The sequence below is a fragment of the Salvia splendens genome, chromosome 12 (assembly GCF_004379255.2).
Source record: "Salvia splendens isolate huo1 chromosome 12, SspV2, whole genome shotgun sequence".
NCBI classification, from domain to species: domain Eukaryota; kingdom Viridiplantae; phylum Streptophyta; class Magnoliopsida; order Lamiales; family Lamiaceae; genus Salvia; species Salvia splendens.
The window spans coordinates 23,432,287-23,504,128 of NC_056043.1; the positions used below are offsets into that span (position 1 = coordinate 23,432,287).

The 71,842-nt window shown below is 41.3% G+C and overlaps 5 protein-coding genes across 11 annotated transcripts; 3 read left to right on the top strand and 2 right to left on the bottom strand.

Moving 5' to 3' along the window:
• Positions 1–9,086: 9,086 nt before the first annotated feature.
• LOC121758333 (transcription factor HEC2-like) lies at positions 9,087–9,970 on the top strand. Its single transcript, XM_042153745.1, has one exon. The coding sequence runs from the start codon at positions 9,215–9,217 to the stop codon at positions 9,821–9,823; it is 609 nt and encodes a 202-aa protein (XP_042009679.1). The 5' UTR covers positions 9,087–9,214; the 3' UTR covers positions 9,824–9,970.
• Positions 9,971–19,067: 9,097 nt separating this feature from the next.
• LOC121758343 lies at positions 19,068–20,077 on the top strand. The gene is made up of 3 exons (XM_042153751.1): positions 19,068–19,363; positions 19,491–19,614; positions 19,719–20,077. The coding sequence occupies exons 1-3, from the start codon at positions 19,068–19,070 to the stop codon at positions 19,779–19,781; spliced, it is 483 nt and encodes a 160-aa protein (XP_042009685.1). The 3' UTR covers positions 19,782–20,077.
• Positions 20,078–37,567: 17,490 nt separating this feature from the next.
• LOC121757310 lies at positions 37,568–39,939 on the bottom strand. 6 transcript variants are annotated; one of them, XM_042152852.1, is made up of 6 exons: positions 39,716–39,939; positions 39,586–39,619; positions 39,404–39,508; positions 38,601–39,136; positions 38,017–38,401; positions 37,568–37,930 (listed from the first exon to the last, which is right to left on the bottom strand). In XM_042152852.1, exons 4-6 carry the CDS (start codon positions 38,668–38,670, stop codon positions 37,927–37,929), a joined length of 459 nt encoding a protein of 152 aa, XP_042008786.1. In that variant the 5' UTR covers positions 38,671–39,136; positions 39,404–39,508; positions 39,586–39,619; positions 39,716–39,939; the 3' UTR covers positions 37,568–37,926. The 6 variants fall into 6 exon arrangements, 5 of the variants coding, with proteins under 5 accessions (XP_042008786.1, XP_042008785.1, XP_042008784.1 ...); XM_042152851.1 differs by having other exon boundaries at positions 39,404–39,518; XM_042152850.1 differs by having other exon boundaries at positions 39,404–39,619.
• Positions 39,940–41,122: 1,183 nt separating this feature from the next.
• Positions 41,123–43,302, top strand: LOC121759692 (thioredoxin-like fold domain-containing protein MRL7, chloroplastic). Of its 2 annotated transcripts, none has more exons than XM_042155364.1 (5): positions 41,123–41,329; positions 41,652–42,413; positions 42,649–42,733; positions 42,835–42,946; positions 43,039–43,302. In XM_042155364.1, exons 2-5 carry the CDS (start codon positions 41,695–41,697, stop codon positions 43,140–43,142), a joined length of 1,020 nt encoding a protein of 339 aa, XP_042011298.1. In that variant the 5' UTR covers positions 41,123–41,329; positions 41,652–41,694; the 3' UTR covers positions 43,143–43,302. The 2 variants fall into 2 exon arrangements, with proteins under 2 accessions (XP_042011298.1, XP_042011297.1); XM_042155363.1 differs by having other exon boundaries at positions 41,124–41,310.
• A 959-nt stretch (positions 43,303–44,261) lies between these two features.
• Positions 44,262–45,959, bottom strand: LOC121759379 (UDP-glycosyltransferase 92A1-like). Its single transcript, XM_042154939.1, has one exon. It carries the CDS (start codon positions 45,863–45,865, stop codon positions 44,396–44,398), a length of 1,470 nt encoding a protein of 489 aa, XP_042010873.1. The 5' UTR covers positions 45,866–45,959; the 3' UTR covers positions 44,262–44,395.
• Between the last annotated feature and the right edge of the window lie 25,883 nt (positions 45,960–71,842).

Sequence of the window (71,842 nt, forward strand, 5' to 3'; positions counted from 1 at the left end):
GTATTTAATTAGCACATGAAACAGTTGTTGCAGTCATAATCTGATCTGCGTCGATTAGTGTGCCCACCCCCTAATTTGTTTGAATCCTATATTCATTTCAATTTTATACCTAGCTTCCGAACCTTCCAGAATATTTTTTTTTCTTAACTAATTTACTCCCTCTGTCGCATAGTAGATGTCACACTTTCCTTTTGTAATTTATCCCACAAAAATGTTACATTTGCATATTTGGAAAAAGTTACTTCTCACATCAATTATAAAATTATATTTTATCTCACCACTTAACACAAACAATAACATCTCCTAAAATCACGTGTCATCTCTTAAGTGTGACATCTACCTTGAAATGGAAGGAGTACTATATCTTGCATTAAATATCACTGATGGAGTACGTACTAAACAAGCCCAACAGCAGTAAAGCCCATCAGCCTAAAGCCCAAGAAAGAGTATCAGTTCGGCATGACTAAAGAGTATCAGTCCGGCATGACTAAAGAGTTCAGTTCGGCACAACCAAAGAGTTCGGCCCCAGCCTACAGCTCGGTAAAAGCCAACCAATCAAACTCTGCTCTCAGGTCGGCATCAAGCTCTACTCTCAGATCGGCAAAAGCTGCTCGGCAATAATTCAGCAGTTCGGTCTCAGTATTCGACCGAACTAGGAGATAGTGGACTCATGCAGGATTTCCACCTCCACTACACCTACGATCTATTTAGTGGTGTCAAGCAGTCATCAACTCATGCAGGATAGTGGACCCATGCAAGATCGCCACGATCTCCACGACATCCACTGCCTAGTAAATGGTGCTGCATGCCACGATCTTGGTTCAATGTATAAATAGAACTTAGATCAAGCAATACAACTCTGCCCTCTTTTCTTCCCGTGGACGTAGATTTACCTCAGTAAATCGAACCACGTAAATCTCTGTGTCGTGATCTGCATTTTCCTGCATTCATCACCATCAAAAATTCGCCAAACCATCACTGGCGCCGTCTGTGGGAAACAGAGAACCAAATTTGTGATAAAGCGAATTTTTGACCCCTTTTTCCACCCCAAAAAAAAAAAATGCATACCAGATCACATAACACCCGTAATACCGTTCGTGATAACCATGAGGAAGCTAGTCCAGCTCGCAGGTCTGAAAAACGGCCTCGGGAGACATCTACCTCCGGTTCTCACGAAGAAGAAACAAGCCACTCCAGGAGAGATCGCACCGAGTCTTCCCAGCAGCCCGATTTAAATGAAGCTGTCAAGCTGTTCTTGGCCGAGAAGCAGGAGGAGTTCTTAACCTTCCTGCAGAAGAGCCAACAGCCGGAGAAGACAACGGCGGATTCTCCCTCCTCATCCAGACATGAAAGTCACTACCGCAGTAGTGACGTGTCTTCCAGGAGAAAGAATCCTCAACCCCGACATGTTCCTGTTCCTCCTCGGTACCGGAACCACAGGAGAACTCCATCTCCTCCGTACCGAAGAAATATCGGGTTCGCCATGTACGGAGCATTAAAGACTCCGTTCTCGGACGATATCACCCGAACTCCTTTGCCGCGGAACTACCGGACACCGTCAATGACTTATGACGGGCTAGTGGATCCTCATGACTTCTTGGGACGCTATCAGTATAATATGGCGAACCAGGGTCTCAATGAGGTCCATATGTGCAAGCTGTTCCCCGAGCTTCTTATCGGGAACGCGAGAAGGTGGTTCGATAGCCTCCCCCAAGGCAGCATTAGATCTTACCGAGATCTAATGGATGCTTTCCACAGGAGGTTCTTTCAGAAAGCGGAAGCCCGGATCACTTCGGCTCAGCTGCTTTCTATACGTCAAGGTCGCGACGAAAAGATCAGCGACTTCATGACGAGATTCCACAAGGAATGCCTACAAGTAGATGATCTCAACGATCTACTTGTCATTTCGGCATTCCAAAATGGAATCCTGCCCGGAGCTCTCTACAGAAAGCTCGTGGAGTGCGGTCCGCAAACAGCTCAAGAAATGTGGGACATTGCGGACCAGTTTTCCCGTGCGGATGAGGCAGACCGTCGAAAACGGTCTTTAGACAGCTCATCCCGAGAAGAGAAAAAGAAGCCCGATCAAAGCGGCCAGGTGCTTCCTCGCCGAACTCCTTTTGAAAGAATTCAAAGGGCACCGGTACAAGGCAGATTGGGGCCACGTCTCTATCCTGAGAAGCCGCCCGCTCAGTTCGTACCATTAAACAAGTCAAGAGCGGAAATTTTCGAACTACATTCCGATATGTTCGAAAAACCAAAGCGGATGACGAAATCAGCCGCGCGGCGACCTCAGGATCAATATTGCTCCTTCCATCAAGCCCACGGTCACGATACCGAGGAGTGCCGAAATTTGGCTGCAGGTATTGATGTTCTTGTGAAAACAGGAACGCTAAAAAAATACCAAAGCAAGCAGCCGAAAAAGAACAAAAGGCAGAGAGGTGCGAACTGCAATCCTCAGGATCCGAAAAGGCATGAGGATCCCGAAGACGACGACGAGCCGCAATATGATGGAGTAATCCAGACTATTGATGCTCTCCCTGCCGGGAAGACTAAGTCGTCTCTAAAAGCAGAACGCAGAGGTTCCAATCAAGAGGAGCCAACACATAAAAGGCTGAAGAAAGACGAAGTGATTACATTTTCAGATGCCGATCCCGTCCCAGCCATCTCTCCTCACCAAGACGCTATTGTCATTCAAGCCGGAGTGGCAAACAAACTGATCCACAGAGTATTTGTGGATACAGGAGCGTCAGTCAGCATTCTTTTTAAAGAATGTTTCGATAAAATGGAAGTGGATCCAGCTCGGCTCAGTCCGGCTCCACTTCCTCTGAAAAGTTTCGCCCAGGAGGACACCCGCCCTGAAGGTATTATCAGCCTTCCGATCACGGTGGGAAAAGCGCCTACAAGCTCCAATACGATGATCGAGTTCTTTGTGTTGAAAGCTCGCTCCCCGTACAACATCATCCTGGGGAGAGACTGGCTCAACACAGTTCGGGCCGTATGCTCTACTTATCACCTCACCATCAAGATCCCCACTAAAGGTGGGATAGCGGTCATCCGAGGTGATCAAAAGAGAGCGAAAGAATGTCTGCAGATTGCGCTTAAAAGTGCCGAGCAATCAGTTCGGCACCATCAAGCATAGCAATCACAGCAACCGGAGTCAGAGGCAAGCGAGATGACCGAAGTCACTTCAGAGCCGAACTCAATGACCGTTCAGTTATACGAAGATGATCCATCCAGAACGGTCAAGATCGGCTTCGCAGGAACGCCTCTACTCCGGGAAAAGACCATTCAGCTCCTCAAGGAGTACAAAGATGTCTTTGCATGGTCTCCGTTGGACATGACCGGAGTGCCCCCCGAGGTAATCACTCATCGGTTAAATATTGATCCTTCAATCCGGCCAGTAAAACAGAAGCAAAGACTCTTTGCGGCAGAAAGAAGCCAAGTCATCCATGACGAAGTCCGCCAATTACTAAAAGCGGATGTACTATTCGAGGTGAAATATCCTTCTTGGGTGGCCAATCCTGTGATGATCAAGAAAAAAGGAGGAGGATGGCGGATGTGCATAGATTTTACCGATCTAAACAAGCACTGTCCTAAAGATTGCTATCCCCTTCCGAATATAGATAAAAAAGTAGAAGCTTTGATCGGCTTCGAAATTTTCTGTTTTCTTGATTTATACAAAGGATATCACCAAGTGTTGATGGATGAGAGTGACGCTCCGAAAACAGCTTTCATTACCGATTTCGGCATTTTCGCTTATAAAAAGATGCCATTCGGTTTAAAGAATGCCGGAGCCACTTATCAAAGGATGGTAGACAAGCTTTTTCGGCACCTAATCGGAAAACAGGTTGAAGTGTATGTCGACGACATAGTTGTCAAAAGCAAAAGCACTTCGGAGTACGAAGACAACCTCAAATCCACTCTCGACGTGCTCCGAAAAGCCAACCTCAAACTCAACCCCCAAAAATGTACCTTTTTGGTAGATTCGGGAAAATTTCTGGGTTGTTGGGTTTCAAAGGACGGACTCAAGGCAAATCCCTCAAAAGTTCAAGTTATTCAGAACATGGCGATGCCGAAGTCCATACACGATGTGCAAAGATTAACTGGATGTCTAGCCGCATTGAATAGATTCCTTTCCCAAGCAGCCGAAAAAACAACTGCCGTTCTTCAAAGTGTTAAAAAAGGCACCAAAGTTTGAGTGGGGAGCCGAGCAGAAAAAGGCTTTTGACGAGCTCAAAAGTTATTTAGCCGAGCTTCCAATTCTCTCTGCTCCAACAGATGCCGAAGTGATTTTCTTATACTTAGCGGCATCCGATCAAACCATTAGCGCGGTGCTTGTACGAGAAGAAGGCCTAAAGCAGTTTCCCATCTACTTTACAAGCCGAGCATTAAGAGGTCCAGAAACAAGGTATCAACCTCTGGAAAAAATTGCTCTGGCGTTAGTAAATGCAGCAAGGAGACTGCGGCCATACTTCTATGCTCACAAGGTATGCGTCTTAACCGATCTGCCTCTTCGGCAAGTTTTGACCAAGCCAGAAGCATCAGGCAGAATCGCCAAATGGGCCATAGAGCTGGGAGAACACTCAATCGAGTACCTACCTCGGAAAGCCATCAAGGGACAAGCCTTGGCAGATTTTCTTGCAAAGGCCAAGTTCGATCAAGCAATCCCTGTCATTGCCGAACAGAAAAATTCTGCCAATGCCGAACTAGCACAGCCCTTGGAATCCGAAGAAGAGCCGCCGGACTGCTGGAGCGAATTCGTAGATGGAGCTTCGAATAAAACGGGAAGTGGAGCTGGTATTCTGCTTATCGCTCCCGATGGACACGAGGTAACCTATTCACTTCGGTTCTCATTCCCAACCACTAATAACGAAGCCGAATACGAAGCCCTCCTTGCCGGACTCCAGCTAGCGCAAAGTCTATGTATCAAGTCTCTCAAAATCCATTGTGATTCACAAGTCATAGTGAATCACATGTTGGGTACAAGTGAAGCCCGTGATGAGAGGATGAGGAAATATTTAGACAAAGCGCGAAGCATTAGCCGAAGTTTCTCTTATTTTCGGATAATCCGCATTCCCAGAGCAGAAAACAGCCGAGCAGATACTTTAAGTAAGTTAGCAGCATGTCCAAGCTCAAAGGTGGAGGAATTGATGCATCGAAGCATTGATGAAGCTGAGGTACATTCAGTAACCAGCTCACCGAACTGGATGACGCCGATCTTACAGTATCTAGATCAAGAACAACTGCCCGAGGATAAGAGAGAAGCTCGGAAAATCACATGCCGAGCACTTCGGTACGAACTTCATGGAGGAGTCTTATACAGAAAGTCCTACCTTCAGCCGTTATTACGATGTATAGGGCCAGAAGAGACGGACTACATCCTCAGAGAAGTTCATGAAGGATCGTGCGGCAGCCACATCGGAGCTAGAGCTTTAGCTAAAAAAGTTCTAAGATGGGGATATTATTGGCCAACCTTGGTACAAGAAGCAGTGCAGCTCGTCAAGACATGCCCGAAGTGCCAAATCCATGCAAATATCCCAAGGATGCCGCAGACCGATCTATCCACTATGCAAAGCCCTTGGCCTTTTATGCAATGGGGTATAGACATAGTAGGACCACTACCACAAGCTCCTCGGCAAATAAAATTCCTAATCGTTGCCGTGGACTACTTTACGAAGTGGGTGGAAGCTGAACCATTAGCTACGATAACGAGCTCGAAGGCATTGGATTTCGTCTGGAAGAACATAGTGTGCCGATTTGGCATACCCCACATCCTCATCTCGGATAACGGGACTCAGTTCACCGACAAGACGTTCAAGAATTGGTGCCAAGAGCTGAATATTCAACAGCGGTTCACTTCGGTCTCTCATCCACAAGCAAACGGACAAACGGAGGTAACAAATCGTATCCTGGTGAAAGGGTTAAAAGCTCGGTTAGAACAAGCCAAAGGACAATGGGTAGAAAATCTCCCTCAAGTCCTATGGTCCTACCGAACTACACCCACAACCTCCAACGGTGAAACTCCGTACAGTCTTGTGTACGGCACTGAAGCCGTGATTCCGGTGGAGATCGGCATACCCAGTCCCCGAACTCTAAATTTCTCAGCAGAAATGAATGACGACGGACTGAGAGCCGAGCTAGATCTTGCCGAAGAAAGAAGAGAATTGGCATGCATAAAAGCAGCCAAGTACAAGGAGCAAGTAGCCCGGTATTATAACCAAAGGGTTAAGAAGCTGCAATTTCAAGTGGGAGATCTCGTCTTGAGAAACAACGAAGTAAGCCGAGCAGAAAAGCTGGGCAAGCTCGAACCCACATGGGAAGGTCCGTATCGGGTGTCAGAAGTCCTCGGCAAAGGGTCTTACAAATTGGCTCACATGTCAGGAGAACAAGTACCCCGAACATGGCACATTTCCAACCTCAAGAAGTTCCATTTGTAAGAGACAGTCCGGTCAGTCAGTCTTGAGTCCTGTTCGGTCAATGTGCTTTCTTTGGTTTGCTTGGTCTTTGTTTGTCTCTGTGCGTTTTGTCTGTGTGTTTTGTCTGTCTCTGTGCGTGTCGTCTCTTACAAATGTTACTGAGGTATCTTGTTCTTCGAAGGCTGATCCCCTTCTTAGAACATATACAAGCCAACGATTGTGAGTCAAAGCTTCTAAAGAGGATACAAGACCACAATTCAGCTTAAACAAGCAGTTCGTCTGAAACGAACTGCAATAAGCCAACGATTGTGAAGTCCAAGCTTCTAAAGAGGATACAAGACCACAATTCAGCTTAAGAATCAAGCACTTCGTCTGAAACGAACTGCAACAAAAGTCCGATTCACGCGATAAAACTTGCCTGAATTAGGACAAGGGAAAGTCCGATCCACGCGATAAAACTCGCCGAATTAGGACAAGGGAAAGTCCGATCCCCAAATTAGGACAACGGAAAGTCCGATCCGAGCGATAAAACTCGCCAAATTAGGACACAAACCAAGTCCGGTCAAAGAAGAGTTCACTTCATCAGACCGAGGACAAACATCAACTTACCCCGTACCTTTATCCAGAATGCCGAAGTGATTCACTTCGCTTTTCGGGGGGGGGGTAGTGATGGAGTACGTACTAAACAAGCCCAACAGCAGTAAAGCCCATCAGCCTAAAGCCCAAGAAAGAGTATCAGTTCGGCATGACTAAAGAGTATCAGTCCGGCATGACTAAAGAGTTCAGTTCGGCACAACCAAAGAGTTCGGCCCCAGCCTACAGCTCGGTAAAAGCCAACCAATCAAACTCTGCTCTCAGGTCGGCATCAAGCTCTACTCTCAGATCGGCAAAAGCTGCTCGGCAATAATTCAGCAGTTCGGTCTCAGTATTCGACCGAACTAGGAGATAGTGGACTCATGCAGGATTTCCACCTCCACTACACCTACGATCTATTTAGTGGTGTCAAGCAGTCATCAACTCATGCAGGATAGTGGACCCATGCAAGATCGCCACGATCTCCACGACATCCACTGCCTAGTAAATGGTGCTGCATGCCACGATCTTGGTTCAATGTATAAATAGAACTTAGATCAGATAGAAAAGGGTTAAGTTCTAAAGAAGTTCTCTAGAGATCAAAGATAATATAGCAAGTTTGTATTGTAAGCTGTAGAAAACAGATCAAGCAATACAACTCTGCCCTCTTTTCTTCCCGTGGACGTAGATTTACCTCAGTAAATCGAACCACGTAAATCTCTGTGTCGTGATCTGCATTTTCCTGCATTCATCACCATCAAAAATTCGCCAAACCATCAATCACCCTAATTCCCATGTGTATCCATTTCTAATTATATATCTCCACATATTTTTATGACAAGTAGCCACCCAAGATCATTTTCAGGTCTCCACAATTTACACCCTCAACAATGCATCATGCTCATTACCTATTTAAAACTATACGTGTATTTTAATTAATTAAAGAGGAACGGGGTGCGGTTTCTGACGCCCGTCATGTGAGTGGGGTCTTAGGTTTTTCTAATTTTAAAAAAAAGGTAGTAAAATTTTACCAAAAGATAAACTGATGAAAGTTAGAGACTCATCAATTATATATGTATAAATATTGGTGTATATGTACACAGCTCGTATACCAATATCACTTATGACAACCCTGGAACAGTTGGTAGATTAGATCTCTGCCATTGTTGCTGTGGGCCTATTTCTACGATAATGTAAAATACACATATACGCTTACATTTTTCCATATAGTAATATTACTATCACAAAGAGAAAGGAAATCAAGATGAGAAAATCCAATCTGAAACCATTGTTTTAAAGAAGTAAAAATATATAAAGAATTATTGAAAGGGTGATTATTCAGAAAAATTCTAGTCAGATGAATATCAAAATATGTTAATAATTACAGCTGTGTTCTAAACAATTTATAAGAGGTTAGAAAATCCTAGGGACTAAAAAAATTAAGTAATTAAAAATAAGTATGAAAAAATAATATACAACATATATAGCGTAGCAACTATTTTGATTCTTCAGTTCGGTTTGCAAACACTGTCGAATTTCAAGACATTTCAACGCATAAAACGTTTGTCAACACATTTTGGGCTTCGTCGGCGACTACTGCTAAAATTGCACCAGTTTGACTATAAATGCAATCAATTATTTTTCTAGTAGTTGATCCCAGTTTAGTTCGAATGCTAAGGTTGATTAAGTAACGTGATTAACAAGTTTAATATACGAGATTACTTAACAATTAGCATGCACCGTTGCGGCCCACATAAATTATTTCAAAGCTAATTTAGATGGTGCTTTCAACGCGTCAATAAAATAATACTACTAGACTCGAATATCTGACACATAGGGGGCGAAGATTGTTTCAATTATTTCCCAAAAACATAAAAAATAAACAAGTTGATTTCGCACAAAGGAGGGGAAAAAAGAAAAGACCACCAACTTTATGATAATTCACATTATTTAAAATAAAAGGGGGATGATGTATAATGAAAGCATTTCTATATCGGAATAATTTGAGTATTTAATTCATTTTCCAATAGTGAACCACTTGGTTATATATATATATGCCTTTTCCAGTGGGTGAATTAGCCTGTTCCCGATATCGATCACTATTTTATTCGACCTAATTCTTCTGCAAATCTTCTGATAAAACTCTCACTCCACTCCCTCTTCTCTTCTCCTTACCCATCCCTTCATTCATTCTTCCATATTAATATATATATTGAGTGAGATTGATGGACATCGACTTGATGAAGAACGGCGGCGGCGAAGATGAAATGGATTTGATGCTGATGCAGATGGAGAAGCTCCCGGACTTATCGGGAGCCTACGCCGACGTCAGCGAGCTTCCCATAATCGAATTCCAAAATCAGGCCAACAGCTTCCAAAATCTAAATTCTTCTTCCTCGTCGCCGGCACTGCAAAGCACGATATCGTTTGCGGGGGAGGCGGCCCAGATGAGGGAGATGATATTCCGGATAGCGGCAATGCAGCCGATCCACATCGACCCGGAGTCGGTGAGGCCGCCGAAGCGGCGGAACGTGAGGATATCGACGGACCCGCAGAGCGTGGCGGCGCGCCACCGCCGGGAGAGGATCAGCGAGCGGATCAGGATTCTTCAGAGACTGGTGCCCGGCGGGACCAAGATGGACACGGCGTCGATGCTGGATGAGGCCATCCACTACGTCAAATTCTTGAAGAATCAGGTGCAGTCGCTCGAGCGGGTGGCCGCCAACCGCCCGGCCCCGCCTCCCGGGATGGGATTCCCGGTGCCCATGACGAGCGGGAGCTATTTCGCCGTGCCGGGAAAGGGATATCATCAAGCGAATGTTCAGCATCTCTGAAATTGATTTTAATTTCTAATTAATTTGCTTAATTGTTGTAAAGAAAGAGGCCTCTTTCGGTATCATTGCCAAATTATGTGAAATAATACTAGTGCAATCTTTGGCATCGACTATTCTATTAATCGGAATTGTAGTATTTTATTGGTGTCTCCTTAAATATAGCAAAGTATGGGGAAATTATGTAGCTAGAAGAGGTGATTGGAAGAAATGAAATGGTAGTTAAGTGGAATCTGATTTTCAGTGTAGTTATCTTTAAGTAGAAAGGAATCGTATCGACACTGATTATTAGGCTGGGGTTTTACAGCCCATGTGCAAACTATCTCCAACCAGTATTGTTTATCACGTAACGAAAAATCAAGCTAGCTAGACAGAGAGAGAGAAGCAATCATGGAGTGGCATTAAAAGAGATGAGGAGAGGGACCAGTAGTGCAAAAAAAGGTCAACTAGGTAGGAAATTATACTCTCACACACACACATATATGCTCCTTAAACTGCTAACTTGTAGGTCCTGCTATGTATAATTTGAGCAAACTCTGATCAGTTTCATCACAATTCATACCCATTTCAATTTGGAACTTTATTACTTAGGTGCTTAGCTTTAGCATTGAATTGATATGTTGGGATGACTAGTCTTAATTAGGAAGTTAATTACTCGATTTACAATCTTCGTTCTAAGTCTTGTTCATAGGGCAATGTGAAGTTAGCATTGGTAATCTCTTGATTTGTACGAGAGTTGTTGTGGCATGAATAATTGTGATATTGTTCTTGAGTCTCGTTACTAATATTGGAAAACAAATATGTTTGCTTGTTTGAGAGTGAGCAACACTTAAGTTTGGGGATGTAATGTGAATCACCTTTGCATGATTTTCCTCCTTAATTTTATGTAATTGTTTTGTGTACAAATTTATATCACTATCTCATTAGGGTGACCTAAATTTATATGTTAAATAACACCAATATAATCGTCTCTCCGCGTATGATTGACCAACTTGGTGTGCTTTGTGTGAAATGACCTAATGAAGGAATGAATATTTATGAAAGCAAACGTCTCGGGTTAAAAAAATCACCAATATATATCTGTAAAAAGTTTGAATTTGTATTGCATAAGTTCCCAATCTTATATGAATCGCAAATTCTATTATCCAATTAAAGAAGTAACTTTGCCAAGTGAGCATTGAAAATAAGGTTACTTGTTCACATAGACACATAAAAATGATATCGCAAATTTATAATTAACTAAATAATGCCACCAGTGTTAATATAAAGAAATAATGATCATGGAAGGACTGCGCAACATCCTGCATTGGTTGAAGGTAAACTTACTACATCTAACAGAGTTGACCGATCAATTAAGAAAAATAGTTCATCAATAGAGATTATGATTGATGAAAGTTATGAATACCAAGCCCTTGTCACTTTAATAAACAATATGGGACACAAAAATCAAGATTTACTCAGCAACCAGTGAAAGACAATGTGAATGTCACATTACCTTTTAAAGTAGAGTAATGCGAGTAAAAGATATAACTATAAATGATTATTTATGTCCATGTCCATGTCCATCAAAATATGATATCCTAATTAAAGGATTCGAACGAAGCAACGATATGAAGAATCGTTGAAAAAAATAGAATGTGAAAAATGAAAAGGAACAATAACATAACTTATACTAATATAGTAATTAACATATTTATATGAATAAATAAATAAAAAAAGGAAGAATTGATGGAAAAGCTTAGACCATCCACAATGCCGCCCAGCCGAGCGCCGGCGCTGGGCGGTCTATTGCAGTCGCCCAGCGGGCGAACGGAGAGAGAAACCGCGCAGCGCTGGGCGGTCCGCTCGGCGCTATTGCAGCGCCCGGATCGCCCAGCGCACCGCCTAGCGCGAAATTAAATTTTTTTTTCCGAAACACTATATATACGCGCTTTGCTCGTCATTTTCATTCGCACCACTTGTTTTAACGAGTACTCTCTCTATCTTAATTTCTGTACAAGATCAACAAGGGAAATGGATCTCAACAACGAGCCTAGTTCCGGGAGTAGCGGGTCACAAACTCCGTCGATCCCCGTGGGAAGTGGATGGGGTCAGATGCCCGGGTACTACATCATGTACCCGTGGCAGCAGATGTTTTCCGGGATGCCAACGGGGGGGAGTCCGCCGGGGGGGTTTCCGGCGATACCGGGGTGGGCACCAACGGGATGGGCACCCGGGATGCAGATGATGCCCGGGGGGGGTACCGCCGACACAGGGGACTCCGGGGTCGTACCGGCTACACATTGGACTTCTGGGGGGTCCCCGGCGACGGCGGGGGATGTCTATCGCCCCAGTTTAGATTTTTCGACTGGTTCATCGCACACATCGACCCAAACGCCCTTGGGGTTTGATAGTTTCTCCTTAGATGACTTAGTGTTTGATACTCCCGGAGCTCCGGAAACTCTCGTTGAAAGGGGGGCAGAGCTGGGGCGTGGCGCCCCCGCGAAGAAGGGCAAGAAGAAGGTCGGCGAGTCGTCGCAGCCGGGTGAGGAGGAGGTACGAAGGAGGTGGACGAACGAGGAGAACTTCGCGCTCTGCAAGGCGTGGGTGAGTGTTTGCGACGATCCTCTCGTTTCGAACGAGCAGAGGATAGTCAACATGTGGGGCAAGATAGCAGCAGCCTACCAGAGATTTTGCCCGGAGGGGAGGCCACACAACGGGGAGGATTGCCGGAAGGCCTGGAACCGAATCAGGGGTGCGGTCTCCCGATTTTCAGGTTTGTACACCAACGCACTCCGCATGATGAGCAGTGGCCAAACAGAGGAGAACTGCAGGAGAATAGCTGAGAAAGTCTTCCCACTGAAAAGGGGTATACAAGGACTTCACCTACTGGAACTGCTATCTTGTGCTGAACGAGTCCGAGAAGTTCCGAGTAGGTGTCGACTTTGGCTGGCCGAAGAAGCAACGACTGAACTACACCGGCGATTTCAGCGGCAGCAGCGGTGGTTCCCACGACCTCCCCGAGACGACGCAGGAGTTCCCCACGTCGCGTTCGGTCGGTGGCCGACCTCTCCCGATGGGGTGCAAGCGCGCTCAGCGGGAGGCGAGGGGGAACGCCGGGGCTTCCCAGGAGGTCCAGTCGGCATTCCCCCTTGGCCAATCCACCGAGGATCTCAAATTCTTCGCTCGCACCCAAACGCGCGCTCAGTTGATCAAGACGATGGCCGAATGGCGGGTGGCGACGGATCCCGTGGAGAAGAGCGTGCTTCAAACCTTGCTCATGAGCCTGCAGGACGAGTTGGAGGCGGCACGGAGGGAGACCGGCGGCGGCGGTGGTGGCGGCGGCGACTGAGGCGGCGACGACGGAGACGATGAGTGAATTGACACTCCTTTTTATTATTGTATTTTTTTTAAAATTAATGTATTTTTTTAAATTATTGTACTTTTTTAAATTTTAATATTATTATTAAACTTTTCCCGTATATGTCTCGTAAATTAAATTTCGTATATTGTGTGATTGTTAATTATTTCATTTTGTATATATTTGTTAATAGTGATGTGTGGTTATTATGTGGCTAGGCTATTGCTGGACTATTTGCTTGTTTTGATGATGTGGCAGGAGGATTTTGAGTGCTGATGATATGGCAGTGGCTAGGCTATGGCTGGGCTATTCCTATTGTGGATGGTCTTAGTAATAATTGTGTTAATTAGTGTGGCCCATGCCCCATAGTGACAGGAGGAGGTCGTGCGAATATTAATGCCAAAATCTAAGTGTATGAAAGTGTAAATCATGAGCATTCCACGTGATCTTCTGACAGAGTGCGGTGGTATGATCACCACGTAGACGTGAACCTTCTTCTACGTGTCAGTCCACCTCGGCACGGCTGCTCGCGACACCTGTTGCGAGTGGCGACGCCGTGCGTGCTGGAAAGGGCGGGGGGTGGTTTTTCAATTTTAATTTTTGAATAAATTCAAAATTCCTATAAATACACCTAGGGATGTCAATGTAGCCCGTAACCCGTGTGCTGGCCCGAATAGCCCGCCAAATTTATAGGGTTAGGGTTGGAAATTTCTAGCCCGATAAAATCAAAACCCGATTAGCCCGCACCTGATTAACCCGCAACCCATTAGGGCCAGACCCGAAAACCCGATGAGCTGGCCCGAAAACCCGATAAAATTTCTATTATTCTATTTTTTTTACTCCTAATTCGACATTTCATTTATTAATATTAACTAAAAAAATAACTTTCAATTTTATATTAAATATACAAATTATATATTGAATTTTTATTAATATAATAATTGATAAATAAATTAAAAACTTCAAATTCACAAAAAAAATATTTAAATTTCTAAAACATGCATTAAAATTCTACGAAATATCTCAAATATTAGTATTTGATCATGTTTATGATTGAGTTTAAGCATATATCTCAAATATATCATAATTAAATGTTTTACATTGTATGAATATTAATAATTTTAATCATTATTTATTGGATTGATCGCATGTTAATATTATCGGTAGCAACCCGCTGGGCTAGCCCGAAACCCGAGCTTTTAGGGTCAGGGCTGAGCTTTTATAACCCGAAAGAAATCACAACCCGATTAGCCCTCACCCGATTGACCCGCAACCCGAGTAGGGTTGGCCCGAAACCCGACGGGCCGGCCCGATTGACATCCCTAAATACACCCTACCCTCATCACCACTTCTTCTTCAGTCTTTCACCTCATCTCTTCCGATCCCCTACCCTTCTCCCTTTCCGCTACGAGATTTACAATTTGTAATTTTATTTTATTAACTAGTATTAAGTACTCCCTTTTTTGTGTTATATTGCCCATGTTTCAGTTTTAAAAGTAAAACAACCAATAGTGTTTGTTAAATGTTTTGCCACCTACACTGTGTTTTATCATCTTCTTAGAAGTTTTATGATTTAGCTGGAACTTTCAATGATAGGAACATTAAAAATCCTACCTTGCTTCACGAAAAAAATAGTGAACTACACAAATTTTAATATAAAATTAGTAAACTAGAAGAAACAATAGTTTAAATATTTATTAGTGAAAAAATTGAGAGAAAAACTTATGATCAATAGATAGAAGCAGTACAAAAGTGCCTCAACTTTAAAAATATAACAATGTGAATTTTGATGGATTTGTAAAGATGACTATTGATAATTGATAGAAGCAGTACAAAAATACCTCAACTTTAAAAATATAACAATGTGAATTTTGATGGATTTGTAAAGATGACTATTGATAGAAGCGGGAAGTGTTATATTGCTAACTCAATATTTAATTGTTATCTATAACTAAATAATAATCATTAGATATTTAAATTAAGGCCTAGATCATTAGCTCCGGAATGTCAGTACGATCAATAAAAACGTTAATAAGGGTATTAAGGTCAATTTACAACAAATTAGTTGTAACTAACTTTTGAAAAATATCTCATAACTTTAAAACACATAAATATCACATAACTTTAAAACACATATAACTTTCTCGATTTAAATTATTTTTTTCACACAACATATATCAAATTAAAGATAATTTCATAAGGATTCTAACGAGATCTCACTTGCATATGTTCCGATGTCAAAATTTGAAAAATAATTCAAAAATTTTCAATTTTTCGTACCGCAACAAATGTGAACATGATATATAAAATATGTCAATATTATACATGTAGAATGTCAATATAAGCAATGTGTTAACATTCTCAAAGCATTGTGTTCATATTTTCAAAACAATATATTGACATTTTCATCCAAAACCCTAATTTGATAGTTTTTTTTATCTTTTTCGATTTAATTAATAAAAATGAAAATTACACGTGGCAAATTATAGATCATAAGCTTTCTAAAATCTCATGGTTTTAAATTAGTTGTAGTTAACAATTAAATGATGAATTAGCAATTGATCCCCTATTAGAAGCAGTACAAAAATACCCAACTTTAAAAATATAACAGTGAATTTTGATGGATTTGTAAAGATGACTCGAAATCTAAAAATTACAAAAAAGTTGAGATTACTGAATGAGTTATCGATGAACAAGTAAAACATAACTATTGGCAAATACATTATTAAAATACTACTAGCAGATTTACTGCTACAATACTAGTGATATTACGATTCTATGCTCTAAATTTGTTATTATCGTTTTATTACTAAATAATGAAAACAAAATTACATGCATATAGCAACTTAAAGACAATTATAACTCTAAAAATCTCATGATCTCTAAATGATTGTAGTTAACATTTTAGGAAGAGTTAGCAATTGTTTACAAGTTTACAACTCACATAGTAGATAGGAAAACATGATAGTACAAACTCTAAATATTGTACAATCCAAACTATGATTTGGACTGTTAGAATATGTAAACAGATGACAAAATAACATCAACAGAAAATATCAGCACAACATCAACGTTGACATTGTGTTGACATTTTTTGTTGATGTTATTTTATCATCTGTTGAGATTTTCTAATGATCCAGATTATAATTTGGAGTTTGTACAATATTTAGAGTTTGTATTTGATTACATCCTATATCATAAATATTTTTCTTTGCTGTCGAAAGTGAGAAGCAATAGAATGATGTTTATCTTTAATTATCGAGATGATCAACTAATTAAAATAGTTAGTTACTAGGATTTGTTTTACATCATGATATTTATTGAGATGGGCAAGAATGAAATGTGATATTGAATATTTGTGGGTAGGTTGCTTCCTAATTCTGGACGGGGAGATGGTTATGTTTGTGTCTCAAGAGTCATGCTTCACTTAAAGCTATTTATTCTCCTCACCCAAATCTCAATTAAATATCCAAATAGAAAAACAATGCATATTGTAGAGAAATCAGAAGTGGTCAAACAATACCCATGTGATAGTTTCTAGTGTGGCCCCATCTTGATTATTACTACATTTTAATTATACATATAGTTAGGGATGTCAATGCAGCCCGCAACCCGTTGGCTGACCCGAATAACCCGCCAAATTTATAGGGTTAGGGTTGAAAATTTCTAGCCCGATAAAATTACAACCCGATTAGCCCGCACCCGATTAACCCGCAACCCGTTAGGGTCAGACCCGAAAACCCGATGGGCTGGCCCGAAAACCCGATAAAATTTCTATTGTTCTATTTGTTTGACTCCGAATTGGACGATTTCATTGATTATTTTTATAATATAGATAACTAAAAAAATAACATTCAATTTTATATTAAACATATAAACTATATATTAAATTTTTATTAATATAATAATAAATAAATAAATTAGAAACTTCTAATTCATTAATAAATATTTAAATTTATAAACATGTTTTAACACATGCTTTAAAATATTTAAATTTATGTTTTATTTTACACAAATATCAAATATTAGTATTTGATCATGTTTGTGTTTGAGTTTAAGTATAAATCTCAAATTTATCATAACTAAATATTTATATTTTATAAATATAACTAATTTTCGTCATTATTTATTGGATTAATCGCATGTTAATTTTATCGGTAGCAACCCGATTAACCCGCTGGGCCAGCCCGAAACCCGAGCGTTTAGGGTTAGGGTTGAACTTTTATAGCCCGAAAAAATCTCAACCCGATTAACCCGCACCCGATTGACCCGCAACCCGAGTAGGGTTGGCCCGAAACCCGGTGGGCCAGCCCGATTGACATCCCTACATATAGTATAATGATATATTGGAGCCTCCTTTATTTTACTTTATTTTAATTTAATTTGGTTGGAGATATGCATGTCATATGTAAATAAGACAGGGGCCTTTACCTCCAAAGTGCATTGAATCCTTCCACCAATAACACATTTCATTTATACACCACTTTCCGGTTTCCCCTAAGGATAATTTTGTTATTCAATTATTTGCAATATCCGCACCCTCATATTTCACACATACACATTAACTACGATAAATGAGTTCTTTGAATTGGGTCAACATCGTTTTATGGCGTATATACGTACAATATATATGGGTGAAAGATCAAAACTTGAATCGATGAAATTACTGAAAAACTGTGTCATTAACTTATACTCCCTCCATCTTACAAGAATATGCATTATTTATTTTTTAGTCCGTCCCACAAGAATATGCATTTTCTAACTTTGGAACTCTTTTCTCTCTAATGAAGTGAGACTCATTCTCCACTAATAATACTTTTTTTTTTCTCTCTATCTCTCTTACTTTACTAATTTTGCATTAAAACCCTGATCGAATCCAAAGTGCATATTCTTTGGGGACGGAGGGAGGGAGTAGTATGAAAATCCCATTACATTGGTAACAAAGTAAAATTGTATACTATGCACGCACAATTAAAGACATTTTAGCAAATTTAGGCGGTAAATCGTTTTTCTATTAGTATCACACGATCGAAAAACTAATCACATTCCTAACAAAATCTCATAAAAAAATCTTTTTCTTTACTCGAAAAAATACGACTTTGTTGGGCTGAATTGAAGAATAGCTGGTAAGGATTAGGCAAGATGGACCTCTCTTTTCTGTTTCTAACAATATTAGCCCCAAAATCAACATGTAAATATAAATGGGCCAACTAGTATAAAACCATGAGAGTCCAATAGTATATACACATACATAAATATTTCCAAACTATAGCACCCTTTTTTCATAAAAGACAAACATAATTTTATTTATTACTTAATTTAATAAATTTTCATAAATGATTAATTTCAGAGTAATATTCGATAGTGAACTTGGATGAACTACAGTTTGTGTTAATTAAATTAAAACAAAATATCTTATTTAGAATCTAAGAATTCTAGGGCCAAAAATTTGGGTCGTTATACAGTTGGGATCTTCATATCTAAACTGCCATCATTTAGCATCCTTAATAGCATTAAAAGTGTCATTTTTTTTTGCAGTGTCTTCAACTAAACAACAAACATAAATATATAATAGTACAAGAATTTATTCTACTGTCTAAACCTTTCATGTAAGAGCTTTATCATGGCTTTAAGTAATCTAAATCGGGGAAGCTTCGAGTTAATCTGAACGCAAAAGAGTTTAATTACCTCACATATGCCACTTAATTAAATTAATCAGAAGAATTAAAGCAAACAAGTAACCTGAGTTGGCATGTTATGACTTACAAATATCTATCCAAAAATGATCAGATTGACACCCACGATTTTCTTATGATTGTGACTCTCACTATTTTTTAATGTAACTCAGGTATAAAAAGTCCAAGCTACCATTACCAACAACTCAGTGTTTGCTTCCAAGCTACAACAATGGCTTTGGCTCATGAAGATGATGATGATGAAGACAATTACTTCTCCAAAAACTATCTGTTTCTGAAAGCAGAAGTTGCAAGCTGGTTTGATTGCCTAAGAATTATACATTCAAAAGATTTAGAGAAGAGAGATTTCTGCAACACTGAGATTGGAGGGGAAGTCACCGGATCTCGATACAGATGGATTGTTTTCATCTCTGTGCTGCTCCAGAAAGCCCTTCTAGAGCATTGGGCTCGAGCTATGCCTCAACTATCCCGCCTTCAATCGCCACTTGCTCTTCAACATTTTCACAGGTTTCCAATTTTAATTTCACCTAACTATTTTTTATTTATTTACGTAATTAATGAAATATGTAGGGAGATTGGTGAAACCGGATAGAGCATTGGCGAAGTTTACGTCGATGGTTGGAAATATTGACAGGAGATGGGATTTGAGGAGACATTATTATGGAAACAAAGCTGCACCATCCATCTCAATAATGGCTTCTGAATTGTCGTATGAAAATGAGTCATTTGCTCGAAATATTGTCACGCATCATTGGCAGGTAAAAATTGGTCACGATTTCATATCTTCTGGGAAACTATAGTTTAATTAAATTAATCCCTTATTAATTATCTGTCTCCTTGTTTTTTATTTGATTTGGTGCAGATGGAATTTATTGGGTTCTTCAAGTTTTGGAATGCTAAGAAAATTAGTTGCCAAGTTAAATAAAGTAAACTATTAGTAGTGTTTAATGCTAAAGGTGAAGTTGATTACCCACTAAAAATTGGGCATTAAATCCTTGATGTTTTGTACGTGCAGTAAATTATACAAATGCATGCTAGTTAAGTGTATTAGTAATTAGACTCCATATGCATGATCTACCGACTTGTAGATGAAAGAAACACTTTATCTATTAAGGTGGTGTTCGGTTTGTAAGATAAAATAATACCAAAATATAATCTAGGATTGAGTTGTGAGATTATTTTAGTTATAGGGGTTAGTTATGACTAATTATCTCATGATTGTTCATTTAGGATTGAGTTGTGGATTGAATCTCATGAACCAAACACACTACAAATTTAATCTCGGATACAATATTGCAAACCAAACACCCTCTAATGGTATAATGCGACATCCTCTAATAATAATTCAATTACTCTTAATTAATTTGGTCGGTTTTATTGATACTTTGAATTTTGAAACAACTAACTTGGTATTTTCCTTGCCCATTAGAATAAACCATGGTGTTTTATGCCTTTTCCAATAAAACATTTCAACTACTATGATAAACAAATACTATAATAAAATATAGTCTGGTGTTTGCTTTGCCTACTAATTGGATAAATAGTTGCTTGTACGTTTCGCAAATTAATATAGTCGCACTTAAAATAATTATATGTATATCGATCCAATTCTAGATGATATATGTGCTTGCTTCACTAACAATTTTTGGTTGGATTCATGTAAAACAATTTTAAGTAAAATGTAATGAAAAGAACATTTCGGATTTAATTACGTACACAATATGGATTTAGATGTTTTCAAATCCGAACCACATTTTATATGCTAACTATGACTAATTCTGGAACGCTAAATTTGAAGATCTAACGTCTATCAAATGCACATGTGACATTCCATATTTTCTAAAATGAATTTGTTTATATTGTTTGAAATTCTTTTTTGCGTATTTTGCAAAACTAACCTCTATTTTATTCAATATGAAATGAATCGGTATATACAACCAAACAGATTTTGCCTGAACTGAAAATTGGGACAGTGTATAATTTATGTTGCCAAAAGTACCCTTATCATAGATCTGCATTCAAATGGAGTATTAGATTATGTGTATGTTTTAATCAGCTCTACCATTAAAATTGTAGATTATGGTGGCGTTCGGTTGCCATGACTAATATCATGAGACTATCCATCTAGGATTAAGTTGTGGGATTATTTTAGTTGGATGGGATGCTATGACTAATTATCATGAGACTATCCATCTAGGATTAAGTTGAATGGTTCAATCTTATGAACCAAACATGATACATATTTAATCATGAGATTTAATCTTGTCAACCGAACACCCACTATGTGTAGGTTTTCCTATAAACTTATGATATTTGCAGATTTTCAAGAAGCGAAGTCCACATATGCAACCATGCTCCGAGACAAAAACCGAATTGTAATAGCATTCAGAGGCACAGAGCCATTCGATGCCGATGTATGGCGAACCGACGTAGACGTCTCCTGGTACGACATCCCCGGCGCCGGCAAAATCCATGTCCGCTTCATGAAAGCCCTCGGCCTCCAGAAATCCACCGGCTGGCCCAAACACGCCCTATCGCCCCCTAAATCATTCGCCTACTAGAGGCTCAAAATCCTAATCCACGAAAACGGGGACGTCAAATTCATATTAACCGGCCACAGCCTCGGAGGGGCGTTAGCCATTTTGTTTGTCGGAATTCTGGCCATGCACGAGGAGGAATATTTGCTGAGGAGGTTGGAAGGAGTGTACACATTTGGGCAGCCAAAGGTGGGGAATGAGCTATTTGGGGAGTACATTAAGCAAAAATTGAAGTTGAATGATATAAGTATTTTAGGTATGTGTATTGCAATGATGTGGTGCCTAGATTGCCTTATGATGAGAAAGCATTCTTGTTCAAGCATTTTGGGAGTTGTTTATGTTGAAATTTGGCAAAATATTTGCCATCCCACATCGGTGGGGAGTAGATAGTTTGGGGGTGTGGCTTCCTATAAAAGGAGCTCACCCCCCATTTTGTAACACATCCCCAAATATTGTATTCTTTTCTCCGTCTAAATATAAGCGGGCTCTGCAGAGGGTGCTCGGAGACGCAGGCAATTTGGCCGAACTCCGTTATCAAAGTTTCGGGTGTGTTCTTTTTTTATTAATTATTTTGTTCCGCATTTATTTCTGGGTTTATTTTCTGTTGGGATATTGTATTCAATATTATTTGCGGGTTTGGTAGTAGTGTTTTGTACGGTTATTTTGGGTGTTTTTATATTGTGATAAATACACCTACTGATAAATTCTGTTAGGAATCTGGTATTTAAGAGGGACAGTGTCCCCGCCAGTCTTTCCAAAGAATTTATTTGGAGAAGTAGTTTTATCGAGTAGACCACATTGGGTTAACTCTGAAATTACTGAATCGGTTCATTTCACTATTTGAGAGAAAATACCCGGTTTTCTCAACAAGTGGTATCAGAGCCAAAGGTTCGTCCTTGGTTCTGTTTGTTTGTAATATTGAATACTTTATTTTGAGTCTATAATGGCGGATAATGATCAAGAAAACAAGGCTAGTTCTTCGTCATCGTGGTCGAGGTTTCCACTGTCAAATATGAAATTGACGGTGGAGATATTTGACGGTACTGGCCATTTTGGTATGTGGCAGAGGGAGGTTCTAGACTCTCTTTTCCAGCAGGGTCTTGACATTGCCATTGAAGAAAAGAAACCAGAAGATATAGATGATAAAGATTGGAGTACCATAAATCGGTTAGCTTGTGGAACAATTCGGTCGTGTCTGTCCAGGGAGCAGAAGTATGCCGTCAAGAATGAGACTTCTGCACATAGATTGTGGAAGACATTGGAGGACAAATTTCTGAAGAAGAGTGGTCAGAATAAGCTCCTTATGAAGAAAAGGTTGTTCCGATTTGAATACCGACCAGGTACCACTATGAATGAACACATTACTTTGTTTAACCAATTAGTAGCAGACCTACTAAATTTAGATGTGAAATTTGAGGATGAGGATCTGGCATTGATGTTGTTGTCGTCTCTACCTGATGAATTTCAACATCTGGAGACCACATTACTCCACGGTAAAGAGAATGTGTCTTTAGATACTGTATGTTCTGCTTTGTATAGTCATGAATTGCGAAAGGCGGATAAAATGAAAGGCAAAGCAGTTACAGATGAAGCATTAGTGGTAAGAGGTCGTCAACAAGGCCGATCAAAGGAGAGAAGAGGAAGGTCCAAATCGAAAAGGCGAGTTGCCAAAGATGAGTGTGCTTTCTGTTATGAGAAAGGACATTGGAAGAAAGACTGCCCAAAGTTGAAGAAGAAAGAAAAGGCTTCGCAAGATCCAAATGTTGTTGAATGCAAAAATGATGCGGAGTCAGATTGTTCTTTGACGGTACACCTTCAACATCGCATCCAGACGAGTGGATATTGGATTCAGGTTGCACCTATCATATGTGTCCCATCAGGGAGTGGTTCTTTGATTTTGAAGAACTCAATGGCGGACTTGTTTACATGGGGAATGACAGTCCATGTAAGACAGCCGGGATAGGCTCAATCAAGCTACGGAATCAGGATGGATCCACCAGAAATTTGAAGGATGTGTGGTACGTGCCCCAGTTGAAGAAGAATCTCATCTCATTGGGGGCCCTAGAATCTAAAGGCCTAGTTGTGATGATGCGAGATGGAATTCTTAAAGCAACTTCAGGAGCATTGGTGATGCTGAAAGGTGTGAGGAAGAACAATTTGTATTACTACCAAGGTAGTACAGTTGTTGGGAACTTCGAGTAATAAGAAGGATGCAGAGGCGACGAAGCTTTGGCATTTGTGATTGGGACATGCTGGTGAGAGATCATTGCAAATTCTCGCCAAGCAAGGATTATTGAAAGGTACGAAGTCTTGCAAATTAGAGTTTTGCGAGCATTGTGTTCTGGGAAAACAACGAAGAGTGAAATTTGGCACTGCAATCCATAATACGAAGGGAATTCTGGATTACGTGCACTCAGATGTGTGGGGACCTGCCAAGACTCCGTCACTTGGAGGTAGACACTATTTTGTCACTTTTGTTGATGATTTTTCCAGGAGAGTTTGGGTGTACACTATGAAGAGCAAAAATGAAGTCCTTGAGATTTTTCTGAAATGGAAAGCTTAAGTTGAAAATCAGATGGGGAGGAAGATCAAGGTTTTCCGATCTGACAACGGTGGAGAATACAAGAGTGATCCTTTCCAAGATATATGTCAGGAGTGTGGCATAGTTCGGCACTTCACAGTGAGAAATACACCACAGCAGAATGGAGTGTCAGAGCGTATGAATCGAACACTAGTGGAGAAAGTTCGTTGTATGCTGTCTAATGCTGGGCTAGACAGAAAATTTTGGGCTGAGGCCATCACATACGCTCAACACATTGTCAATCGTTTGCCATGTTCTGCCATTGATGGCAAGACTCCTTTAGATGTATGGTCCGGTAAACCTGCAACTGATTATGATTCTTTGCGTATTTTTGGTTCTATTGCATATTATCATGTGACTGAGCCAAAATTGGATCCACGTGCAAAGAAGACTTTGTTTATGGGTTTCAGTGCTGGTGTTAAAGGATATCGGTTATGGTGTTTGGAGTCTAAGAAGACGATTGTAAGTATGGATGTTACCTTTGATGAATCTTCCATGTTGAATAAGGTAAATCCAAATAGTAGTGATACTTCGCAGCAGGTGGAGTATACACCGAAGCAGGTGGAGTTCGAAGAAGCAGTTGTGATCCCAACTACGAACACCACAAATGACTCTCCTAAGGAAGAAGAAGAGTCAGATGATGAAGAGGTTCCACCCCAAGAACCTTCGCAGCAATCAGAGCCAATTGCAGTCAGGCGAACAAGGCGGGAAAATAAGAAACCTGCTCGATTTGCGGATATGGTAGCATATGCGCTTCCAGTTGTTGATGATGTTCCATGTATCTTTTCGAAAGCTATTGAAAGTTCAGAAAGCGATGGTTGGAAAGGTGCTTTGGAAGAAGAGATGCAATCTCTTTAGAAGAACAAGACGTGGAAGCTGATGCCATTGCCGAAAGGCAAGAAGGCAATTGGATGTAAATGGGTTTTTGCAAAGAAAGAAGGATTTCCTGACAAAGATGATGTTCGCTACAAAGCAAGATTGGTAGCTAAAGGCTACGCCCAGAAGGAGGGAATTGATTACAATGAGGTATTTTCTCATGTTGTTAAACATTCCTCAATTAGAATTTTGTTGGCTTTGGTAGCGCAGTTGAATTTGGAGCTAGCTCAACTTGATGTGAAGACCGCGTTTTTACACAGTGATCTGAAGGAGGAAATCTATATGACCCAACCGGAGGGATTCAAGGTTGTTGGTAAAGAAAATTGGGTTTGCAAATTGTACAAATCGTTGTATGGATTGAAGCAGTCTTCAAGACAGTGGTACAAACGGTTTGACAAATTTATGAAGGATCAGATGCACACAAGAAGCAAATACGACCACTTTGTGTATTTGCGCATACTTCAAGATGGTTCATACATCTACCTACTCTTATATGTTGATGATATGCTGATAGCATCAAAGAGCCAAGTTGAAATTGACAGATTGAAGGCTCAGTTGAGTAAAGAGTTCGAGATGAAGGATTTGGGGGAAGACAAGAAGATTCTCGGTATGGAGATTACAAGAGATAAAGAGGGAGGCAAGCTTTGGCTGACACAGAAGCAGTATTTGATCAAAGTACTACAGCGTTTTGGTGTAAATGATGATTCCAAATCTGTAAGTATCCCACCTGCTCCTCATTTGAAACTTAGTTCTCAGTTATCTCCAAAAACGGAAGATGAACGAAAATATATGGCGAAAGTTCCCTATGCTAACGCAGTTGGAAGCTTGATGTATGCAATGGTGTGTACAAGACCAGACATTTCACAGGCCGTTGGTATTGTGAGCAGATACATGCATGATCCAGGAAAAGGTCATTGGCAAGCTATGAAATGGATTCTACGGTATATCAAATATACTGTAGATATTGGTTTGTTGTTTGAGCAGGATAAATCACTTGGTCATTTTGCAGTTGGATATTGTGATTCCGACTATGCTGGTGATTTGGATAAGCGAAGATCTACTACTGGCTATTTATTCACTTTAGCAAGTGCGCCAGTTAGTTGGAAGTCTACCTTGCAGTCAACGGTAGCTTTGTCTACGACAGAGGCAGAGTACATGGCCATTACTGAAGCTGTGAAGGAGGCAATTTGGCTTCATGGGTTGATGAAAGAATTGGGTGTTGGTCAGAAATAACTTGAAGTATATTCTGACAGCCAGAGTGCTATTCATTTAGCAAAGAATCAGGTCTTTCATGCAAGGACGAAACACATTGATGTTCGCTATCATTTTGTGCGGGAAATTCTCGAAGAAGAGGAAATTGTCATCCGAAAGGTTCCAACTTTGGAGAATCCTGCAGATATGTTGACCAAGGTGGTGACGAGAGCCAAGTTTGAACATTGTTTGGACTTGGTTAATATTCTGCGATTTGGAGCTGGCGCTTGACTGCGCCAATATGAAGGCACCGTGAGTCGTTTGTTTAGATGGAGAAGATTCTTGTTCGGTGGGACTTGAAATTTTGCCAAGGTGGAGATTTGTTGAAATTTGGCAAAATATTTGCCATCCCACATCGGTGGAGAGTAGATAGTTTGGGGGTGTGGCTTCCTATAAAAGGAGCTCACCCCCCATTTTGTAACACATCCCCAAATATTGTATTCTCTTCTCCGTCTAAATATAAGCGGGCTCTGCAGAGGGTGCTCGGAGACGTAGGCAATTTGGCCGAACTCCGTTATCAAAGTTTCGGGTGTGTTCTTTCTTTATTATTTATTTTGTTCCGCATTTATTTCTGGGTTTATTTTCTGTTGGGATATTGTATTCAATATTATTTGCGGGTTTGGTAGTAGTGTTTTTTGCGGTTCTTTTGAGTGTTTTTATATTGTGATAAATACACCGACTGATAAATTTTGTTAGGAATCTGGTATTTAAGAGGGACAGTGTCCCCGCCAGTCTTTCCAAAGAATTTATTTGGAGAAGTAGTTTTATCGAGTAGACCCCATTGGGTTAACTCTGAAATTACTGAATCAGTTTATTTCACTATTTGAGAGAAAATTACCCGGTTTTCTCAACAGTTTATACTTCAATAGCTGCTACAAGGGCAAGGTGAAGACTAATACTACATAAAATCATGAGCTATATTTTCTTGGCATTTCAATCTGACATAAGTTTTGTATTTATGACGATCGCAGGTTCTTGAAGATGAGGCCGACGACAACTACTTCTCGCTGCTGTACGTTGTACCCAAGGTTTTGAACACGGTTTACGAGCTTGTAAGGGGTTTCATATTACCTTGGATAAAGGGGGAGGAGTATAGAGAAGGATGGTTTATGACATTGTTTAGGGTAACAGCCTTGATTACCCCAGGTTTAACCAATCATTTTCCACTAGATTATGATAATGCCACTTGATTACAAAAACCTGGGCTTGTTCATTTAAGCTAAACTCAAATAGCCCATGCATATATGGAGATAAATAATGAAATTATGTACTAGTGTTATTAATCAATAAATATTCCTCTTGACAATGTATACATTGTAAATTCAGGATACATATACATACAATCATACAGTACAAGCTTACAACATTAACTTGTGCATCCTCATTTCCAGCAACAAATTAATATGTTTCCAAAGCCAAAACGACTCCGTCAGAGCATCCTCTCGTCTGCATCATGATCGAAACAAATATAATTTCAAGCACAATTCAAGACGTGTAACACATCACAGAATTCGTATAATCTGAATCAAAAATTTTGGAGTACCTGATATTATGAATTTCATCGAACACAAAGATAATGCATTAAAAGGCATGACAGGTGAAGCATCCACTCAATGAACTAACTGGTCGCGTCCTTCGAAAGGATAATGCACTCTCCGAGTGTCTCACCATTTGGCTGGTGGTCTGGCTGACCATCAATGAACCTCTCATTTCCTGGGCCTTCTTTTGCACGGATGTCAGTTTCTTAATTATTTTGTCCATGGACGATGACCTCTTCTTTTCCAATTTCATCTAATCCATTTATAAAACCAATCAGCTCATTCGAGTCTTTTCCATCGGTCATAATCTATTGTTCATATCGCTGAGCGTGAACTTTGAATATACACATTACACACACCATCACTATAATCATAATGGATCTATATTGTGAAAACTTAATTGCATAATTTATATGTTCACCCAAATAAATATTGGAAGTGGATCATACAAGAACTTTTTCTAGTGTAGGAACACCAAACCTATCTGGTTTATATTTGTTCAGTTGTCATGAACTGAAATAATATTGTGATAAGCATTATAGGAGTATAGAAAAGCATTTTCATAATCAAAGTTTTATATTCATAAGAAATACATTATCGGTTACAAAAGAAAGCATAGTTCCCTTATTCCAACGGGAGGGCTGTCCCTGCCAGAACCCAGCATATATTTATAAATCAAACAAGCGGCAAGCACAATTACAGTATATAATATATCTACAAGTAAAGAAGCTGGAAATGAGCAGTTATAGCAAACGAGCAAGAAAAAACGGAAAATGTGTACCTCGAGTCTTCTTATTGCAGCCTCGGCTTTTGCTTTATGCAGATTCTCCCATGCAGTAATTTTGGCTTCCTCCCTCTGAATCCTGAAACAGGGTAGTAATCTAGTTGAATGGCTGACCAATGACCATACATTTTATCTATGTTGGCTTGGCATTGAATATCAATGCCTCTATTGGCAGCATAATCATGTTTAATGAGAAGAGGTTGATTAACTAGGTGTCAGAAAAAATCTTGAAGCAATATTGTAACTTAATGAAAAGAGAAAGCATGGAGAATGGATCAATGGTATGAAAAATAATCGAATCAGCATAAATCGATGAGTAACACAAGAAATAAGCGCTCAATCATTTCCTAGATAATCCACAACAACCATTTTGTCAGAATAAGCGCTCTAATAAATCTTTTGTTTTCTTATAGTTTCAATGCTGAGTTCTTAATTTCTGTTACGATCTTTCGTCGTGATCGCCCTATCTTTGACCGTAACTTCTCATACACACGCAATATCACCAACTCGAGCTAAGAATAACGAATAGGAATTATATTGATCGAAGAATGTCACACTTACAACGCAAGGAAATCGGATAGGAACCAATAGGAGCTGTAGATCCACGATCTACAGCTAACATGAACAACACACACACAATTTTCAACAACACAAATGAGCTAGCTTCACTCTTATTTATACTTATTTCTCCCGCGCTAAACTTCATATATCCACGTCAACTCCACGTCAGCGTAAGCATGTGTATGTCACGTGATGATTGCCAGCTGGCTTGAGTTAGTTACACAGCAACTAACTCCTAACTCCCAACGGTAATTTCCCACGGCTTCATTTTGTAGCTCGTCATCTTGTGTTGCATGCATTTTACGCATGAATGATCATGCATGCAACAATACCCCCCACTTAAGGTTCCTTGTCCTCAAGGAACCAAGGAAAACGCTCTTTAATTACGTCAGCGAATTCCCAAGAAGCATCGGCAGGGGATCTATCTTTCCAATGGATCAGCCTTTTTGTAACCGCTTGATTGTGTCGCTTCACCATTTTTCTATCCAAAATAGCTTGCGGTATAGCATCATTGATATGAGATATAGTTGGTAGATCCGAAATAGGCCCGAGAGGAGGTGCAGCGGGCTTCAGTAAGGAAACATGAAAGAAATCATGTATAGTAGCCGATGAGGGTAAATTCAGCTTATAAGCTACCTTCCCCATTCTATCCACGATCTGATATGGTCCAAAAAACTTAGCTTCGAACTTGTGGTGTTTGCCTCGAATAGATTTCTGTCTATAGTCTTGAAGCTTAAGCCAAACCTGTTGAAAAGATAACTTGAAGTGTCCCAAGTATGTTGGGAAGAGAATGTGTGGAGTCCCAACTTGTTGGGAAGAGAATAACATTTATAATGTGGAGTTCCAATAAGTATAGTTCCTAGGTATATTTATATGGAGAGTCCTATAAATACCTATCTACTCTGTATCAATAACAACAATTCAAATCAATAAAATGTAGTCTTCAAGAGTTCTTCAATTTTATTTTCCGCATTTTACTTTTCAACATGGTATCGGAGCAGGGTCGATCCTTGCATGGATCGATCTGTCTCTATGAAAAAAAAATGCGTAGTTGAATATGTGTTCATCCTAAACCCCAAAATCTCAAAAAAAAAAAAAAACAAATTCAAGCCTTCTATCGACCGAAGAAATTAATTTTTCAGCCACTCTCTACTCAACTCCAAAGCCATAGCATGAGCCAAACCTCCCTCAAACAAGATAGGAATCTGGTACTCGAAACAGAAAGACAAGATTTTCTAACTCTGGTGTTACAGAGGATAGTCTAGATCCTTTTAAACACAATAAACGGAAGAAGAGAATTCGAGGAATCGTCTGGCGAGGGGGAGGCGACAGCCACTGCCAAACTATTCATCGCGCGTAGAAGAATGCCGAGAAGAGAGCACGAGAGTGTATACCACCGAAAGAAGAGCTTGAGGCTGTCGAGAAGAGAGCACGAGAGTGTATACCACCAAGGAATCAAGAGTTTCCGAGATGGAGACGCCAAAAGGAAAAGAGTTCATTGCTGGTCACTGATTGAGCGTCGCCGCCCTGCTGCCGTCAAGAGAAGAAATCAGCGGAAGAATCCTCAGTTTGTCCGGCCGAGGGGGAGAATAAGTATCCGATCGAACAACCCAGTCTCCAAATTTATGTTGCCCGAGAAGACAAAAAAGACCGCCGGAGAAGACGAGTGAATGGCGTGGGGTAGACATAAGGGCGCCTAGAAGAATGCTGAAAAGAGAGCAGCGAAAGCTGCCCGTAGAATATGGACCGCCAGGAAGAGCGAGGCAGTGATCGAGCAGATGCCGTCAAGAAAGCCGTGCCGAAAATGGAGAAAAGCTGGCCAGCCCTGATGAGAGAGGAGAAGCTACTGCCAGGAGAGGCTGCGAACATATATAATAGCATCCGGGCCGAGGGGGAGATAGCAGCAACTGCCTCACGATTCATAGCATCCGGCATCATGAGTTACCGCTGATGGAGATCGTGGCTTCACGGCAAGAAAAGAATATATATGTCCCATTCTCAATCTTGGATAGAATCTTGACATGACTGTTGAGATAACTGGGTGAGAAAGGTGTGGGTCAGTGCTGAAATCAGATATACTACAAAAATTGCTTGCTACCTTTCTTGCCAGATTGTGGAGCTCTTAAGAGACTTGATCAGGAAACCATCCATTCTGACAAGCACTCTTGACAGAAATCATCAGAACCATAATAGCTGCTTGCGTTGAGGCATCATTTTTTCATTTGGCTCACCTGCTTTACCAGAGAAGTGAATAAGCAAACGATCGATGGCAGCAGAAATTCGGAGGAATGAGAAGAAGAAAAGTCGAAAGGGCGAGAGCAGAAGCTCGTCGAGATGTCTTTCATGCAAAGGGTGGAGCCAACCAGAAGTGTCCGGCGATTACTTGTCGGAGTTGCCGTCGCAGAACGAAAAGAGAAACAGAAAAGAAAACGAGGCACTGTTTGACCGCCCTCAATATAGGGTTTTCACAAAAAGAAGAAAAATGGGCAAATTGGGCTAGCGTTGGGCTCAAGAAAGCTAAAAATTGAAAATTGAAAGAATATGGGTTCATTGTATTTGAGCGGAATGGGCCAAGAAAGGCATTCCAAAATTAAGCTTTGGGCTGCAAATTAAAATCAGTCCAAAGACGAGTAAGCTCCTCGACACGAGTAAAAACTGTCAGTAAAAAAGAAAGCTCCTCGATACGAGTAAAAACTGTCAGTCACAAAAAAAAATTATTTGGCTCCTGGATACGAGCTAAAACTGTCTAAGATGGCTCCTAGGTACTAGCAAAAACTATCTAAGATGGCTCCTTGACACGAGTTAAAACTGCCAATCAAAAAATTGAAGAGCTCTATGACACGAGTTAAAACTGTCAACAGAAAATTGAAGAAACTCCTTGAAAATAGCCTAAACTTTCAATGAAAAAACGAAGAAGCTCCTTGAAACGAGCCTAAACTTTCAATGAAAAAAAAACTCTTTGATACGAGTATAAACTATCAATGATGAATTGAAGAAGCTCTATGATACGAGCATAAACTGTCAATAAAAAGTGAATGACTCCTGAATACGAGTATAAACTATTTATCAAAGTGAAGATCGTGCAAGTTAAGTGTCGAAAAAACTCGATACTTAACTTGAGGGGGAGTGTTGGAAAGATAACTTGAAGTGTCCCAAGTATGTTGGGAAGAGAATGCGTGGAGTCCCAACTTGTTGGGAAGAGAATAACGTTTATAATGTGGAGTTCCAATAAGTATAGTTCCTAGGTATATTTATATGGAGAGTCCTATAAATACCTATCTACTCTGTATCAATAACAACAATTCAAATCAATAAAATGTAGTCTTCAAGAGTTCTTCAATTTTATTTTCCGCATTTTACTTTTCAACAAAACCCAATCACCAATCTGAAACTCTCTGTCAAAACGATGAAGATCAGCTTGTTTCTTCATTCTTGCAGCAGCTTTCTCAATATTTCTCTTTAATATGACAATCATCTCCTCTCTGTCTCTCAAAGCAATGTCAACAACTTCAATCTCTGAATCTCCAGGTAAGTATGGTACATGTAAAGGGGGTGGAAAACCATATAATGCTTCAAAGGGGGTCATCCGAATGCTAGAGTGATAAGTCGTGTTGTACCAATATTCGGCTAGTCCCAGCCATTGAACCCAAGAATGTGGTTTCTCTCCCATAGAACATCTCAAATAGCATTGCAAACATCTATTAACAACCTCAGATTGTCCATCGGTCTCAGGGTGATAGGCTGTAGAATATAGCAGATCCACACCCAATAAAGCCATAAACTCCTTCCAGAAAGCTCCCACAAACACAGCACCTCGATCACTTACAATTTTAGCAGGCATGCCATGTAATTTGAAAACAAAATCCATGAATATTTCTGCTACTCTCTTGGCTGTAAATGGATGGGACAAAGCCATGAAATGAGCATACTTACTCAACCGGTCTACCACCACAAATATAGTGTCTTTCCCATGTGAAGTAGGTAAAGCCTCTATGAAATCCATAGTGATATCAGTAAAAATTGCAGCAAGCATAGGCAGGGGTTGAAATAATCCAGCAGGGGAAGTAGTGCTTGGTTTATATCTTTGACAAGTCACACACATCCTCACAAATTCTTTAACATCCTTCATCATTTTAGGCCAATAACACAAGGCAGAGATCCTCTTGTAAGTTCCCAACACACCCGAGTGGCCAGCTGTTGCAGACTCATGGAATATAGCTAGAATTTTGGCCTTCAAGAACACATCATTTCCAACTACAAGTCTGCCATTTCTCCTTAACTCACCATTTTTCCAGCTGAATTTAGGGTGAGAAGTAGTATCAGTCTGTTTTGCATTCAAAATTAATTGAATTTGTTGATCTGCTTTCCAAGATTCCTTAATCTGCTCAATTAATTCCAAGGGAATTATAAGAGAAGTCAGAGCAAATATCATAGACTCTGGCACCCTAGATAATGCATCAGCCACTGCATTATCACATCCCTTCTTGTACCTTATCTCATAATCGAATTGCATAAGTTTTGTCATCCAAGCTTGTTGAGTTGGAGTTGTCAACTTCTGCTCAACCAAATATTTGAGGCTCTGATGATCAGTTAGGATTATAAACTTCCTACACTGCAGGTAGTGATACCATTTTTTCACTGCCATCAAAATAGCCAGTAGTTCCTTTTCATACACAGACAGAGCTTGATGTTTAGGAGTTAAAGCTTTGCTGATAAAAGCTATAGGGTGTTTCTCCTGCATTAGTACAGCACCAATACCTACTCCAGATGCGTCTGTTTCAACTACAAACTCCTTGGAGAAATCGGGTAAAGCTAGAACAGGTGCAGATATCATAGCACTTTTTAATTTCTCAAAAGCCGCTTGTGCTTCCTCAGGCCAACTAAATGCAGCACCTTTTGGCACCTCTATCAATGGTTTAGCAATGACTCCATAATTGTAAACAAAACGCCTATAATACCCGGTTAGACCCAAGAAGCTTCTAACATGTTTAATTGTTTTCGGTTTTGGCCAATTCTTAACCGCTGCTATCTTGGCTTCATCCGTAGCAACACCATCCGCAGAAATGACATGTCCCAAGTATTCCACCTTTCTACACCCAAAATTACATTTAGACTTCTTAGCTAAAAAGCTGTGCTGCTTCATTAAGTTCATCACAGTCCTCAAGTGAAACTCATGGTCTTCCTTACTTTTGCTATAGATCAAGATGTCATCAAAGAAAACCAAAATAAATTTCCTCAAATGCTCTCTGAAGACAGAATTCATCAAGTTTTGAAAGGTGGCTGGAGCATTTGTTAATCCAAATGGCATCACTAAAAATTCATAGTGGCCGGAATGAGTTTTGAAGGCGGTTTTGTGGATGTCTTCCAGCCTCATTCGAACTTGCCAATAACCAGACCTTAGATCAATTTTAGAAAACCAAGTAGCCCCACCCAGCTCATCCAAAAGCTCTTCAATAACCGGTATAGGATATTTATCTTTAACCCTGATAGCATTTAAAGCTCTATAATCCACACACATGCGCCATGATGAGTCTTTCTTCTTGACTAAAACAATAGGGCTAGCAAAGGAACTCTCACTATGCCTTATAACCCCGGATTTCAGCATCTCATCAATCATAGTTTCAATGATATCTTTCTGTTTGGCAGCATATTTATAGGGCCTTATGTTGACAGCATCAGACCCCTCTTTCAAAATGATTTTGTGATCTTGCTCCCTTGGTGGTGGTAATGAACTTGGCTCTGCAAATATAGCTTCATTCTCATCCAATATCATTTTAAGTTCTGGCCATATTTCCTCTGTACTGACCTCATAACAGAAGGAAATTTCCTCTTCTACTGAAGGCATCAGCTGGCTGATTTTTCTTTCATTTTCATCTATTTCTTGCAGGTTGCAGATATGTAAACAATGTAATTGATCAGATTTTGGTGACCATAGCTCCCCTTGCAACTTCACATCCACACCAGACAATTTGAATTGCATATTCAGCTTGTTGAAATCCCATGTAATCTCACCCAAGGTAGACAACCAAGCACCACCCAATATCAAATCATAAGTTTCCAAGTGAATAAGATAGACCTCAGCCTGAAAGGTTGCTCCCTGCATTTCCCACTCAAGGTTACCACATTTCTGATTGCATTGCAATAGTTGTCCATTAGCAACCTCTACAGCCTTAGAGCTTACTGCAGTGAGTTCACACTTAATCTTCTTAGCTATTCTGGAGCTTAAGAAATTATGAGTACTACCAGTGTCAATTAAGATCTTTAAGGCCTTTTTCTGACATATTCCCTTAATCCTCATCACTTGAGGTCCATTCTTACCCCAAACAGCATGTAAAGATAGCTGGAGATCCGGTTCTTCACCATCCCCTGTTTCATCTGCCAAATCTACTTGTTCCTCACTTTCTGTTGTCTCTCCCAACTCAATTAGTTGTATAACATAAGATCTCCTCTTAGAACATTGATGATTAGGAGTGAATTTTTCAGTGCACCAGAAACACTCCTTTCTAGCTCTTTTTTCATCCAATTCTTTGGGTGATAGATTAGTGCTAGTTCTAACACCACCAAAACGATTAGGCTCCTTATGACCTCCACTCCAATTGTTATTATTCATCACAGGTTTACTATTAGTAGTGACTGCCAGAGGCTTACTGCTCGAGTAATAGCTGCTATTAGTATACACATTATTCTGCATCACCTTAGGCTTAATTCCCAAAGCCTTCACAGTTAGGTCTTGCAATTTAGCTAATGAGTAAGCCTCAGTCAAGCTCTTAGGTCTAAACATTCTTACTGGCATTTGTAATTCATCAATAAGTCCAGATAAGAAAAAACTAAGTGCTTGATCCTCCCTAATACCAGCTCTCGGGTATAATTCATCAAAAATATCCATGTATGATTGGAGCGTACCTTTTTGTTTGAGATTTCTCAGATCCGCAAGTGGATCTTCATAGGCTTGAGCTCCAAAACGAGCTGCCCAGCATGAGAGATAATATCCCCAATCTACATATGCTTCTTCACCATGTAGACTCAGAAATCCACGATGCCATTGGCAGGGCCGGCTTTGTGTTTTGAAGGGCCCTTGGCCAAGCTGGATGTCAAGGCCCCATACTGGATTATAAAATTTATGATTACATCTAATTATCAATGTCTTATAACAAAAAACTCCCATGTACTAGGATCAAAGATAGATAAAAGGCCATCTGAATTTTCAATATGTAAAGAAGGTTCCCCTGAAGCCGTACCATTTGGATTTTCCGTATGCAAATTTTCCTCATTACTGTTTTCCTCATTGATCTCAACTTCTGCTATTAAACTTTGTTCCCCTGGAGCTGTAGCATCTTCATTGACCTCAACTTCTGCAGCTAAATTATGATCGTGTTCCTGTTCATGACCAGATTCCTGCCCTTGATCTTCATTAACATTAACATTGCTAGAAACTGAAAAGAACTTGTCTAAAGCACCTCTCTGCGATTCAACAAACAATTCATCTTGTTTTCTTTTTTTTTTCTTTTTTGAGCTCCAGACAAATGTTTCTTTGGCAACATTCCAACACCTAAATTATGTATTGGAAATTAGATATGCAAAGTCCAGAAATCTAGAAGAGAATTCGCTAAAAATTTGAGTAAAAAGTTAATAAGAGTTTGACACCTATTAGTATATAACCTAACCTCGATCAGTGAATCAGTGATTAGGCTGGGCTGCTGGCCGCGGTCATGAGGGCGCGTAGGTTGAGGCGTCCCTGCTGGTCGGCACTCGGGACGGGACGCAGCGTCGAAGGTGCGATGCCGTGCCGCGATCTGATCTGAGAGACGACGAAGGCGCAGCATTTTTTGGAGGCGGCAAGGTCAAGGGCTGTTCTGCCTGTTTGTTTTCGTATGGATCGACTGGCGACTGCGTCTCAGACTCTCGGTGGAACGGTGGCAGGCTGGCAACTCAAAGCCTCAAAGGACATCGCTGGGTGGCTGGGTTACCTGGGCTGACCTGCTGGGCCTAAGAAGCTACAAAAAAATTTGGGCCCCTGTCCATCCTGGCCCCTGGCCGTGGCCTTGGTTGCCTATGCCCAGAGCCGGCCCTGGCCATTGGAGAGCCTTGCCTTCCAAGTGAATTGCAGCTACTCGTACTCTCTCGTCCTCCGGTACCCTGGCTACTTGAAAGAAATATTCTGCTCTCATCGTCCAGCCTTCGAATCCGTCACCATCGAATTTAGGGAACTCATATCGAGTAGATCGTCCCCAATCAGTTCGCACTTTGCTGCTTCCTTCACCGCTCTCCATCGCAGCTTTCGTTCTCTGATTTTGCAAGTTGATCGCAGCAATCGATTGCGATAACTCGAGAATTTTGGATCCTTGTTCTTGCGTAACTTGCTGCATAACTTGCTCACGCAGCTCACTCAATTTTTGATCCATCAGCTCCATCAATTTCTTCTTCATCTCTACACCTCGAGTTACAATTCCGCTAATTGAAGATCGATGACTCTGGATGATACCACTTGTTACGATCTTTCGTCGTGATCGCCCTATCTTTGACCGTAACTTCTCATACACACGCAATATCACCAACTCGAGCTAAGAAGAACGAATAGGAATTATATTGATCGAAGAATGTCACACTTACAACGCAAGGAAATCGGATAGGAACCAATAGGAGCTGTAGATCCACGATCTACAGCTAACATGAACAACACACACACAATTCTCAACAACACAAATGAGCTAGCTTCACTCTTATTTATACTTATTTCTCCCGCGCTAAACTTCATATATCCACGTCAACTCCACGTCAGCGTAAGCATGTGTATGTCACGTGATGATTGCCAGCTGGCTTGAGTTAGTTACACAGCAACTAACTCCTAACTCCCAACGGTAATTTCCCACGGCTTCATTTTGTAGCTCGTCATCTTGTGTTGCATGCATTTTACGCATGAATGATCATGCATGCAACAATTTCTAACTGCCAGGCCAGCATATACGTTCCCATTATATTCATATGTAGATAAGCCAGATTATATCAAAGAAAATCGGTTAAATAAAAATTACTTTGAAATACTCTTGGACGTCGCAGTCGAAACTTCCCAACTAGCAGAATGATAGTTCACAGCTGTTCTTTTCCAGTCATCAGCATTCCGACTGCCTCTTCCTGAGTTTTTACCCCTATTCATTTTGGACCACCTTATCACGGTGACATCTTCATCAACTAGCACATCCCTCATTTCTGGTTTGGAGAATTGATGGGTAGAATCTTTTTGCATACTCTGCGATTCTACGATGGGTAGAATTGATGGAATAGCTAGAGAGAACGAAGAGTCTCTTCCGGGTGAGGAATGCTTGCTGCTCTCAGGACTCATCTGAGTCGCCATATCCCTCCTTGAAACAGCACGAGATATGCTGTTAGGCGCATCCTCAGTCACCTCATATTTAACATCTGTATCAATATAACAACAAGAAACAGCTAGACAATCTATACAATACTACTATATAATCAATCTTATTTTCTCGAAGCTATAAAATGAATTTAGGCTTATCCACATGGCTCTTAGTGTTAACTAAATATTTCACATGATCCCGTCAAATCAGAAACACATGAGACGATGAGACGAAGAAAAACAAAGGCAACACCATACCCTGGGATCCCGGCAATGATGAATGGCTTATCATCTCAGAACATCCATGCATACTAATTGACCTCGCCATGCAATGCAAGGCTCTATGCCATTGAGAAAGTTGCCTATGCCCTCATAGCCTCCGTATCGAATAGAAAAAGGTGAATTTGCTGTTAGTTTCTCAGCACAGCTGCCTTCAAACATGGGCGTGGCAGGCGAAAACATTTGATAATAAGCAGCCCCTGGATGTCGGAGGGGGCCGCTCTTTGACTTGGGCCGCCTCTATGGCTGCTGCTGTGAGGTTCTCATAGCACCATCACCCGACACCGGGCTAACTATCCACCTTTCTGCATCTTCCCATTTGGAAGGCAAAGTCCTCCCATTATTGAAAGGCAACAATGCAATGCTCACATTCCTCCTGTTTGCATTTGTGAGCGGTGGAATGCGCTCAGAACTCCACCCTTTATGAATCCCCATGCTCGTGTGTCGATAAGCAGGCCTTCAACGGTCCGCTTTATTCAACCGAACTTCAGATCTCAACCTTCGGTCTTGACACTCTGAACAAATACACCCCACCAACAGAAAGACAAATAATCAGAAGCAACTAAGTCCTGCGATTCTTACATATAGGGTGCTTATTACCAATAAGGAATTTCTTGCAGAATCTCTGGCTACATTTTCATCTTTGGGGTCTCAGGCTTACTGCTATCTAGTTTTTGAACTAATAGAAAGTACTCCCATTGAATGAAAAAAGACAGCATTTTGGAGTTGGATTCAAAATTTGGTAAATTTCCTATTCAACTAAAGAAAAAGGCGCAAAGTACCTTTTGATTTATCCCTTCTGCTGAGGCTAATAGTATTCATGTGAACTGTTATGGATTTGTCCGGATATGGATCAGGACCACTCAATGCTTCAGACAATTCATGCCCTGACAAATGCTGTTTCAAATCAAAGATTAAACTTTCCAAACAGGACATAAGTTTTTGTAAATGGAAAAGCGCCTACATTTGGCAAGTAGAATCCATCAAATCAAAATTATCTGCGAGGCACAAGTAAGGCAGCAAATTAAGATACATGCATTCAACATTTTGTGAAATAAAGAAGAAGGTGTGTGTTAAAAATGAAGCGGCATTACTTGAGAAAGAAGAGAGGAAACAGAGTGTTGATGAGGAACATGTGAGGTAAAGAAGAAGATGCTGAAGCCTGAAATTGATTCGGCAGCGAGAATCACGGAATCCGGGCTTAAATCACGGGCCCTTAAATCTTGAAAATCCAGGTCCGGCATTCTTAACATCACAAAATACTTTGTCAGTCATGTGAAACCATGATGAAAACTTTGTAGCCAATGGATTTACGTTGAAAACGGTGCATCATAATGGGAGTTTGAGGCGCTGTCTTTAATCATGGCTTCATCAGTGGGATTCCCTGTTGATCTCACTCTCTTGTCTTGCTCTAATTTTGACTCCTTCCTATATTTTGGTGACCAATTCCTTGATTAATAATTCAATTGGACATGTCTTTCTTTTTTTGTTATCTTCATTTTTGGTATTTTACTTAATTTGCCTACGTAATTCAAGGTATTGTTTCTCTATTCAAAGATTCATAAAATGACGAGAGATTTCAAAAAAATAGACTCAGTTCACATGTTTTTTCGAAATTTGTGATTAAATTCGTTTATGATCATGGTGAGAGATTTTCAAGTATTTATCTATTTTCTCTTCTTTTTCTTATTATTTGTATCACAATATTTATTATTTACCAAACTACCCCAAATATATTTTGGGAATTATGATTTATGATATTTTTTACTCCAATATTTTCATCCAATTCTGCAAATCCCTGCTACTCCACCCTCCTCCTCCCATTCCCTATCTCCACCATCCTCCTCCTACCCTCGGGCAAATTTCAGATTGCTTAAAAAAGGTGCCAGTTTAACTATGTGCAGATATTGGCTTTTAAGGGTATCCATTATAAGGCGGACACGCCCAATAGCCTCACCCCAGTTTTTGTCCATAGCCCCAATTTTATTATCCACGGCCCCAAAATTCTATTTCTCTCACTATAGTGGACACCTCCAATAGCCCCCAAATTCCAAATACAAAATTCTACATTTTCCCCAGCCGCGTCCTCGCCCCGAACGCGGCTATCCCGCGTCCGCCGCCCCAATAGCCCCCAAATGTTGTCCGCCCACCTTCCCCACTATAGCCGCCCGCCCACCGCCCCCAGACGCGGCTATAGCCGCGTCCTACCCATAGTGGACACTCTAATGCATTTCATTTGCATATTCATTTTAATTGCACTAGTCCGTTCCATAAGAATATTTATTTATTTATTTTTAAAATATTTTTTTCTCTTTGTTGAGGGAGGATCTATGGTCCACAAACCACAATTTTATTACTTCTACTTTTTTATTTTTTTTTCTTTATCCTATTAAAATTCGTGCATAATCAAAAATGCATAATTTTTTTGGGATTGAAGAGAGTTTTGTTAAAATAGATAATTGAATATAGACTAAATAAGTATAATAAATTATTATTACGTCATTTATCACATAATTTGATAGTTGGTCCGGCCAAAGAGGCAGAGCTTCTGGTGCTCACTGCTGTAGTGATTGTTTTCTTCCTCCTTCACACAGAGACAGACTCGAAGCTTCTAAGCAAAAAGAAACTGTCGAGGCGTAATTACCGTTCCTCCAACTCCCACGCTGCTTCCCACCAATTTTCGATTAAGGTTTTCTCTTTCAAACAAGGTTTTCTCTACTGTATAAACCAGCTTCCAACACGCTCTCCCTTTTTAATTTCTCTGAATGCCATGTTTCGCTGAGTCTCAAGTTTTGTGCCCAACGTTTGTTATTGTTCATTTTCTAGTGTAACTATTATTGGACTGTGGAGTGCACGCCATGTGTTCGATAATTTGCTTACTCGACCTCTATTTGCTTTTCTTCTCGCCATTATAGAGGATTTTGTGATTTGTTGGCTGCTACCTGCCTTTAACTTTGATCCTTTGGTTATTCCTTTCCTTGGTGTTTGACGTTTGGTTTTAGTTTATTTACAGATTAGGTAATTTTGCAGGTTTTGGTTTTGCTCTGTTGATTGGAATCCAAGTTGTAAAACAATGGCTTTCAGCATAGTAAATAATCAAGCATTGATTTCTGCAGTCAATATTACTTCTTCCCTTTCGCCTTCTACACGAGCTAAGATATCAACTTCAGTTTCACTTCCTTCACAACTTCCCAATCACATAGTTAAACGCTTCTCGTGCAATGCCTCGTCGAGTAGTTCCGATCAAAATCCTAAATCGGAGCTTAGACGGAAAAAGGCGCCTCAGACATCTAAAGAGCGGAAAAGCGAAGGTGAGAATCCAGAGGGTTCATATCCAGGAATCATCCCAAAAAAGCCAAGGCGCGGTCGTAGGAGTGAAGCAGCAGCTGTTGAGGATTACATACGGGGCTCACTCGAACAGACGCTGGAGTCGATACGGAAGCAGAATCCAGAAGTTCTAGAAAACATGGAAAACTTTATGAAGGAAAAAGCCGCATCTGATGATGACAGCTCAGATGATGAGGAAATTGTCGATGTAGGCGAAAAGGACATGGTGGTTGAGGAGGAGGATCCGGATTGGCCACTGGATACCGAGGTGGGATGGGGGATCAGAGCTTCCGAGTATTTTGATCAACACTCGATAAAGAATGTGGTAGGTGAAGATGGCACAGAGATCGACTGGGAGGGCGAGATTGATTATGGATTGGTGAAAGAGATCAACTGTCTTGAGTGGGAGAGCTTTGCTTTCCATCCCAGCCCTCTCATCGTCCTTTTCTTCGAGAGATACAACAGGTAAGGACACAATACATGATTGATACTTTTATCTTCATCGTTAGGACTTCTGCAATTCATACCCTTTTCAATTGAACATGAATTCAGCAAGTTTCTAGAAATTATCAATGGATTTAGGATTCATCGCAATTCGCAAAGTCCCAAATTATCTTAGTTAACAAAAGATTAGCATTTATCTATCTAGGATAGTTTGAAACTTGAGAGATGTGTTCATGAATGATTGTTTCTATTTCAGGGCAAGTGATAACTGGAAGGTCTTGAAAGAGTTGGAAAAAGCAGCAGAGGTTTACTGGAAAGCTAAAGACCGATTACCTCCTCGAGTTAGTGAAATTTCTCCATTGCCTTATTGATTTCTTTTATACATATATCTTATGGTGGATATACCTTTGATGTATGATATGAACTCAATTTAAATATGCAGACAGTGAAGGTGGATATAAATATCGAGAAAGATTTAGCATATGCACTGAAAGCTGAAGAATGCCCGCAGTTACTCTTCTTACGCGGAAACAAGATATTATATAGAGAGAAAGGTAGAGTCATATTGTTCCGTTATACATTTGTATGTGTAAATGAGGTTTCTAGATTTCTTTGGTTAAGGGTTGGGATTTGGCATGATCTGCAGAGTTTAGGTCAGCAGATGAGCTGGTTCAGATAATTGCGTATTTTTACTATAATGCGAAAAGGCCTTGTTGCATCAATGATGAAGCCCTCTCTTCACCGCGTTAGTTGAGGTAACTACTTTCTTCTACAGATGATGAGTATCTATAAATTCCCAGCTTAAGCGGAACATTTGTTTATGTATGGAAAGCCTAGAAAGTTGATTGCAATATTATTATGTACATTAAACTTATTAGCAAGCTTGATTTGATATTATAATTTTATCTTACATCTTCTCTGTAGCACTACCAATCTAAGATGCTTTACTATGTAGGTGGAGTAATACATGGAATTAACAAAACATCTTCTCTTTATTTGTGTTTCAACGTTATTATCATATCAAGATAGATTAGCGCAGGGTATTCGGTCGGTTCGGTTCTAACCGAACCGAATACCCGGTTAACCGAAATCAAAAGGAACCGAAATTGAAGCACCGAACCGAAACCGAATTTGCTTCGGTTCGGTTCGGTTCCTAACCGAACTAGGTCGGTTCGGTCCCGGTTAACCGAACTGGAACCGAAATTCAAAAAAAGGTGATATTTGTCGACCAGAAACATAAAAACAAACAAAATTACTCCATAAAAAAGGAATTAGCAGATGATACGTGCCCGCAGTTACTGGCGGATAAGATCCGTTGGTAAATTGTGCTGATTGTAAACACCAGAGTCCAGAAATGCACCGACTACTTTTTCCCATTTCCGCTGGTAAATCAACATTAGCAACAAAAATAGTTAAGCTATACAATGAGTAAAAGGAAAAACCTTTCTGCTTAACTCTACGTTCATCAAAACTTCTTTGTGTCACCATTTTCCAGATGATTTTATATTTTTATTCTGCTGCGGTAGGACCAAAACAGCAAATCTAGTTAGATGCTTGTTGTAATAGTTTCTCCATTTCTTTTCTCAGTTTCTGGTTTGAAAGAATGAAATCTAAGTTATGATATTTTTTAATAATAAATAAAAGAATAATCATAATAGCTTTAAAGGAGTAATTCGGTTCAAATCGGTTAGAACCGATTGGAACCGACCCGAACCGATAACCGAGTAGACGCCTTAATTTTGGAACCGAACTGAACCGATAACCAAATTTGTCGGTTATCGGTTAACCGAGAATTGTGTTATTCGGTTCGGTCATCGGTTAACCGACTAACCGATGACCGAATTACCTGCCCTAAGATAGATTATACTATTCAAGTAAAAAATTACTTCAATAATAACGCCAAATAATTTACTTAAAAAGTTTAAAAGACCCTCTTCCACCTCAATTCAGATGATAGTAATAAATTAATCGTAATAATATTTGTGGAAAATAAACTCGAATAATCAAACACTGGGCGTTAGAGAGAGAAGAGTATCCACAAAATCATCCAAGGCTTTAAGCGAAGACCCATCTTCCTCGGTCAAGGCAGCTCTGATCAACTCTCCGACCGCCACCACTTTCTTCCTCATCTCCACCGCTTTACTTCCTCCGTCCATCACCTCCTCAATCACTCTCTTCACATCCTCTCTACTAATCTGGCTCTCCACGCCCCTCGTCATCTCCACGCACACCCCCATCTCCTCCACCAGCATCTTCGCATTGTATCCCTGCTCCGCCGCCAGCGGCCACCCAATGATCGGCACGCCCTGGCTCAAGCTCTCCACCACCGAATTCCATCCGCAGTGGCTCACAAACGCTCCCGTTGATCGGTGGCAGAGTATCTCCAGCTGCGGCGCCCATGATCGCACCACCAGCCCCTGCCCTCGCTCCTCGAACCCGTAGGGAAGCCACTCGGCCTTGAACTCGTCCCTCGAGTTGAAGCCCGCGGGCGGCCTGATCGACCAGATGAACGGCCGCCCGCTGTCCTCCAACCCCAATGCCAGCGCCATCATCTGATTCTGGCTCACCGTGTTCTGCGATCCGAAGCTGATATAGACAACGGAGTTCTCTGGATGGGAATCAAGCCACTCCAGGCACTTCTCCGGTGAGATCCCAGGCTCTCTCCCGGCATGTTTGGCGATCACGCGCGAAGGCTTGTTCCGGTCCAGCATCCCCTGCGGCAGGAGTGGCCCTATGCACCAGACGGGGCGTTTCGTGTAATTGGAGAAGACTTCCAGCCCCAGCGGCTCGATCTCCGCGGCCGTGGAGCACAGCCACCCGAAGGAGGTCAGCGAGTGCGCGATCTGCGGCTGGAAAAATCTCGACCACTGGTCGCTGCCGTCCGCGTCTCTCAGGAAGCGGTGCAGCTGAGAGACGTGGAAGGGGAGAGAGTTTGGGAATCCAGGGAGAGAGAAGCTGCCGTCGGCAGCAGCGTTGCGGTGGGGGAGGTTCTGCCACATGGACATATAGGCGGCGGTGCCATACGCCCCGCCGGTGGTGAAGGCGACGTTGACAGTGGAGGAAGATCGGGCGACCTCGTTAGCCCACCCCATGAAGACATCGGAGATTATGCAGAGAGGAGGGGCGCCGTCCGTGGCGGTTATATCGCGGATCAACGCGCGGAAGGGTGCGTCGAGGGAGGCGGAGGCGTGGAAGAGGTTGACGATGAGGTTGAGGGGCAGGGCCTCGGTGTTCTCTGTTTTGGGGGGGAGGCCATGATCGGCGGCGTTGAGAGAGAGCTCGGAGAAGTGGATTTGGGGTGAGTGGTTGGATGCGGCGGTTTTGAGGTAACGGAGGTTGAGAGGGGTGGTGGCGATGGTGATTTTGAAGGGGAAGCGTTGGGTGATTTGATTTGCTAAGGCTAAGAATGGGATGAGATGGCCTTGTGCCATGAACGGCAGCATTACTATGTGCTGCTCTTTTGCAACTCCCATTTTCTGCAAATTTCACAACTAACCACAGAGATTGGTTACCTATGTCGATGAAATCAAGAAAGTTTGTTGGACAATGCATTAATATTAGTATTAATGATGCGAATGCTACTACTGGCGGGTCCACATCCATTATTTTTGTAGTTAGCTGTATCCATATTTTGGGGAAAAGGAAAAAGTGTGTTGTTCAGTGTTTGGTATTAATTCAACCAAAGAATGAAAAACGCACTTTATTTTTGTTTGTTAGCACAAGTTGATAATGAGATGGATAGTGCGCTTGTAGCCACAATTTCACAAATTTAACAAGACCTAATTTCGCCACGACACCAACTCATCCCCACCACACTTGCCATTTTTAGCCTTGTCGTATTGTGTACACAACGTTTTCTTGTGATGCTCAAATTAAACTATTTTTTAGTAAGGTAATGTTGAAGTAGACGCATGCATGGATATTGTAATTTTTAATCAAAACCCCATACCATTCCTCCTTGATATGACTATGATTCTGCACATGAAAAGAACCAAAACCCACATTTCTTATCTCAAAAAGTCCATAAATATTGATACTCCTTCAATAAAACAAAAGGTCCAATAAACAAATAGAACCGACCAAAACGCTACTCCTAAGTCATCCAATTGTCAAATTATAATAACAAGTTCTTCGTCGAGTTAAGATGTATATATACCTAACGATTCATAATATGTTTAGACTAGTATAGTAGTAATATTATGAAGGGATCAAATACTAACTACTCCTTTTGTCCCATTATAAGTGATGCGTTTTTTTTTCAGCCGTTATTTTGTGAAAATGATAGTAAATTAAAGTGGAAAGAAAGTAAAGTAATAGAGAGAATAATATAGAAAAGAGTTGTATCTATATTCTCTTACTTATTTTACTTTCTCTCCACTTTAACTATTTATTCTCATTTTCGCAAAACAACAGCCGAATAGAAACGTCTCACTTATAATGGGACAGAGAGAGTATTTGCTAATTGCTTATTACTATCCATTTTTAATCATTAAATTAAAATGATGTAGTGGTATTTAGTGGTGTCACGTGGAAATTATATTAATTCATTTGAAAATGGTTTTTAGTCATTTTTTATACCATGGGACAATTTTTTGTGATTCTTATGATGTCAACACGGTATAGTAAAAATGTCAACTCAATTATTTGAAGTCTAAAGTCCCAAAATGGTCCTTATCATACTGCATTTTTTTTATTTTGGTCCAAAACATTATCTTTTGAATTATTCGGTCCCTCACATTTGAAATCGGATCACATTTGGTCCATTTTGGACGGTTCCGTCAAATTTTTGACGGTTTTAATTACCGGGTCACAAATCCATCACTAATCCGTCACTAATTGGGAGAAACTGATCCGTCACTAATCCGTCACTAACTAGGAGAAACTGATCCGTCACTAATCCCAAAATATTGCATAAACTCCATAAATAATTTACTATTCATCAATTTTTAAATGGCGGAATGGGAGTAAAACTTAAAATGAATTGATGGAGAAAGGATGACAATGGTACCTTCCCCAACAGAAAACTTCCCCAGTGTCCATTTCAGTTAAAAATTAGTTAGATCTCAACTATCCAAAAAACCAAAAATGCAACGACTGCAACTCTTCAACAATCCAATGGAATCTCTCTCAGAAGAGATCATCTTCACCATCCTCGACTACCTCGATTCCGCCTCCTCCAAATCCTTCTCCGCCACCTCCAAATCCTTCCACTCCCTCGAATCCCGCCACTGCAAAACCCTCAAGCTCCTCCACCCCGACTCCCTCCTGGCGGACCTCCGTCGCTACCGCCGCATCGATTTCACAAACTGCCCCAGCGCCGACGACGGCGTGATCTCCGCCGCCACGGAGGCCTACTACGCGACGCTGAGATCCGTGGATCTGTCGAGATCGAGGCTCTTCACGCACGCGACGCTGTCGCTGCTGGCCGCGAAATGCGGGGGGCTGGTGGAACTGGATTTGAGCAATGCGACGGAGCTGAGGGATGCGGCGGCGGCGGCTATGGCGGAGGCCAGGAATTTGGAGAAGCTGTGGATGGGGAGGTGCTGGTTGGTGTCAGATATTGGGATTGGGTGCATTGCTGTTGGATGTAAAAAGTTGAAGCTGCTTTCTTTGAAATGGTGTGTTACAATCACTGATCTTGGTGCTGGATTGCTTGCTAATAAATGCACTCTCCTTTGTGCTTTGGGATCAAAATCAAAATCAGTTTCTTCTTGACTAAAGTCCCAAAATGGTCATTTATTTTGGCATATACCATAAATCCATTTTGTGACGGATTAGTGACGGATTTGTGATGGATTAGTGACGGATTAGTTTCTCCCAGATAGTGACGGATTTGTGACCCACTAATTAACACCGTCAAATATTTGACAGAACCTTCCAAAATGGACCAAATGTGATCCGATTTCAAATGTGAGGGACTGAATAATTCAAAAGATAATGTTTTGGACCAAAATAAAAAAACGCAAAATGTTAAGGACCATTTTCGGACTTTAGTCTTATTTGAATATGTCAACTAAATTTGATTAACATTGTACATGCATCAGACTGACATTATGTATACTACATGTTGACATTAATCTAATTATCGATAATATTAAAAATTCAAATAAAATTATCAAATTTTATTATTCGAACATATCCAAATAGAATCTCGTTAGAATCATTATGAAATTATCTTTAATTTGATTGTTTTGTGAAAAAACAATTTAAATCAAAATAGTTATATGAGTTTGAAGTTTTGATATTTTAAAAGTTAGTTATAACTAACAAAGTCCAATTTCCATTGATGCCCATATTGTTACAATAGTTAGTTGACATCACGTATACCATAATTGACATTGTTACATCAGCTAGTTGACATCGCATGAATATTGATCTTGGCCATTTATTTTTAGAATGGATGGACTAGACTTAATAGTAGTTATCAAGTTAAGGTTTAGTTTGCTTCCTAATAAGGACTATATATATATATATATATATATATATATATATATATATATAGGGGAGCGTTATTCTCCTTTTCACATCTTAGATCCTTTTTCCTTCTTAATATTACGCGTTAGATCTAAGGCATCAACGGATCAGATTGATTCTATAAAACTGGTTCCGTGTTGCATTATAGAAGGTGGTTGTATGCATTACAGGGTTATTATTGACATTTGACAGAAAAGTAACTGCCACATTTTGGTATCTGCGAATAATGCACCACATGGTCACGAGTAATGCATATAATTGACTATATAATGCACAATATGTGAACTGCAATGCATACGAATAAGATGTACCATGTTATGATGTTTGGACACACGTTTCTTGTTTCCCCTAAGGGTTTAATAAGCTTAGGGGCTAGGGTATAGTACGTAGACACGTATGTAATCTTCACATGGTAACGAGTAATGGATATAATTGACTATATAATGCACAATTTGTGAACTGCAATGCATACGAACAAGATGTGCTGTGTTATGATGTTTGACACACGTTTCTTGTTTCCCCTAAGGGTTTAATAAGCTTAGGGGCTAGGGTATAGTACGTACGCATTAATAACAAATTATAAAACGATACGAATAATTCACCAAATTGTCACGAGTAATGAATGTTATTAACTATATAATGCACAATATGTGAACTGCAATGCATACGAATAAGATGTACCATGTTATGATGTTTGACACACGTTTCTTGTTTCCCTAAGGGTTTAATAAGCTTAGGGGCTAGGGTATAGTACGTAGACATTACTAACAAATTGTTGTTATTGGAATATACGTATGTGCATTATTTGGTTTAGGTAGTGCATTATGTAGCTGTTAATTGTCATTATCTCAGTATATTATGCATTATTAGAGGTATTGTGTATATGGGTTAATCAACGGATTGAAGATTACATACGTGTTTTTAGTAATGTCTACATACTATACCCTAGCCCCTAAGCTTATTAAACCCTTAGGGGAAACAAGAAACGTGTGTCAAACATCATAACATGGTACATCTTATTCGTATGTATTGCAGTTCACATATTGTGCATTATATAGTTAATAACATCCATTACTCGTGACAATTTGTTGAATTATTCGTATCGTTTTATAATTTGTTATTAATGAGTACGTACTATACCCTAGCCCCTAAGCTTATTAAACCCTTAGGGGAAACAAGAAACCTGTGTCAAACATAATAACACAGCACATCTTGTTCGTATGCATTACAGTTCACAAATTGTGCATTATATAGTCAATTATATGCATTACTCGTTACCATGTGAAGATTACATACGTGTCTACGTACTATACCCTAGCCCCTAAGCTTATTAAACCCTTAGGGGAAACAAGAAACGTGTGTCCAAACATCATAACATGGTACATCTTATTCGTATGCATTGCAGTTCACATATTGTGCATTATATAGGCAATTATATGCATTACTCGTGACCATGTGGTGCATTATTCGTAGCGGTTTCCAGCCTAGATTAGATTACTATTGTACCCTCATAATGCACAAAATAGGACAAATAATGCAACACGGGATTAATTTCCCAATGTTGATCTTGACCGTCCATTTCTCTAATCTAATGGCTGATATTAAGAAGGAAAAAGGAGGAAATATAGGAAAAGGAAATGGATACATCCCTATATATATATATATATATATATATATATATATAGGGTTGTCGTGAATCCAAATCATATATCAAAACTAAGGTCCAACATGATTTATTAGATCAGAAAATGGATGGCACTAATCTGATTTATTACTTCCTCCATGAATATATGTCCCACTTTGAATAGTTAAGTGAAGAAATGGTTAAAAGATGGAGGGTTGCAAGTGTTGTCTCTTTATTAAAAGAGAAAGTAAAAAGTGGTGTGAAATTCATGAAGAGTGAGAAGTCTGCTCTTTTTATGTTTTCCTTTCTTCTCATTCTTTTTTTTTATCGTTGTACACTGCTCAAGTTGGATCGTCAAGCTGATCCAGCTAGCCTAGATATGCCTTCAACCTGCGAACTGCTGGTGAACGGGTCAAGTGGAGACTCAGGCTGATCAACTTAACATAATCCTACTCGAGTGAGATGAATAGGAAAACTTAAAATCGTTCTCAAAACCTTAACCCACAATACTATTAACTAGTATATGGAAGTAAGGATCGATCCCACAAAGATGATGTGTTTTACATTTGTTGCTGGACACGAAATGGGAATGGCTGCGGCCACGCTTTCTAGGGGTGGGTTAAGTTAACTACTTGACTTAAGAGACTAAACTAACTAAACTGATCGACTTGCTAAAACTTGACTAAATCTACTTGATCAACTCAACTAAAACTTTCCCGAAATGGGCAAACAGCATAAAGTGGACGACTGCCAGTCTCCTGCAAAATGTAGGATAAAGTAAAACTTTTCTAACAACTTCATCTTCTTCACTAAATCAACTGAAGGGGTTGGCAGCAGAAGCGTGCGTTCTAACGGATCACACAAAACTGATCTATTTAGCAGATTATTCAGACAAACTCTATTCGCGTAATTATCACATGTATCATGCTCGCAACTTGAATTATAAACATGCTTTAGCACAAAATATCCCTAAAACATGCGTACTACGGAGTTAGCCAATTTACCTCATTGATTCACTTGAGAATCGAAGATGGCTTGCGTGTTGTCTACGTGAAGATCTTGAGAACTCGACCTCGGATCTTCTGACTGGTGTCCCGGACTGTAGACTGATATTTGTGTGGGCAAATCTCACCAGTGTACTAGGACTTAAATAACGAAGACAGAAAACTGCTCACGGAAGGAGAGCAATTTTCGATTCTCTCTCTAGATGGAGAGGGACGAAAATTATGATTAGAAAAAAGTGTATTTTCTGTCTCCTTTATTCTCCTATTTATATTAAGTCACATATTGGGCCTAGTCAGGGATCTAAGGAAGAATTTGGACATGGCCTCACCCAATTAGCTTTTTACTAATTAAATTGAACCCAAAATTTAATACAAGCTTATACTGGAATATTACAAGCAGCCACTACAGAAGTAATATTGCACTGCCTTTCCAAATCCGAAATTACAAGTATTCCGGGTTTTCTTTTGTGTGTGTAATTCATTTCCCGTGCTTAAGATAGAAACATCCATTAATTAATCAATACCTGCCATGGACTTAATTAATTAACATATTTTAATCTCCAAGAGTGGACTTAGCAAGAAACTCTTATTTATTATTCATAGAGTAATAAAACTCCAACTAGCTAGGTTTCGAATAATAAAACCTTGTTTCGAGCTCCTCTTGTGGATGTTATCAATCGAGCGCACGATTCAACATAATAACAATCCTAGCACCGCCAGATAATGATCACCAGTACCCAATATACCTTGATCGTTGGGTGACGAAAAACCCGCACCTTTGGTAAGTCAAAGTAGTAGATACTCAATATCGTATGCTCAATGCTAACGTACATTGATTAAGAAATTAATTATCAAGACCTCGTCTTTCAGTAGATGCATAACGACTCGTCTTGCTGTTAGATCCATTCAATGCTATACCACACCAACGTCATCTTATTTCAATACGGCTTAGAAATAGTCGGACTGACATTGCAACCTTTCACGATAGGTAGTTTAGGCCTATCTAGGTTGTGAAATTATTATTTTTCTTTGTTCAGGCTGACCGCGTACCTTAAATTGAGTGCAGCCCACAACCGGTCTACTAAAACAAAGACTTAGACTTTGTTATGTTCGCTTGTACATTTAAATATGCAATAAACATCCATTAAATGTAAAACATAACAACATCATGACAAAAATAATCTGTTGCATTCATTGGAAAATAATAATAAGAGTTTTACAGTATTCAATCACTCGAAAGATGATTTCTAGTATACAAACCCTAACATCAACATGAAAAGCAGAACAACAAGGAGATTTGAAAAATTACGAAAAATGAAACATCATAACAACTTGGATCTACTCCTAGGATCTAACTACGACTACGTAAACAAGAAACTAAACCATGATCATGCAGAAATAAAACATCAACTACTAGATCTAAACATCCTAAGGTAACTCATACATAATTTCTTCGCAATTAGACAAAGATCTGACCGAATCAACGCAAAACAAGACATTTTGAGCTAAGACATGCGACATAAAACGGAAACCGAAAGCAGATCAGAAATATCATGCATGAAAACAGAACATATCAACTGGAACCGAAACCTTAACTCTAATTTACTAAATCAAAAACATCAAGAGTCGATAACATCAAAAGTAAACTGAAAATAAACAAATGAAACAGGAAATTATTTCATCGCTTCTTCTCGAAGCGGAATAACAAGAATGAAACAATTTAAGATGCAGAAAACCAACACCAAACTACAACTAAACTAAAATAAAACAGGACCAAGTGTGTGTGCAACGGAAATTAGGAAGATGAAGTAAAATGAGCTCCGATTTCAGCCCTATAAGAGAGCTGAAATCCTAAAGATGTTCTAAATGTGACGACCGTGAGACCCCCTTTTCCTCGTGTTGGGCTTCCTTTATATAGAGAGGCGTAGTGCTTTGATCCCTAGGGTTCCATCCTCTCCGAAATGTCATTCCTGCCCTTCACTTTGTGGTGTGGTCTTTTAGCTCAATCTTCTATGCGGAAACTCCTGCTCGCTCCATTTAGTTCTGACTTGATCAGCTCAGCGCTGCAGTTTTTGGCTTTATTCCTTGATCCGTTCATCCGCCCAACTGATCTGTTCATTTACTGAATATGACGGATTTTCACATACACCTGGCTCAAAATTGGATGTTAGTTTACAGAATTTGATGTAGTATTATGACAAAACACATGCGTGAAACGAGCCTCATCAAAGAGTAAAGGTCAAATGTGGTCCCAAACATACGGCCGTTTTACGAATTTGGTCCTGAACATTATCTTTTTGATTGTTGAGTCCCTCACGAATAAACTCGGATCGGGATCAGTCCGAAATTGACGGCGATGTTAATAAAAAACTGTGATTGCCTTGTAATCCAAATTAGACCAAATTAAATTATTAATTGTAATTAGTTATACCTAATTAAAGTCCTTAATTTCTATTAGCAAAAGTTGGAAGCAGCATACGGAAAATATATTAAAACAATGCAAAAAAAACTTATTCAAAATCAAACACACAACACTTAGGAAAAATCAAACAAACAACACTTAAAATCACATTTAGAAACAAAAGGAATTCGAAGCATCGCTCATCGTTCTTCTTCTCAAGCAAACTTCGCCGAAACCCTACCTTATTCTTCGAAACGGCGAACTCACAACAGCACGCCAGAAAAAGAGCAAATAAACCCTAGGGCTCGGCTGTACAAACCCTGAATGCGGAGGAGGAAGGCTGTTTCTTCAGGTGTTGGGCCTTCGACGGCGACTGTAAATACACCCCAACTCCCGCCGCCTCAAAACCCTCCTGTACGAGCTCTGCCTCAAAATTAGCCGTGTTCGACCCGTGAAGGAAAATTTTTTATTGATTAGGGTTGGGGTTGTGAGAAATGTATAATTTTTTTAATTAGGGTTAGGTCTGTTGGGTCGATTAATGTATGTGACTGATTTTATAGTAATTTTTTGGGGGAACATAAGGAATATTGTTTGTTGTTTGGTTGTGGTCCCCAAATATGACTACAAATATTGTGATTGAGTTAGGGTAGATTAAAGTATGAGTTATTGGTGTTGTGTGGATCGTGTGTGTCCAGAAAAGTGCATTGTTGTTTTGTTTTTGTTGTGTTTTTTTGTGTTTGGCCAGATTGTATGAGTTATTGGTGTTGTGTGGATCGTGTGTGTCCAAAAAAGTGCATTGCTGTTTTGTTTTGTTGTGTTTTTTTGTGTTTGGCCAGATTGTATGAGTGTTTGGTGTTGTGCGGATCGTGTGTGTCCAGAAAAGTGCATTGTTGTTTTGTTTTTGCTGTGTTTTGTTGTATTTGGCCAGATTGTGTTCTTTATGAGCATGTAGGGTATGTTCTATTTTTTATTTTGGGTTTGTGAGGCCTTGTGTTTTATTGTAAATGTTTTTGTGCTGGGGGACAAGCAAGTTGGTGGGGACCAAAGGTGTTTCATATTGCTCACTACAATTATTTAGGACTAACCTGATATTTTTGAAATGTAGATGGGACATTCACAACAAGAGTCCACCACTCTGATAAAATGGTTAACACAATTGGAAAACAAAACGTGGGTGGGGAGGTTGAGCACATCCATAAATGTGATCTAGACAAGTGGTCAAAGTTGGAAGTTGATGATGCTCTGGAGAAGGTTGGTGTTGATGTACGTAGCCTGGACTATTATTTCTCTAAGCCGGGGATGAACATGGATGAAGGGTTAGTTAGGTTTTTTGACAATAAATCATCTATGGAGATGGCGGTTTTAGGAGAAGATAGAGGTGTTGTGGACTTGTACGCGATTGATGCAAACGAGGTTTTATATAGTCAAACCCCACCCACCTCGGGAAGGTAACACATTTTCAATTATTTTCTTAACTGGTGTGTTTAATTGTTTTTTTTAAGTGTGTTGGTGCATTCGTGTGGTTGATGTTGTGTTCTGTATAATTGTTTAAGTCTGTGGTGCAGCTTCGTATTTAAGTGTGTTGATGAAGTTCTGTATTTAAGTATGTTGGTGCAGTGATGTGCTTGAGTGTGTTGGTGCAAACTTGTGCTAAGTGTTGATGATATCTTTTTGCAATGTAGATGGTTCTTTCACAACAAGGTTGATGCATGAAGGTAGGATTTTTTTGTGTTGTATAATGTGGGTGTTCGTTTTGTGAAAATGCGATGTGTTATGCTAGGTCGAGATACCAGGTCCTATGAATCCACTAGATCACTTAGTCTAGGAACTCAATGGAACACGGAATACTCTGTCGTTGTACACACAAAACTCCCCTTCAAAGATCCCTCAACCCGAATACTATAGATTAGTATAGAGAAGCAGAGGTCGATCCCACGAAGATGGGCACATAAGAAAGCGTTTAGAGACTCTTGACAAAGGCGGCTGCTGCTACGCAAACTGGGTTGAGGTATAACAACTACTAGACCTAGGCAAGAAATGTAAACACTAGACCTAGGAAACTGTAAACATGCTGAGATCAAACATCATATAGACTACGGGATATTAAATTCCCTTCCTAGACCGTGTAAACGACTACCTAATAGAACCAGACAGGAAGCATATAACAATGGGGACCATAATTCCAGAATTAGCAAGTACGGCAGAAAGGCTGCAAATAACAAACTGAAAACTCTAACTAACAACGACGTGCATTTTTTAACTGAATCACAAACGCAGATGAAGAAAACAGAGCACGTACCTAGATTCGAACAGAATATAAAAGTTGAGTCGTCGGAAACTTGCAACAAACCGGAAATAACAATGATCTACGTATACTAGACGGAATGAAATGAAAACACGAAGGCTAGGCATAAATTTAAACTAACTCTGCTCGAATTCACGTCGGATGCTTAATCCACTTCGGATCCAAGTGATCCGAACCAAACAACAACCTCAATCAACTCCATAACTTCCGATCTAACAGATCTAAACCGATCAACTCCGAATTTAAACGATTCCACTCAACTCAGCTACAACACCAAATTCAAACCTCCGATTCAACCAACAACACACTCTGATCAACCCGATCCAACCATTACTTTGCACAGATTCAGTGAACAATTGCGAAACGCATCCAACACAAGTAAACTAACTCAAACTCCAGATAATCACAGAAATAAAATCAGAAATCAACATCAACGACATGACAGAAAATTAAACTTGCATTAAACACAGAAATATTCAGTAAAAAAAAGGGCCGAGCTCCGAACAGCGAAGCTCGGTGAAATCCACAAAATACGAGAAAATAAAATGGAACTTGTTTCTTCTCCCTCGACAGGACGGTGTTACAATCCAACTGAAATGCGAAAAAGCGAAAAGTACGAGCAAACCCCCAGAATTTCCCTCTAAAGAACCCAAGTGTGTAAAAGAAAAAGTGAGCTTCGAGCCACAGACTGTTAATGAGGCCTCCACCGAGAAGATCCCTCCTGAATGCATGCTTCCTCCTTTATATAGGCGCGGACTTAATCTTTTAGAACCTTCGTAGAAATCTCCATTCTACCCTTCGGCTCCGAGATTTCCTCCGTGTTGCAATTTTCCTCCATAACGCTCACTTCCTCGCCAGTTTCCTCGGACATGTGATTGTCCTCTTCTTTTCCTGGGCCTGGCGAAATTCTTCTACACACCTGGCTTAAAACGTGTGTTAGACCCAGTAAATCCTCGAATTTATCCCCTAGACCTATGCATGAAATTAGCCTTATCAAACTGCTCACACTTAAATCATGCTTGTCCTCAAGCATAAAAGACAAGAAAAAGAAATAAGGCGAATTTCAATGCATGGTTCCCAAGAACGACTCCACAAACAAAACATAAACAGAGCACCGACTCCTAGACTTAGACAACTACAAACTCACAAACGAAAACAACACATAAAGAAAAACAAAACACAATAGATAAGCATGAACTAGTTTCAACTTTTAGGCGACCGTCCCCACAAGCTTAAGTTCTATCCGATCGTCTACAGTCTTAAAATCCTCCCCCTTCCCTCTTTTACCTAAACGGTCTGTCAGTTCGTCAAGATAGCCTATTGATTCCCCAGCAGTTAGGTTCGCTCGATCACTCATTCCTCACCAGGGATGTTAGGATCGAAACGCTCCAAAGTTAAAGTTACACCACTGATGCGTCGGGTTATGAGAGTTTCTCCTTCCTACTACTCCTTCTTCTTATTGATTTTCTGGGTCAGGTTGCGATTGCTTCCTACCCTTATTTTTTATATATTATTTTTTTATATTTTTTTTCTTTTTCTATATATATACCTTTTTCCCCTGGACTTCGTCTAGCTTATGCCTCCTTTTCCTATTCTATTTTTCCCCCTGGACTTCGTCCAGCTTATACCTCCTTTTCCTGGACTTCGTCCAGCTTATACCACCAGTTCTTGGACTTCGTCCAGCTTATACCTCCATAACCCATTTTTTCTCCTTTATACTCTACTTCCCTAAGCATCAAGTGGCAGCCCATTTTTACATGTTAGCTCAAAGTGTATAGGCTTATAACTCACATTTATATAGTGGAGCTTCACAACTAGGTCATCTAAGGCGTCCTCTATCGTCCTTACTTCATTCAGACCGCTTTTAGTTCATTAAGGATAAAGGCATCAAAGTTGACATGTATCCTATCTTCAATCGCCCTCACTAAGGGAATGAATCTTGCCTTATTATCTTACTAGCTCATGCAACACACAAAAACGCTAGACCTAGAGACTCTAAGACTCCTATTTACAAAAACTAATACTGCACTTACTCCCTCCCCCTCCCACTACACTCAAGTTTGTCCCCAAGCTGTCCTAGTGAAGTGGAGAAATAGGGAAGTATGAACAGCACAAAACAGACGCGCATAAAACAAAACAAACTTCTCACACTTACACCGTACAACGGGCTAAGTGGGAGAAGGCGCAACAAACAAAACAAAGCATGCAAAAACAGAACAACCCCTTCTCACACTTAGGCCAAGGATTGGGCTAAGTGTGGGAAGGTGCAACACATATATACAAAATAGAGAATGCTGGTCACAGACAAACATAAACAGAAAAGGAAGAAGAAAAGAAAAACAGAAATTGAAAAGTTACTTGGTTTAGGGGGAATCAATTCGGGGTCTGGCCACCGCGGGAGCCAGACTTAGGCGGAGCCGATGGTTGGGTCACTCTAGCTTTCTTCTTCACCGGTGAGTCTGGTACCTATTTCTCTGTCCCGCTCGGTCTGGGGATTGTTGTCTTCACAGCCAAGGGTTTAGTCGCGAACGGGGCAGTCAGAGGCTTCGTCGGTTGGGTAGGCTTCTGGAGAGATAGACTTCCTTGCTCTGGCGTTTAGAAGCACTGCCAGGGCCAGGAAGCAACTTCGGTGCCTCAGGGAACCTCTCTTTAAACCACTTCGCCATCATCAGCATCAGCGAGACGCCCTCTGCTATCCTCGGGGAACATACCCTACAAGATCAGTAATACGTCCCTTGAGGGCCACGATCTCCTCTCTGACTTTTCCAACTTCCATTCTTACCTCGGTTACCTCATTCCTCACTCCTGCGACTTCCTTCATTATTCCTGCAACATCTTTCTGTACGACCTCAACATCGACACTGTCCTTTTCATTACCCCGTAGGGCCACAATCTCTTCTCTAACCATCTTGATTTCTGATCTCATCCACCCCACCTCCTTTCTCATCTTTTCAACTTCAACCTTGGCTCCTGCCTCCACACTTTCTGGTTCCTGCCTCACCTGGACTTCCGACCTACCGACCTCATAAAAACAAACCTCCTTCCCATGCATATATAAAAGCCCCTTGTTAAAAAAGTAATCGACATTAAAACCTTCCGGGGGCAAGCACATCTCCACATCACGGCAAGATTTGGCTATCTTTAGTATCACGTTGCGTTGCAGATAGGCCCCTAGGAGATGGCATGTATACATGTGTCTGGAAGGGTTGGCGACCATCTGATGGCAAGCTTGGGCTAGCCAGTAGCCCAGGTGTACACGGACTCCCTTGGCCATACACCAAGTAAAGTAGAGATCAGCCGTGGTCAGAGCAGCGTTTGCCGTACCCATCAGATTATAACTTATGAAGGTCTGAGCGAATCGCAGGATCCGGTTCTCCATGTGCGAGGCTTTTGAACAACTCGTTTTAAACTGACCCACCTTAGGGTGGGTTATAAACTCCCAAGCGCTTTACGGTTTGAAACCCGGGGTAAACTTAGGCGGACCCACCATCCTGTCATTCCACAAGCCCTCATCATCCTGTGTGCGCGATAACAGCCCCATGCGGAGCGACCACTCTCGGATGCTTATTTCTTGCTCCTCGTTGAAAAGGCGGAAGGTAATAGAGTCGGCATCCAGATCAGTTGTAGACTTCAAACGAAAAGTCGAGAAAAACTCACGCGCTAATGTTGTTGGGACTTCAAAAGAGCTGTGTTTCAGCAACCAGTCGAAACCGATCGCGTCGATGTACTCCCAAAATTCAACGTCGGAAGCAATCTCCTTCAGCTCTGCGGGATCATATCTCTTTCCGGACTTCGCATACTTGCCCTGGGCACTCTTCTCTTTAAACGTTGCTGCACGCTTGGGATCAGTGAACTTTCTCATTGCATCCAGTAAATCCTTGGTCAACCAGACTTCTGTAGGCTCGAAGTTGAGCTCTTCTTCAAGTTCGTCTTCGGAGTCGCTAGATCCAGCAGGGCTATCAAACTCGGCAGCATATGGGACTTTTGCGGGTGGAGGAAAAGAGGTTTCAACAGATTTTCCTTTCGATCTCTTGGCCAAGGAAGGAGCGGCATACTTTCCCTTCCTTTTCTTTTTAGCCGCCAGGCGGCGTTCTTCCTCATCACTCTCCCCACCACTGGGTCTAGGAGAGTTGTCCTGCTCACGGGCTGTGGTCTCTGGACCCAGCGCTTCTCGTTCCATCTGCTGGACGGAGTCATCAATTTCATCAATCAAGCTCCGACGAGCTTGTCTCCGGGCTTTCTTTGCATTTACCGGAGAAATCATCCCCTCCAGGACATCAGTCAAATCCACGACTAGATCAACCCTCCTGTACGTCTTCGGTAACGAAGGCTTCTCCCTCCTCAGACAGCAAAGGGGTTGCCCCTGTGATATAAACAAGGGTTTCCACCCCAACTAAATCTTGTTCATTGTGGGTCTCAAACCCCACAACCTTTTCAGGGGTACTCCCCTCATCATCGTTTTCAACAGAGACATGGGCCTCATCGCCCCCAACTTTTTCTAGGGTTTCCCCCTCCATAGCTTTCTCAGAAATTAGGGGCCCATCACCTTCAACATGTTCTAGGGATCCCCCCTTTGAAACTTTCCCACAAATACCATGGGTTTCCCCCTCTCCTAACTTCTTGACAACAGGGGTTTCCCCCTCAGATACACCAACACTTCCAGACACGACAGGGGTTTCTCTCTCAACGACATCAAGAGCAGCAAAAACAGGGGCAACCCCCTTAGAGACACCAACAGTAGTAATGGCAGAGGTGTCTCCCTCATAAACATGGCCTAACTTTGGTTCACCGACCCCGCAGCCAGATCCGCCTCCTCCTCAGGTACAGTTGCGGCGGTCGTTCTTGCTATACTGGTGGCTGGTTCGGTCATTGAATGTACGGCCTCCGGTTGGGGTTTCACAGTCTCCGAAACCTGTGGTGATGGTGGTGCAGTGGTCGTTGTGGCCGGTGTGGTCTTTCCCATCATAGTGGTGAACATGGCGAACGCCTTCATCGCATCCTCTGGCCCCCCAAGTTTCTGCAATAGATCGGTCATGAACTATGCTTCGTTAGATTCGGCGGATCCAGAGGTGCTTCCTGAGTTTTGTGTGTTCTCCATGGCGGAATCTGTAGAATTCGCAAGAACTTGGAAGAAAAAATTTGTTGATTAGGGTTAGAGAGAAAGAATTTGATAGAGGAAATTGGGGATTTTTTTTGTGGAGAGAGTGAATGTGATATGGAAAATAAAAGAGAAAGCACGGTTATAGCCTGTAGGTATGGGAGGACGGTTTTGCAGGCGGTTGCAGGCGTGACGCGAGCGACCGTACGCCCCCTATAAAGTTACCTTTTGAAATTCGAACCGGTGCCAACTCCCTCCAAAATTTTACTCTTCAACTCCCTGCCCCATGTGAATACTCTGCAATATTACACTTAGAAAAACATTAAACTAAAAAAAACGCCAGACTCCCAGGTCAAGGATATGACAGTATGAAGAAAAATTCCTAAAGGAGTCTGGGATTTCGAAAATATTTTTGGAAGATTTTTTTTGATTTGTTTGGGTTTTCTTGATTTAAGGAAAACAATTAAATATTTACACTTTCTTTCAAGTATTCTTGAGATTTCCTAGGTCAGGGCTTGGATAAAAAAACTTCTCAATTCACTTGACCCAGGATTGTTTCAAGAACACTTCATTCCTAGACTGGTTAGGCGATATCAGGGAGTGCGCGTAGAGGCACTTCGTCTACTACACACAGCTCCGAGTTATCCCGAAATACCTTCACACGATGACCATTGACGAGGAAAGGCACAAAATTCGAGTCGCCTCCTTGGATCTCTACTGCTCCATTTGCGCGAAGGCCAACGATAGTATATGGTCCGACCCACTTGGATTTTAGCTTTCCGGGCATTAGCTTAAGCCTGGACTGGAACAGGAGAACTTTCTGCCCAACTTGTAGTTCCTTAGTTCGGAGATTCTTATCATGCCAGAGCTTGGTCTTTTCCTTGTACCACATCGCGGACTCGTAAGACTCAAGCCTCAATTCTTCCAACTCCTGGAGCTGCAATTTCCTCTCTTCCTCACAAGCTCGAGGACTCATGTTAATCTCCTTGACCGCCCAGTATGCCTTGTGCTCCAGTCCCACTGGCAAGCGGCACATCTTTCCGAACACTAACCTGTACGGAGACATCCCAATAGGGGTCTTATATGCTGTCCTGTAAGCCCATAACGCGTCGTCAAGCCTCTTACTCCAGTCTTTCCTTAACAGATTCACCGTCTTCTCTAGTATTGCTTTGATCTCCCTATTTGATATTTCCGCCTGGCCGTTAGACTGAGGATGATATGGTGTGGACAAGCTGTGGTGGACTCCATATTTTTTCATCAAAGCTTCAATCGTTCGGTTTCGGAAGTGAGTTCCTTGATCCGAAATAACAGCCCTAGGCACTCCATACCTACCAAAAATATTAGACTTAAAAAATTTGGCCACCTCACCGGCTTCAGAAGAGGTGGTAGCCCTGGCCTCTATCCATTTCGAAACATAATCCACCGCCACACGTATGTATGCCTTCCCATATGAAGATGGAAATGGACCCATGAAGTCCATTCCCCAGACGTCGAAAATCTCACAAACGATCACAGGGAGTTGCGGCATTTCATCTCTTTTGGAGATTCCCTCAGTCTGTTGACACCTTTCACAATTCTGACAGAATTTGAACGCATCCTTATGCAATGTAGGCCAGCAAAACCCGATGTCTAACACCTTCCTTGCGGTCTTCCTTGGTCCAAAGTGACCTCCACACGCTAGAGCGTGGCAATGGTTCAGCACATCCCTTTGTTCCCACTCTGGAATACATCTCCTAATTACTTGGTCAGCTCCCATCCTCCATAGATACGGGTCGTCCCAAAAATAGTACTTGGCTTCGCTTTTCAGTTTCATCTTCTGGGCCCGAGAAATTTCTTGGGAACTGGGCACTTCTCTGGTGACCAAGTAATTTGCGAAGTCTGCGAACCACGGCTCAGCGTTTATCTGACATTTTCCTTTTTCAGCATCTTCTGGACCCGTCACTGCCATTATCTGTTCCCAACTGATAGGTCTAGGCGAACCTTCCAGATAATACAAATGTTCCTCGGGGAATGCATCTGGTATTGCTTCCTCGGTCTCCCCTTGGAAAATTCGACTCAAGTGGTCAGCCACCTTGTTCTCTGTTCCCTTCTTGTCTTTGACCTCCCAATCAAATTCTTGTAACAGTACACCCAACGGATTAATCTGGGTTTGGACTCCTTCTTCGCCAGCAGGTACTTAATAGCTGCGTGGTCCGTGAAAACTATCACCTTCGACCCCAGCAAATACGGGCGAAACTTCTCAAATGAGTATACTACCGCCAGCATTCCTTTTCAGTGGTGTCGTAGTTCTTCTGGGCTTGATTGAGCATTTTCGAAGCATAAAAGATCATATAGCTTTTCCCATTGACTCTTTGTCCTAGCACTGCCCCTACTGCATAATCACTCGCGTCGCACATTATTTCAAAGGGTAGATTCCAGTCAGGCGCTCTAATAACGGGAGCAGATACTAGTCTGTCCTTCAACAGCTGAAAAGCCTTTTTGCATTCCTCATCGAAAACAAAATCAACATCGTTATGCAACAAGTGAGTGAGTGGCTGAGCAATCTTTGCGAAATCCTTTATGAACCTCCTATAGAATCCAGCATGCCCTAGGAATCCTCTTACTTCTTTCTGATTCGTCGGGTATGGCAATTTTGAGATCACATCAACCTTTGCTCGATCTACCTGTATTCCTCTTTCTGATACCACATGCCCTAGGACAATTCCTTTTGGGACCATAAAGTGGCATTTCTCGAAATTCAAAACCAAGTGCTTTTCCTGGCACCTCTTCAACACTGTATCCAAACTTGCCAAACATGAGACAAATGAATTCTCGTACACAGTGAAGTCGTCCATAAAAATCTCGATGCAATCCTCTAGGAGATCCGAGAAGATACTCATCATACACCGCTGAAAAGTGTCTGGCGCATTGCACAGACCAAACGGCATCCTTCTGTAAGCATACGTTCCGAAGGGACACGTGAAAGTAGTCTTCTCCTGGTCTTCGGGATCCACATAGATTTGGAAGTATCCACTGTACCCGTCAAGGAAACAAAAGTATTGTTTGCCCGCCAACCTCTCCAGCATCTGGTCAATGAAAGGCAGAGGGAAATAGTCTTTCTTGGTCGCTTCATTTAACTTCCTATAGTCAATGCACATCCTCCACCCAGTAACTAGTCGGGTGGGCACCAACTCATTCTTGTCGTTCTTGACCACCTGTATTCCTGACTTCTTTGGTACCATATGCACTGGACTCACCCATTCACTGTCTGGTATGGAATAAATGATTCCTAGGGAGAGTAGCTTCAATACTTCCTTCAGCACCTCCTCCCTCATGTTAGGATTCAATTTGCGTTGAGGATCTCTGCAGGCTTTTGCTCCATCTTCTAGCCGAATGTGATGCATGCACAGATCTGGACTGATTCCTATCAAGTTAGAGAGTGTCCACCCAATAGCCTTCTAGTTTCTCCGAATTACCTTCAGCAGTTCCTCTTCTTGTCCCTTGGTCAAGCTGCTGTTAATAATCACAGGGAAAGTTTCATTCTCTTCTAGATACGCATACTTGAGACCTGGTGGAAGTGTTTTCAGTTCTCTCTTGGGGACATCTTTTTCCTGGGGTAAGGGATTTTTCTCTGTCGACTCAGTTGTTATTCCCTTTGTAGTCTTAATAGAACTTTCCATGCTCGCCACATAAGGTGTCTTTCTTGATCTAGCTAGCTCCGGGTTCGTGCAGAATTCCAGAATTACTTCGGCTAGCTCCTCATCTGATAACTCACTCGTGTTCATAGCTTGACACCACCCTGCTACTTCTCTATCAATAGCATGACTCATCTCAGAATTCGCAATCTGCTCCTGTATTAATTCGGTCTCAAGATATTCCTGGACCAATGGGTTAATAACATCTATAGCATGCAAATTTTCAACGTCAAGAGGTTTCTTCATTGCCTCATCTATGCTGAATGTATATTTCTCCCCATTGTAATCAAGGCAAATGGTGCCATCAAAAACATCAATGATAGTTTTAGCGGTATGTAGGAAAACTCTCCCTAAAAGTACTCCGCCAGACTCTGCAGACTCATTATCGCTCATCTTTATCACATGAAAATCAGATGGGTACAAGAAATCATGTACTCTGACTATCACATTCTCAAGCACTCCTTCAGGGCAGATACACGACCTATCCGCTAACTGGATCACTACTTTCGTATCTACCATACTTACTCCTACCAGTTTCTTGTAAATGGAAAGCAGTAAAACATTTATTGAAGCCCCTAAATCACACATAGAATGCTCAATTTTTACATCGCCAATAGAGATGGGCAAAGTAAACATACCTGTATCATTGCATTTCGAAGGCATCCTCCACTTCTGAATTACCGCAGAAACATTCTCGCCTATCAGAATTTTTCCACTAGGTCTCGCCTTACCAGCTACAAATTCCTTGATGAACTTGCTAAACACTGGCAATTTCAGAGCCTGTAAAAATGGTAGATTGATTTCCAACTTCCTAAAAATATCCATGAAATCTACCGGCTCTTCCTTTTTTTTCTTGGTCTCCCCCCGGCTTGGGAAGGGTTTCAGTCGCTTCCCCGATCCTGTGGAACTTTCAGCTGAGAACTCTCCGACTTCTTTCTTCTCCTCCTCCCTTACCTCTGGCCCTGGATCGAGGAAAAAAGGTTCAGTTTCTCTAGGCAATGGTTTCTCCAAATCTCCTGCCCTGAGTTCATCTCTAATCATGGGATTGTTTGCAGCCAAGTTCCTTAGTCTAGAGGTTATACCCCCTGTCTCCTTGCCAGCGGTGGGATCTTTGACTTCCTTCGGTCTCATTGCAGGGCCTTCGTACCCCTTCCCAGACCTCAAGGTAATTTGGCTAATATTGGCCCTGTCAGGCGGTTTTACTGAGGCAGGAATTTTACCCTCATTACCTCGCATGTCACTCAAGGAAGTAGCAATCTGTGACAACTGTCTTGCTAACATATCCATTGCCGCCTTTTGTTCTTGCTGAGCATCCTGAAGCTTGTGGACTACGTCATTGTTCGACTGTAAGTTGTTCTGCATGTGCTGCTGAGAACTGATGAGTTCGTGCACCATTTCATCAAGATTCCTTGGTGGCTTAGAACTCGGCTGACTGGGGTTGAGTCCTGCATTTTGGTTTGCTCCACTTCCTTGGGTCGGGCGAATATTTCCTTGACCCCATGAATTGTTGTTGAACTGATTTCCTTGACCTGGGTAGGTGGTTTGGAAATTCCTTTGGTGCGGTGGCACATAAGAGTTTCCCTGGTGGTTTTGATTCCTGTTTCCCCAGTTCGAGTGATCTCCCTGGTTCCGATTGTTCCAGTTGCGCTGCCCTTCTTGGTTTCTTCCTAACCAGTTACCTTGTCTCTCGGGCTGAGGTGCAAACTGCAAATTCTGTTGTGGTGCTGGCTGGTTCTGTTCGTTGTCAGTCCATCTGAAATTGGGATGGTTCCTCCAGGGTGCATCTCTCTGTCTCCCTGGGTTCCAGCTCCCATTGGGATTCCAACTTCCCATTGTATTGACTTGGGCCTGATAATCTCCTTCCTGGGTCCCGTAATATTGCTGAACTTGATTATCTCCTGGACCAAGAGATTTCTCCTTTCCTTGTGAAACTAGTGGATTTATCTTTTCAATAGCGTTCAAAAGAGATTTCTCGAGCCTGTCGATCCTTGCTTCTACTTTATCATCTTCCTGCTCTCTCATAGCATTTACCGATCCTCTCCTTACTGGATTTCTGGGGTTATCATATGCCTTCTTAGCGTCGATCAACTTCCCCAGAATCTCTCTTGCTTCACTTCCTTTTTTCCTGGTGAAATTCCCCCCACTCGAGGAATTCATTAAGTCCTTAGACTCAGGGGTCGCCCCTTCGTAAAACAGAGAGTAGGTCTTTGCCTCTATCATTCGGTGATTCGGGCATGCATCCAAAAGCCCCTTGAATCTCGACCAATACTGACTCAAAGATTCGTCGTAATCCTGCTTACACTCTAATATTTCTTTTTTCAGCGCATTTGTTTTGTTGGATGGAAAGAAATAATCTAAGAATTCCAACTTGAAGTCCCTCCATGTGCGGATAGAATCCGGGGGCAACCTCAATAACCATGTGTTGGCTTCCCCCTTCAAGGCAAACGGAATCGCATGCAGGCGATAATCCTCCTCGGTCGCCTCATTCGGCCTTTTCTGTATGCCACACAATTTACTGAATTCATTTAAGAACTCATACGGACACTCATTCCTTCGCCCAGAGAATGTGGGTAGGATGCCGGGCACGTTTGTCTTTATCTCAATGGACCTCTGTCGCGGATTCAACACTATAGCTTGAGCTGGCTCTCCATCTAGATGAGCAGTAAGCGAGCCGATCTCTGGATCTGTGATAAGTCGTATTCTAGGCCTAGGTTACAGGCCAGTATGATGTGCATAATTGAATTATATCTGCAAAATTAGTTGCTTAAGCGTGCAGGGTAAGCGTTCTAGCCAGTAGGCAGAGTTTCAGATACTTCAAGTGAAAAGGGCGTCAGGACGATTACGTACTGACCAGTATACATGCAAAAATGGCTCGAGATGGAGAAGGAGGATAGCTGGGACTGATCAATCACAATTAAGGGCAAAGAAGTCATCTCATCGCAAGGTTTTACCCTAAAATCAAGGGTAAGCCTCCCTATAAAAGGGAGCCACTTGGAGAGAAAGGCGGAGACTATTCATCATCATAACTCTTAGGTAGAATTCTCTCGGAGTTCAGTCCTTCAGCCCAGTCCTGAATCTCGTTCCTCGCCACTGCCATGGTCACTTGAAGAATCTAGATGTTCCTGGAGTTCCAAATCGTCCGTTCCAGCCAGCAAGACCGTAGTTAGAGATTCCATCGCCCGGAGTGGCAAAACACTTTTATTCGCTTTCGTAGTTTAATTTACTTGCTTTCTTTACGTTGGATCTTTGTTGCTTTTAGATATTTCCTGCTTTTGAAGTACTTGTTGAAGATCCGAACGTGTTTATGCTATGAAGTTGATTTCCGTTCGTTATTTGTGTTGATTTCGTGTCCTTCCTATTCCGCCTAGTTAGCTTAGATCTAGTGTTTCTGGTTGTTTTCAGCGTGAAATTATTGGTCCTTGTTTCCGTCACAATTCCTTTAGTTAAACGTGGAACTGTTTGATCGTGAGTGAATCGCTGCATGTGAAGTCTAGTTTGAGTTCGTTTCGTTTTCCTGTTGACCAGTATGCGGAGTTGCAGTTTCTGTGTTTTGATTTCAGATTTGGTGTTCTTATTTGTGGATCTGTGTTCGCAAGTTAATAATCTGTGTTTCCGTGTTGAATCTGGAATTATTATCTGAATGTTGGATATGTTTGTTAAAGAAGATGATGTCCATGTCAATAGTTGGGGACCACTTTTGCTTTTTAGATGTTTTTTTGCCTTTTGTCCTTCACCTTTAGTTTGTACCCTGCAGATCTGTCAGCCTAGTCACCATAACCACCACTACCCTCTGAATATTCTGTCTAGCCCAAAATAGAAACCCGTACTTTCTAAATATTTTCTGTTACAAAAATGTCTCCCCATTTCCACGTACACAGCTGCACCTCTACACTTCTTTCCCCATTCTAGTCAGTAGGAGATTACCTTTAAGTTCTTGCCTAGGTAGAGACTCAACCCGAGCGTGGTAGCTAACCAAACCATCCAGAATATCACCACAATAGTTGTAACGCACCATCTCTGTGGGATTCGACCCTTACCACCACTATACTGATCAGTAGGAGTGGGTTGAGGAATCTTTGAAACCAGGGTCTAGGCTTAGTTAGGATCTCTATCCTGACCAGTAGGATAAATCCTTGCTTGAACGACACCTACGCATCCTGAGACCTTTCAATCTGGATCGATTATGTTCGCCATGTCCCTTGTTTCTTCCTCCTCTATACTCGTTTCCGAAGATGATTTAGGATCCTCCCTTCCTGACGAGTTCCAATCCTCTTTACTTTCCGAATCAAACGGAAATGGATCTCTCGTAGATAATCCCGATCTGGTGGTGACCGTAGATGCTGTGTTCTTGACTTCCCAATAAACTGATCGTTCCTCCACTCAGATGAGTTACCACAGTATCCCAGCCGTGAGCCCCTGCTCATAAACTAGAAATAAAAGAAAAATTTAAGAACTATGTACGCCAAAATCCTCTAAACACGATCACAAATTACGCTATCCATCCCCGGCAATGGCGCCATTTGAAGGTAAGATTTTTTTGTGTTGTATAATGTGGGTGTTCGTGTTGTGAAAATGCGATGTGTTATGCTAGGTCGAGATACCAGCAAACCCAGACTACCAGCCCAACTGGTCAGGAAGAAACCAACATTCCCAAAACCAGAACCCGAACCCTGTCTATGTGCCACCCCACCAGAGAAACTTCCAAAATTTCCAAAATCAGCCGAACCCAGGACCCCAACACCATCAGAACCAAAATCAATTCCAAGGCCAGCACCAGAATCAATATCCTCAAGATCAATACACCCCTCCTGCCCAGTATAACCAATACCCGCCTAATCATGACCAGCAAAACTCCCAGAACTATCAACACCAAGGGCCGAGTCATTTCCAAAACTCGAACAGGTCAAGGAGATCCGTTGAGGACATGATGGGTGAAATGCTAGCGTCACAACAGAGCATCAAAGGAGAATTGCAATCCCATAATGAGGTCGTGCAGGGGATGCAAAATGCCCAGAAGGAACATAAGGCGAACATGGATATGATGAATAGGCAGTTAGCTCAACTGGCCAGTTCGGTGGGTGATTTGAAGGGAAATGCAGGGAAACTCCCATCTACAGTCCAAATGCCCGAAAAGGCAAATGTGAGTAAGGTTACGTTGAGGTCAGGAACCACTTATGACGCGCCTCAACCGAAACACCCTAGTGGAGGATCCAATGGAACGAAGATAGGAGGTGATACCATTTCAGCGGAAGAATTAGGGAGACCTATGCCTCGGATGCAGGATCCATTCTTGTTGGATGATACACCAAGTGTAAGAAGTGAACCCGACACCCTACTGACCAGGAAGGAACCTCCTCAAGAGGTAGAGCCCAGAATGGAGGCCCAGACCCAGGAACTACCCAAGAAAAACTCCAAGAAGGTTGCTGAGGAACCAGTAGAGGAGAAAAAGGGGGAGAAACCATTCCCATTCCGATTCGTTACACGGAGGAAGAAAGAGAACCCGGTTGACTACTTGTCGATTTTTGGGAAGTTGGATGTCACCATACCATTCCTCCAAGCCGTGAAGCTACCTCATCTCGGGAAATTCATTAAGAACTTCATAGCCGGGAGAGCCCAGAAGGATGGCAAGATTTTGGTGGAAGGAATATCGTCAGCAATAGTGCAAGAGAAGTTACCACCCAAGAGAGCCGATCCAGGTATGTTCACTTTGCCTATAGTTATAGGAGATGTGAAGGTCAAACATGCAATGTGTGATTTGGGGGCATCCATAAATGTCATGCCATTGTCTATCTATAACCGATTGAAGGGAGTTAGATTGTCGAATACTAGGGTGTTGATCCAACTGGCTGATAGGTCGTGCATAAGTCCTGAGGGAGTTTTAGAAAATGTGTTAGTAAGAGTGCATGATTTTACCGATCCTGCTAATTTTTTTGTGATCAAAATGAGTGAGCATGAAGCTAGGGAATCTAGTGGAGTGTTGTTAGGAAGGCCATTTTTGAGAACGGCTAAAACAATAGTAGACATGGCCGAGGGGACAATTTGCATTGATTTCCATGGAGAGAAATTTACTTTTGATATCGATGAATCCATGAAGAAACCGATTGATTCTGAAAATTTGTGTTATGTTGATGTGATTGACCCCCTTGTCCAAGATTTTCTTGAGACCGAACTATTGCAGGAGAAACTCCAAGCATTAGATGTTTATGAGCAGGCTGACGTCGAAGCTGCTGCATGGTGTGATATGATCAGTAGCCAAGGGTTGACTGATGAAGAAATAGAAGTAGCAATCAAGGAATTCTGTCAGAAATCGGAGTTCATTGGAGCCACAGGGGCTCAGCTACCAGCCAGTATAGAAGAACCATCGGAGGGAGATTTAAAAAAAAAGGAGAGATTGAGAAAAACCCTCTACCCGAAGACACACTTCCACCTCAAGTTGAGCTGAAGAAGTTGCCACCGAATTTGAAGTATGCCTTCCTTGGAGAGGAGAACTCATATCCAGTGATCATCAGTAGCAGCCTTACGAAGGAACAAGAGGCTAGGCTACTGACCGTGCTGAGCAAGAACAAGAAGGCGATTGGTTGGAGTCTTACAGATTTAGTGGGAATTAGCCCCAACGTCTGCATGCACCACATTAGGTTGGAGGAAGGAGCGAAGGCACATCGAGATGCTCAAAGGAAGGTAAACCCTAACATGCGAGAAGAGATATTGAAGGAGATCTTGAAGTTGTTGTCGCTAGGGATTATCTATTCAGTACCGGATAGTGAGTGGGTCAGTCCGATCCACATGGTCCCAAAGAAGTCGGGCATCCAAGTAGTTCAGAATGAGAGGAATGAACTGATCCCAACGAGGCTAGTCACGGATTGGCGAATG

Bases quoted from the DNA above. Each gene is read 5' to 3' on its own strand.
- LOC121758333 (XM_042153745.1), top strand. From the start codon at position 9,215: ATGGACATCGACTTGATGAAGAACGGCGGCGGCGAAGATGAAATGGAT.
- LOC121757310 (XM_042152852.1), bottom strand. From the start codon at position 38,670: ATGGCGAGGTCAATTAGTATGCATGGATGTTCTGAGATGATAAGCCAT. The intron at 38,402-38,600 runs GTATGGTGTTGC...ATATTGATACAG, and splicing joins ATCATTGCCGGGATCCCAGG to ATGTTAAATATGAGGTGACT.
- LOC121758343 (XM_042153751.1), top strand. From the start codon at position 19,068: ATGGCTTTGGCTCATGAAGATGATGATGATGAAGACAATTACTTCTCC. The intron at 19,364-19,490 runs GTTTCCAATTTT...AAATATTGACAG, and splicing joins GCTCTTCAACATTTTCACAG to GAGATGGGATTTGAGGAGAC. The intron at 19,615-19,718 runs GTAAAAATTGGT...GATTTGGTGCAG, and splicing joins TTGTCACGCATCATTGGCAG to ATGGAATTTATTGGGTTCTT.
- LOC121759379 (XM_042154939.1), bottom strand. From the start codon at position 45,865: ATGGGAGTTGCAAAAGAGCAGCACATAGTAATGCTGCCGTTCATGGCA.
- LOC121759692 (XM_042155364.1), top strand. From the start codon at position 41,695: ATGGCTTTCAGCATAGTAAATAATCAAGCATTGATTTCTGCAGTCAAT. The intron at 42,734-42,834 runs GTTAGTGAAATT...TTAAATATGCAG, and splicing joins AAGACCGATTACCTCCTCGA to ACAGTGAAGGTGGATATAAA. The intron at 42,947-43,038 runs GTAGAGTCATAT...CATGATCTGCAG, and splicing joins GATATTATATAGAGAGAAAG to AGTTTAGGTCAGCAGATGAG.